The sequence below is a fragment of the Sturnira hondurensis genome, unplaced genomic scaffold (genome assembly GCF_014824575.4).
Source record: "Sturnira hondurensis isolate 20B ecotype Veracruz unplaced genomic scaffold, ASM1482457v3 Scaffold0007036, whole genome shotgun sequence".
In the NCBI taxonomy this organism is placed as follows: domain Eukaryota; kingdom Metazoa; phylum Chordata; class Mammalia; order Chiroptera; family Phyllostomidae; genus Sturnira; species Sturnira hondurensis.
Window position 1 is genome coordinate 3,704,166 of NW_028079667.1, and position 72,089 is coordinate 3,776,254.

Consider the following 72,089-nt stretch of genomic DNA (forward strand, 5'->3'; position numbering starts at 1 on the left):
CAATTAATAACTAATTTGGTTTTTGCTTGACTATAGATAGAAGTATTACCGTATTTTTCGGACTATAAGGTGCACCTTCTTTAACTGCATTTTTTGCTTCAAAATTCCACCCCCATTTTAGAGGAGGAAAATGGGGGGGGGGATTTTGAAGCAAAAAATGTGGTAAAAAAAGTGTGTATTTTTTTTAAGAAGGAACTTTTTTTGTTTAATATTTAGAGGGGAAGGAGAGAGGGAGAGAAACATCAATGTATGGTTGCCTCTGGTGCGTCCCCTCCTGGGAACTGACCTGCAGCCCAGGCATGTGCCCTGACTGAGAATAGAACTGCAATCCTTTGGTTTGCAGGCCTGCACTCAATGCACTGAGCTACACCAGCCAGGGCAAAAAGTTCATCTTATAGTCTGAAAAATATGGTAGGTAACAAGAAGAAAAAAGAGTCTATGTTAATTGAAATATAAGTCATTCTTCTATGGCTTTGTTCTATTTGTCCCTGGTTCTATTTATCTTTAAGTCAAAATCCGAAATAAAGAAAATAATTTGAAGCTTCCAAAAAGGTTTACATGACTCTTCACATATAAAACTCTTTATAACTCTCTATACAGCAATGCTGTTTTAAAGCATATTTACATGATGTGTAGGTGAAGTAGATACTGTATTTTTAATTCCTAAAATGAATAAAAGGGTAAAAGAAAATTAAGAAAAGAGAGAGATGGAGGAAAGGTCAGGTTTAAAAGTCTTGGTTTCATATTTTGGCTAGTGAAGAAGGAACAGATATAGATACTAATCCTGTCATGAGGGTTCTACCTTCACGAGCTCAGTTATGTCTCAAAGGCCCCCATCTTCAAATAGCACCACATTTGAGGTTAGAACTTCAGTGGATGAAAATGGAAGAGAGGTGACACGATTCAGCAAGTAGCATTATCCTTGCTAGTCACTGTGAGTCTCACAAATCCGTCTGCAATTCCCTCTCCCCACAACATAAAACACAATCTAACTTTAATGCATCATCAAAGGAGACTAAAGACAATCAAGCTATCATAATCACATTAGTGTAGTATTGGCTTAATAATGGACAAATATGTTAATGGAAAGAATATGGAGTCTAGCAATAGGTACACATACATGCAGCCAACTAATTTTTTACAGAAATACCAACATTATTCAGTTGGAAAAGAAATAGACTTTTCAAGCAATGGCGCTAGAAACAACTAAATATTTGTAAATATTTATGGGGAAAATGCACCCTGACTCCTACATTGTACCATATTCAAAAATTAATTTGAGATGAATTATAGATTTAAACATGAAATCTAAAATTATGAAACTCCTACAAGAAAAAATAAGAGAATGCTTTTATTGTTGTAGTAGACATAATGTTTACAGGGTTTTTTACAAAAACCATAAAAAATTGATAAATTGAACTTCAGAAAAGGAAACACTTCTCTTCATCAAAAGACATAATTAAAAATAAAATGGAAAGCCACAGACAAGGAAAAAAATATTTGCAATGTATCTACTTGACAAAGGACTTGTATCAAAAATATATAATACAATTAGCTCTTATTGATCAATAACAAATAATCAACCCAATTGAGCAGCATGTAAAAAGAAACCTTGAGCATAAAGTTTTTCCAACTATATAAAAAACATACAAATATCTGATAATCACTTAAAAATATGCTCAATATCATTAATCACTAGAAAATGAAACACATTTAAAAACACAATGAGCTAACACTCTATCCTTAGTAGAATGGATATGCTAAAAACACTGCTAAACTTTTTAATTTCTTAATGAGTTATAGAGAGCAGTAAAGAACATTGATCTCATTTTTATGAAGAAAGTTTTTTTCCCAAACTGCAAATTGATGACATTGTTGAATTTATCCAGAAGACTTTAACTTCAGGGCAGAAATTTCATGGATAAAAAGAAACTAAGCTTTTGCATGCCTGTGTCAAATGCCGTGAGATGTCATATAAGCCAGTAAGCAGAGTCAGCTAAAATTTTAATGAGTTACTAAAGGCCAAATATATATTGATAGGAGGTGTGAAGTCATTTGTGGCCACATACACTTGGGAGTCTGCACCCACTAATATATTTTCCTCCGTGAACTCCATCAAAGACAGAGAAGAGTATTTAGAATCCCGAGAAAATGTCCCTTATGACATTTGTCAGGGGGAGGGGGATAGCAGCTACCATCAAAAAACAACCCAAATTTACCTCCCTTAATTTCTCTATAGGAGCATAGTCTACAAGGAGAAGAGCCACAAAAATTTTCCCTAGGGAACCCATTACATCTGCAGAAAAGAAACGAAGGAAAGAATAGATTTCTACCTCTGAGGAAAGAGTAAGAATATGGATAAAGCAAGGCACTAAAGCTGGAGCAAGGGCAGGGGCACTTGGGAAGGCCATACCACTCCGAGACCCAGGTTCACCCTGGCTAAGAATGAGGCTTAGTCAGAACATCAGAGAACTTGCCCCTCCCCCACCTCCCACCACAATGCCGACAAACACTTGGTAATTGTAACAATGGGATGTATGATCTTTTTAATGTATTGCTGGATCTGATTTGCCAATATTTTGTTGAGGATTTTAGTGTCTATGTTCATCAGCAATATTGGCCTGTAGTTTTCTTTCTTTATTATGTCTTTGTCTGGTTTTGGGATTAGGATAATGTTGGCTTTGTAAAAAGATTTTGGGAGCCTTCTGTCTTGGATATTTTGGAGTAGTCTGAGAAGAATAGGGGTTAGCTCTTCCTTAAATGTTTTGTAAAATACTCCTGTGAAACTGTTAGGTCCAGGGCTCTTGTGTGCTGAGAGTTTTTTGATTACTGCTTCAATTGCACTAGCTGTTATTGGTCTATTCAGGCTTTCTGCTTCTTCTTGATTCACTATATTATAAGGCCACTGTAATCAAACAGTCTGGTACTGGCATAAGAATAGACACATAGATTAATGGAACAGAATAGAGAGCTCAGAAATAAACCATGTCTCTATGGTCAATTAATATTCAACAAAGGGGCAGGAACATACAGTGGATTAAAAATAGCCTCTTTCTTTAACAAATGGTGTTGGGAGACCTGGACAGCTACGTGCCAAAAAATGAAACTCGACCACCAACATATATGACACTCAAAAATAAACTCATAATGGATAAAAGACTTAAATATAAGTTGTGATACCATAAAAGTCCTAAAGGAGAACATAGGCAGGAAAATTTCAGATATTCCAAGCAACAATATTTTCACCAATGTCCCTTAGAGCAAGAGACATAAAGAAAAGATAAACAAATGGGACTATATCAAATTTAAAAGCTTCTGCATGGCTGAAGAAACCATCAGCAAAATGAAAAGAAAAGCAACCGTATGGGAAGATAACATTTGCAAATAATACCTTGGACAGGGTTTAATCTCCACAATATATAAAGAACTCACCCTGGCTAGGGTGACTCAGGGGATTGAGCACAGACCTGCCAACCAAAGTGTTGCTGGTTTGATTCTCAGTCAGGGCACACGCCTGGGTTGCAGGCCAGGTCCCCTGAAAGGAGTACAACCACACATTGATGTTTCTCTCCCTCTCTCCTTCCCTTCTTCTCTCTCTAAAAATAAATAAATAAATCTTTTAAAAAAGAAGAAATCACACGACTACATACCAGGAAAACAAACAATCCAATTTAAAAAATGGGCAAAGGACCTGAACAGACACTTCCCCAAGGAGGACATACAGAGAGTGCAGAGAATATGAAAGGATGGTCAGCATCACTAGCCATCAGAGAGATGCAAATTAAAACCACAATGAGATACCACTTCATACTGGTCAGAAGTGCCATCATAAACAAATCAACAAACAAGTGCTGGTGAAGTTGTGGAGAAAAAGGAACCCTAGTGCACTGTTGTTAGGAATGTAGACTGGTGCAGCCACTGTGGAAGAGTATGAAATTTCCTCAGAAAACTAAAAATGGAACTGTCTTTTGACCCACCAGTTCCACTTCTGGGATTATACCCTAAGAATCCTGAAACACTAATTCAAAAGAACCTTTGCACCCCAGTGTTCATAGCAACATTATTTACTACAGTCAAGTGCTGGAAACAGCCTAAGAGCTCATTAATAAATGAGTGGGTCAAAAAACTATGGCACATTTACACAATGGAATACTACACAGCAGAAAGAAAGAAGGAACTTCTATCATTTGTGACAGCATGGGTGGAACTGGAGAGCATTATGCTAAGTGAAATGATCGAGGCAGTGAAAGACAAATACCATATGATCTTACCTATAAATGGAGCTTAATCGACAAAACACATAAGTGAGCAAAATAGAGCCAGAGACATGGAAATAAAGAACAAACTGACAGTGACCAGAAAGGAGGAGGTAAGGGGATAATGGGAGAAAGAAGTGGAAAGGGTTGTCAAGAAACATGTATAAGGGACCCAGGGACAAAGACAGCGGGGTAGTAGGTGATTAAATGTGGGAGGTGGAGGTGGGTAGAGCGGAGGAGAGTAATTGGGGTAATGGGGTGGGGACAACTGTAATTGAACAACAATAAAAAAACAATGAGATGCAGATGGAGAGTTGTATTCTCTCTGGAGAGAAAATATTGAGAAAAAAAGCTTTAGAAAACTGTCCACATCTTATAAAGAAAATTGAAACCTGTGCAATAAATTGCAAATCCAGCCCAATTCCTCAATATATTAACAAAATTGCCTAACCTAAAAGCCTACCATAAAGTTAGGCATAACATATACAACTATTAAAAAGCATTTATCTCAGTATCTGCTGTTCTATGAAATATGTCCAGCTGTAAAAATCTTTAAAAATTACAAAGTATATGAAACTGAAAAAATAACTTGGAAAAGCAAAGCAATAATCAGAATCAGACTCAAATATGACATGGAAATCAGAAATATCAGACAAAGAATTTTAAACAACTATAATGAGTATGGTAAAGTCTTTGAATGCAAGGGTAAAGTGCATGTAATATCGGGTAGATATATCCATGAAAGAAATAGAAACTCTAAAAGTTAAATGGAAATGATAGAAATATATAACACAGGAACAGAGAAAAGGACTGCTTTCAGTGGACCAACTCATCAGTACACTTTCTTGGTTAAGAAAGAGATCGGTTAACTCACACATAAATTAATAAAAATTACCTGCAACACAAATAGATAAAGAGAAAAAAGAGTTAGCATCCATAAGTTGTGGAACAATATTAAACAGTCTAACATATGAATAATTAGAATCTTAGAAGGTAAAGAGAGTAAATGGGGCCAAAATAATGAAATATAATAATAATGGCTGAGAATTTTCCAAAATCACACAATTAAGTTCAAAAAAGCATGAGTTTGTGAGAGTTGGGAGGGGACACTTATACAAATCATATTCAAATTTTTTAAATCAAAAATAAAAAGAAAATCTTAGGGAAAGAATTTCTCTGTTAATTACAGAGAAATGGTAGAATTACAGCAGCCTTCTCATTAGATACTATGCAAGAATGTACACAATAGACTGATATCTTTCAAGTACTAAAAGAAAGTCTGTCAGTCTAGAATTCTATACCCAGCAAAATATCATCTACAAATGAAGGAGAAACAGCCCTGGCTAGTTGGCTCAGTTGGTTGGAGCATCATCCCATGCATCAAAAGGTTTCAGGTTTAATCTTCAGTCAGGGCACATACTTAGGTTGATGTTTTGATACCCAGTCAGGGTGCATCCAGGGGGCAACTGGTTTATGTTTCCCTCTCACATTGATGTCTGTCCCTCTCCCTCTCTCTCGAAAATTTTAAAAAAAACCATATTGGGTAAGAACTAAAATTTTTTAATTAAGGAGAGATAATTTTTTTCTTAAACAAAAATAAAAATTATTGCTAGCAGACTATCTTGAAAAGACTATCTTATTCAATCAGAATGAATATAAAAACTTAGACTTATACACAATATGAAGAACATTGGAAGGGGAATAAATTAAGGTAAATTAAAATTTTTCTTAATTTTAACTGCTCTGAAGATCACTGGAGCCAAAGATGGTAACCATGTACTGTGTTTATAGCATATGTATATATTAAAATATATGACACAAAATGATAAATGATGAGAGGGAGAAATTGGCTCCTTGCTGTACACGAGGTGGTGTAATATTATTTGAACATAAACTTAGAAATATACTATATATGTATGCAGAGACATACACATACACACATATAGTAGAATTCCTAGGACAACTGCAAATTTTTATGAATGTATAAATAATAAGTCAATAGAGGAGATAACATAGAATCATGAAAAAACTTAATTAAGCCCAGAAAAGGCAAAACATAAAAAGAATTAAAGAACAAATGAAGCTAATAAAACAACTAGCTAGAGGGTAGATTTTAACCAAACCATATCAATGAACACTTTAAATAGATATTTAGGAAGGAAAAAATATATATATATATTCACACACATACATATATATACATTTTTAGAGTTCATTAAAAATGGAATTTTCTTGATGACTACCAACATTTATTCTTGTAGCAGATACTGTTTCTTCATAGGATTGCTTTTTATTGGGGCCTTGTGTGGTAGATATTAATTGTTATTCTAGAATATCTTTTCATTTTAGATTGTTTATTTGATCACAAGAAATCTGATCACAAATGATCACAAATAAGAAATCTGATCACAAATTTGATCACAGAAATATGATCACAAATAAAGAAGATAACCTTTTTGTAGTATTTGATAGGATTCTGCCTCATTTATTAAAAATGGATGACTTCCTAAAGTGCAGCATGTTTTTCCTTCTTGGCTAGCTTCCAGTGTGGAAAAATAAGTGCTCATAATTATCTGAAGAGAAGTGTTTGCATATTACTTCTTAAGCATATAATTATCTCTTATATTTTGGGAAGCATCTTATGTGTAGGCCTACAGCATACTGTATGTTTTCTTTAAAAGGCAAAGTAGCTAAAAATGAACGTGTGGAAAATGTGACAGTCATACCATGCTAGCTGTGTTTGTTACTATGCCACTATATGATTTAAAAGTCACTAATGCAAAAAGAAAGTGTATGGTATTTGCTGTGTGATTCTAATTGGCACGATTTGCTAATACAGTCCTTGACGCCAGAATTCTGTTATTCACATATCTGATTTAATATAATTAAACGGCAGGCGTTTTTTTCCTTGCAATTTTGGAACATCAGAACAAACAGAAAGAAAGGCTATGCCCATGAATATTAATTAATAGCAGTTCTTGCTAAATATAAACTGCCTTCCTCAAAGGCAACTATGATGAAGACAGTATTAAAAATGAATGCCTGAAAATTCCATTTTTTAGCATAGAATTGTATCAAGATTTTCTCTAGTTCCCTCCTTCAGCCTTCGAGTACATAGCAACTTAAGCTTTGGAAATGATATTAAACCAAACCCTTTCTCATCCCTCACCAAACTCTACTCATAATATCCATGCTGACTTTGAATGATAGGAAACTGCTCCAGGAAGCATTTGAAATCCAAGTTGTGAGGCTGAGTCACACCCATCCCTCTCCATACCTATTGCTGTCTTTTCCTCTCTTTCCCTTTACCTCACTCAACTTTCTCACCCCTTTCATTGATGACACAATTCTCCAGCACAACCCTAATTTACTCAGTCATCTATCCATTCATCCATTCATCAAAGATTTATTGAGCATCTACTAGGTCTCAAAAAACCTCTTCGGGTACTGGGAATAAAATGTTAACTAAGCTATTTCATATTTTCAGGAAGTTTATAGTCCAGTAGGGAGAAGTCAATCAACTAGAACGGCACAGTGACAAGGACCATCCTGGGGTGCTATAAGAAAGCTTAAATGCTTAGAGAAATCTTCCATTTAGAGACTGAATTTTGTGATGAGGCTTAAAGATGAGTAGGAACTATGGAAATGCAGCAGAGAAGGAGAGCATTTCAGGCAGAGAACTACAAGTGCAAAAAGGTGCTGCTGTCCCTGACACAGGAGATCAGAGTGAGGAAACTCTGGAGGCACCCCACAGCTAAGACAAAGGACATTGATAGAGGACAGAGAGGCGCTGTCCTGTTCTAAGACCAGGTGTACAGCGCCCCCCTGTCCTGCCCCCTGTCTTCTGGAAAACCTCTGAATCATGGTAAATCATGACTACACCTGTGAAGAAGGAAAATCATGGGAGGCCACATGCACAGTAATTTAAAAGTAATATAACTACTTGTACATGCACAATAAAAGCCTGCCAAAACTAGGCAGGAAATATCCACCCTATGAGAATATGTTGACCCTCCAGCCACTGAGGGTCTATTTCTACCTGGAGTAGGCCCACTCCCTTGTGCTGTGGAGTGTACAATCACTTAATAATTACACTCTCTTTCTGCTATAGATTCTCTGCATGTATGGTTCAATTATTGTTCGTGATTGCTAAGAACCTGGTTACCCACCTGTGACACCCCTAACTGTTTATGACACAGTTATTTAATGAGCTTGTAAGTGAATGTGAAAATTAATAGTCATGGGAAGTGATAATATTCCCTCATTATCCCCCCCCAACATCTAGGAATTGTCTATCTAGATACTTGTATAAACCCTTCTATAGCCTGTGTCTTGAAAATTGGTTTCTTCCTAGTAGAATTGTTTACATATTGTTTGCATAGTGATATCTACCTTTCCTTATTCTAAGACTTGGTATGTTTTCTTATATAATAAGAAATGTACTCTTATTTGACTTGGCAATCTGGAAGCCAAGAACTATATTTAGATAAAAGTCACAGTGCCTTGTCATATGTTCATTCCTGTTACAATTTGTTTGTCAACCACATTTTTTAAGAATATTTTTGATCTCTCTAACTTTATTTATAATGATGTGCTACTTTGTTTCTCACTTAAGATCATTTTTATAAGTATATATAGAGATAGATATCTAGATATAGATATAGAAAGAGAAAGAGAAAACTTATTTCTATAGTAAATTCTTTAAGATATTTTTCATATGGGCCTTGAGACAATGTTAGTGGGAATTTAAATTTCTTAAATACTTAAAATAAAATGCATATTCTAATCACCCATTGCTCATTTTCAAAAATCACAAAGATGACTTGCAAGCAACAATGCTACATTTGTAAAACACTTAAACTCATTATTTTTATCAAAAAGAAAAACCCAGCAACACTTGAATTGATACTCTTTTTTTTCTTTTTAAAAAAATTTTAATTGTTGTTCAAGTAGTTTTCTGTCTTTTACTCCCATCCCAGCCCACCTGATTTAAAAATCTTTTAAATCTTTATTTTAAATCTTTATTTAAAAATCAGCATTATTACTGCTGCTGCTGAAACTTGAATAACGGTTATATTTATATTTATATTTATATTTATATTTATATTTATATTTATGAATGACTCAGAATTACCTTTGTTTCTACAGTTGAATTTATTTCCATCTACATATCTATGTTATTAAAGCATATAATAAAAGAGTTATCTCTCTCAGGCTACATTTCATAATATACTTTCATTTCCAAAAATAAAAGTAGAAATATTGGAAATAAAATCTTAAAATGTGTTCCAGTTCTGACAATTCGCTTTCCACTTTTTGTTATTCAAAAGATAATTTTAAATATTTTTCAACTTGGGGGATTTAAAGGCATGTCCTTAAAATGAAGAATCAGTCTGTGCTGTCTCTTTCGGAGAATAAAATGTTCTCGACGATCACAATGGAACAGAACGCTCCCTGGAAGACAGCAATTAGCAGGACAAACAGCACACTCATCAGTACTTGCTGCTACCAATAAATTGAAAGCCCAAATGGCACACATAATCCAAATTATAGTGAAGCTTTTTCAAAATCAGAGTCTAAGAGAAGAAAGGATGATACTTATCATAAAAAGAATAGATGTAACATTTTTTTGTAAATGCTGGGAAAAATACAGCTAGTTTTGTGTTGAAGAAGCAGGACAGGAATGAAGACCCTTTTTATATTTGATTCAGTTCTTGTCACACATTCATCAGTAATCATTCATCTCCCTCTTTTTTTCCTTTACTCTTCTCCTTTACCACCTACCTTCCCTCATTCTTGCTTTCTTTGCTTCTTCCTGCCTTTGTACCCTGTGTATGTATGTTGGACTTAACAAACACATAAATATACAAAAATAATAATTGGTCAGTGCCTTATGACTTCACATTTTGAATTCATATTTTGTATCGATTCTCAATATGTCTACTTTCTAATTTTTCCTACATGAAGTAGGGGTCAGACCCTTTCAGGTTTCAGAATTTTCTAACCACACTCATATCTAAAACTGAACAGGCAGACATGAATCATATCTACTTAATGCCAGAAATAAATACAGAGGCTTATTACTTTCAAAAGAAAGTTAGAGCAGTATACCTTTCCCCTTATTGTGTTTATTCATTTTTCTATTAAAAATTATTTACAATGATTTGTTATTTTATTAATTCCTCATTAGGAAAAAGTAAGAAATATTTTCTTTTATTCTATAGCATTTGCCTTATTTACATATTTTCTTATCAATTTTCAAAGTTCCAGTTTGCAGTATATTCTGTTTTGTTTTATTGATGTATTTTCTTTATCCTGATATCATAAAAAATACACTAGAAAATATGTTCAGCTGAAATGGAAGCCTCTGATCTTTCTGGTGGTTGAACAGAAAATTTATATGCAGACTTTCTTTCCCATGCAATCTCTCAAATATATTATCAGCAATTTTACTGATCAACAGCCAAAGGTTTATAAAGCCACACGCTGTTAATTTTTAAGCACCAGATGATAGAACAATAATAATGTGAAAAAGAAAGAGCTTGTTAGTTGTTAACAGAGCACTAGGCAGCTCAGACTTCGCCACCCAACAGTTTAACTAGGGCTGCTCCTCCTGCTCTTCAAAACCGCGGCACAATAAATAATAAAAGATTAAAATCTTAAACCTGGAAAACTTAGAAAAAAATATTAGAAAATTTTATTTGAGATTATAAAAATCCTCAAGTGATTTACTTTAAGAGACACCTTCATTGCTTCCATGTGCAAGGACTAACGATGGCCCGGGTTTAGGAGTGGGAGAGCGCTGCTTGGAAAACGCAGCGGAGGTAGGTGATAAAGCAGGCCCTCCGCGTGACTCCCTCGCTGCCACCGCGGATCTCTTTACCATTTGTTACTGGAAAATGATAGTCCATATACATATTTATGTATCTGGGCTGTTATAACCCCGATTTTCTATTTCCTGGGCAAGTCTTTTTGTTCTAAGCAGCTCAGTTTCTAGGCAGCATGACTGCAATGAGTTTCATGTCCTGAGCTTACACAAAATGTAAGAAGATTCTAATTACAGGACCAGCTTTTAAAATATTGACGTTTGTAGAGACAAGGTTTTATAATCACTCTGGCTCTGGTTTCTACAGAGGGCTCCTTTAATTAGGATGTCCTGTCTTTAGTAAACTGACACTCATTTCTTACCCCTCCTTCTGATAGCAATGCCTCTTTGACAGTTGCTCAAATGACTATGGAACCGAGGCTGGGTGTGACTTTTCTTCGCCATGGCTTCAACCAGGAGACAAAGATGAAGGTTGAGTTTCAATTTGGTCGCTGTTTTCCACGAAATAGAAAAACATTAAATAAACTAAAATGATTATATTATAGTCTGGAAAATCCATGAATCCAGCAGCTTCGCATATTCCTTACAAAACCAAGGTGTTTACTAAATATTTCATGTATCTTTCACTCACTTTTGCAACAAGTATAAGGAAATGAGAAGAATGAGGCAGAGAAATGGAATGCTGTCTCTCTCCCAGGACTCGACGTGGCTCCTCCCTTATCTTGAGGCTACAGAATGCGATGTTAGTTCAAAGTGCCTTGAATTGTTTGAAAACTACTAATGAACACAGGATCCTCACAAGAGCTAAAACTTTGGTTTCAGAACCTATAGAACAATGACATGCTGGGCGCAAGCAGTATTCCAGATTCAGACATCTCTGCCTTCAGGAAACTTATTTCTACCTCTTACCAGTCCTGTGATCTTAATCTCGGTGAATTTCAGATCGTTCCTTTTGAATCAAGTTAGTATATAATTTAGATCATAAATTCTGATAAAAATAAAAAATAAAGCACTATCGTATGCCTGGTACACAATAATTTTGAATACTATCACAGGTTACTGAGATTGTAAAATTTATTTTGCAATCACCAAATTGTTAATTGTGTGTTTATTATGGAAAAGATCCCAAAGACTTTAATACGTAGGGAAGAAAAAGTAAAGTTAATACATAGGATTTTCCTACAGATAGCAGAGGATAGCAGGAATAGGGCTAATGATCGAGACAAAGGCAGAGATAGAGAGCAGTATGTAGTCCTTCAGGAAGGTACTTTTGCATGTAATGTCAGTTAGGAGGCTAGCTACAGCCAGAGCGGTTCACTTTTCTACCTGTTCTCATGCCACTGTCACACTGTTCTGTTTGTGGTGTTACAACAAGTCTTATTAACTGATAAGGTAAGTTATTCCTTAATATTCTTTTTCAAAATTTCTTGGCAATTACATTCTTATATTTACATACAAATTTTTAAAATTATTTTGATCAGGTAAAACAAGATACCTTGGAATTCTGATTTCAATTTTATGAAATATTTATATATTAGGATTGTTTTATATCCTTATAAAACTTTTTCGCTCAGAAACATGGCATGTCTGCCGGAAATTTGAACATTTTTAGGTTCAAATTTCACCTCTTACGTGTTATTTAATATTGAACCTGTTACTTTTTTTCTCTAAACATCAATTTTCTCAACTAAATTTGGTCTAAAAATAGCTTCTCACAGAATTATTAAGAACTCTTAGAAATAGTTTTAGATGACAAATTGATGCCTAGGACTGTAGGTTTGTACCTTCTGTTCAATCTCAACCTCATTTCTGGTGAAAGAGACGTTGGGGAATGATTATAGAGAGAGCATGATTTAGACATTTAGGAGACACTTTTTACCCCATTAACAGTATTCTTTAGTACCCTATTAATACACTACTCACAAGTCATATTACTTGGCTCAACCTTTGAAATAAGTCACTGTATTAATACAGTTCTTCTTAGAAACAATCTCTAACCTCTGTAGAAAATGAAGTAGTACTTGGAAGTGATTGTGACTGCCGAAAAAGTTCTCTGCTCATGAGCAGGACTAATATCTACATGCTGCATAGTTTGTAGGAATGGGACTTCCAAGTTCTTAAAGAAATAACAGCAGCATCAAAATTCTTTTCTTTGAACTTTAACCAAGTAGGCTGGGTCATATCCCCTCATTCTAGAGTTTAACTTTCCTCTTAACTCTTCCTTAAGGCTATTCACTCCATTTGCCCTCCCCTTAGGGTGGGCTTGTGGTGGTTTTGTGGTCTTCACTTTCTGCTTTGGGTCTGACCTGAGCAACTGTACACATTTCAAACATTCAGCCTATGTCAACCCAGAGTGCAGTACCCTCCTTCCAGCTAGATGTGTCATTTCTCTGTAGACTACTCTGTCATCCTGTCTCTTAGCTGCCCCACTGTATAGTCCCATTATCAAGAAAGATGATGCTAAGTGAACTTTGTAACTGGGGGATTCATCACCATCATTCTTAATTATTAAATAATATAGCAAATTAGACTTATAGCCAGGATATGCCCAGCATAGTAACAAATATTACACATATCTTAAAAATATTTTAAAGAACTTATGTAATGAATTATTGCCATCGTTGAAATGAAAAATATCAAACACAGAAAGGTTCAGTCTTGCTTAAGTTCATAAAACTGGAAAATATTTGACTAAAGATTGTTAGTCAAAGTGTTGCTACATTTCAACTAAATTATTAGGCATATGCTTGTTGGTTTAGGTAAGGATATTTAATGAGAATTTAGCATAATGAAAACTGGGAAGAGGTGAAGTAGTCAAATGTCCACTTGACATTTAGTTTTGTCTCAGCTCTCTCTATGTACTTCCTTCTCAAGAACTACATCACGCCACATCACTCGCCCCTTTACTTACAAATTAATTGATAGTTGGGGTAAAGATTTGAAGTTACAAAAGTGGATTAATTCCTAATCTTGGAAAAGCACCCATTTTTGTAGAGTAGGCTTACTTTATGAAAAGTTATTGCGGATATTTTAATAATTACTGGACTTTATCTCCCTTTTCTGTTCAAGGAACTCACAAATTAGAAAGATGTTTTCACTACTGCATTACTGCTGTTTCTAGTATATTTAATCTCTAGTTTATACACATAGATCTGATATTGCCTCTTTAAATATATGGCTGCAATTCACTTAGAAATGTTTATCTGTTTATGAAGGTGTTTATCTGTCAATCAGTCAGCTAGTATTTATTGAGGGCCCACAAAATTGGGCAGTTTGTGAACACAAAGGTTATAGATTATTTAATTTTGGAAAATGGCACTTGTAAACCCTCACAGACTAAATCTATAATGAGGATAATATTGTTTTCCCACCCTATTCTGTGTAAATGCAGTTCTAACTAAGTCTTTTGGCCTCCGATATGCCAAACACATGCACTTGTTATGACTCCTATGAGAGTGCCCCAAACCATGATTGAGTTTTTGTTCTTAATACTCCTGAGTTCTTAATGCTTTTGGTTTGTAACGGGATCACTCCCCTGACTAGATTTGTGTTGTGCGTTCACAGACTGCTTGCTGCAGACATGCACACGCTCTGGATATCAGAATGAGAATAAGATGTAGTTTAGTAACAGCTGTCTGTGATTCTTTATAGCTATGGCATTGGAGTAATTATTTAGCTTCACAGATTTCGGAGTCTTATTATGGCACAATGTGAAGAGTAATCGTTATATTCATATTAACAATAACCCAAAATTTGTTAATTAGTTACTATAGTCCATTCTTTTTGTGAAGAGTTTCAATAGATTGTTTTTAAAAGATTTTTATGATAAACTTCAATTACAACACCCCTGTCATTTCCATACTTCATCCCAACTACACACCCAACTTAAAACATTTCAATGGCTGCTTACTGCTTTAGAATAAAAACTAAAAATCTTTACACAGCCTATGTGTTTCTACATCTCTGATGCTCTTTGCTCCTGCTCCCCTTCACTCTCTGTGCATCAATTACAACAGGCTTGCTTGCTTTTTTTTTTAAAATTCCATGAACACACAATGGTTTTTCTGCTCCCACAGAGGATACACTTCAAGGAATATTTGCAACATATACAACAAAAGCTCCACATTAATAGACAGAAGCATGTATAAAGCTCCTTAAATCCATTGGGAAAAATATTATCTAAATTGAAAAAAAAGGGTAAATTACTACAAAGAGACAATTTAAAAAGGAAAGACAAATGGAAATAAACATTAAAATGTGCAATTTCACTAGTTTTAAGGATACGGAAATGAAAATGGGAACAACAAGATGGATATTTGCATGTGGACAATTCCTGACATTGACAGAGACAGACAGGACAAGGAAATTGTAGTATCTTTCTCATCCACTTTTAGATACATATAAAAAGATATCAGCAATGTGTCTTCCTGCATTAACTATGCATTATGAAGAAGATCTACATCACTCACCTAAGCATAATATGTAGGAGTACAAGAAAGAAACTGTGGGTAACAGAATACTGATGTAGTGCTTCAGAGTACACTTGACATCATGGAGAAACTATATAAAATCAGAGCAACTCCAGTATTTCACATTTTTTATTGCACTGGTGAAATATATAAAGCCATATTTGCAATAAAGGTAGAAAGGAGCAAGTGTCACAACAGTGTTTCCATCAAAACACTTGAGAAATTCTGCCCTCCAAAGAAAAATATCAGATTGAATGCCATGTGTTCATCACTTAAAGAGTATACGATGCATTTGATGAGTTGATGTGCCACTTGCAACTGCTTGTCAAAGTCCAAATATGCACAGCTTGTAAATAGTGTCACTCAAACTAGAATTGTAGAAAAGATTTAAATGTAAATGGTGAGGGAAAGTGCACAACTATTGTACAAGTCAATATTAACTCCACTAAATCATTTTTTATATTTTTACTTTGAAATAGTTATAAATTTACATGAAGAGGCAAAAGTAGTAGAGAGGTCCTGTGTGTCATTCATCCAGTTTCTCCCAATGACCACATCTTATGTAACTATCATGACCAAAAAGTTGACATTGCANTGTAAATAGTGTCACTCAAACTAGAATTGTAGAAAAGATTTAAATGTAAATGGTGAGGGAAAGTGCACAACTATTGTACAAGTCAATATTAACTCCACTAAATCATTTTTTATATTTTTACTTTGAAATAGTTATAAATTTACATGAAGAGGCAAAAATAGTAGAGAGGTCCTGTCTGTCATTCATCCAGTTTCTCCCAATGACCACATCTTATGTAACTATCATGACCAAAAAGTTTTCTCCCAATGACCACATCTTATGTAACTATCATGACCAAAAAGTTGACATTGCAACATGTCTGTGCCATTTTATTACATTTGCCACTTGGAACATGTGTATTACATGTGTAGATTTCTACAACTTTCATCACATTCAAGATACAATGCAATTACATCGCCACAAAGATGTCATGCTACCCTTTATAGTCACACACCTCTCCATCTTCTCTCCCACCCCAATGCCTAGCAACGCACCATAACCACTTCTCTATAATTTTGTCACTTGAATCTACTAAGTCACATTTGTCTTTAATTTTGTGTGCATTTGTAAATGTAAATATATATTTTAGAATTGTTTGGTTATTTATTTATGTTTCTTTTTGAAAAATTGTTTTATTGTTGTTCAATTACACCCCACCATTCCCCCCACCCTAGCCAAACCCCCCTCACTCCCTTGCTTTTATCCTCTCCCTTGGTTTTGTCCATGTGTCCTTTACAGTAGTTCCTGAAAACCCCTCCCCCCTTTATGCCCTCTCACCTCCCCTTTGGTTACTGTTGGATTGTTCTTACTTTCAGTGTCTCTAGTTATATTTTGCTTGGCTGTTTGTTTTGTTGATTAGGTTCCACTTAAAGGTGAGATCATATGGTATTTGTCCCTCACTGCCTGGCTTATTTCACTCAGCATAATGCTCTCCAGTTCCATCCATGCTGTTGCAAAGGGTAGGAGCTCCTTCTTTCTTTCTGCGCATAGAGTTCCATTGTATAAATGTACCATGGTTTTTTGATCCATTCATTTACAGGTGGGCACTTAGGTTGTTTCCATCACTTGGCTATTGTAAATTGTGCTGCTATGAACATTGGGGTGCATAGGTTCTTTTGGATTGATGTTTCAGGGTTCTTAAGATATAATCCTAGCAGTGGAATTGCTGGGTCAAAAGGCAGTTCCATTTTTAGTTTTCTGAGAAAATTCCATACTGTTTTTCACAGTGGCTACACCAGTCTGCATTCCCACCAACAGTGCACTAGGGTTCCCTTTTCTCTGCAACGTCTCCAGCACTTGTTTGTTGATTTATTTATGATGGTCATTCTTACTGGTGTGAAGTGGTATCTCATTATGGTTTTAATCTGCATCTCTCTGATGGCTAGTGTTTCTGAGCATCTTTCCATATATCTCTGGGCCCTCTGTATGTCCTCTTTGGAGAGCTGTCTGTTCAAGTCCTTTGCCCATTTTTAATTGTCTTTTTTTTGTCTTTCTGGAGTGGAGTTGCGTGAGTTCTTTATATATTTTGGAGATCAAACCCTTGTCCAAGGTATCATTGGCAAATATGTTTCCCATATAGTTGGTTCTCTTTTCAGTAAATGTAAATATTTTAAATAATAATACTTTAAAAAATATTTCAGAAATAAACTTCACAGCTTTCACACCTGGTCAAGGTGACGATGTTAAGTGAATTTGCCTATGGCCTAAGTAATTTTGGTAATTTTAATCCAAATGAACTCATTCAAAATAATAGATGAAAATGTTGACAAGTAACATTTGCAGCACTAATCAGTATACATCCTCTTAATTTGTAAACATACCTCATATCAACTAATATAATTTTTATAATTAATGGAATCTATTATATATCTCATCTACTAATCCACTTCCTCCAAAGACCAACCATTCATACATATAAATAAAATAAATATTTAGCAACCACTATGTAATTAATAATGCATTGATATGTGTGAAGAAATATATAGCCTTGAAGAACACAAAATACGAATGCGGACTGAAGTTATTTTAAATAATTCTAATGTTACCTTTTATTTTCCTAGTCTCATTCATTGATCACAAAGTGGCTACTGCCTAATTATTACATAACCATTCATTTTAAATACTACAACGCCATAGTTCTTAGATCTTAGTCAACAGATGCCATTAGTGTAAGCAGAGATCTCCATTCACATCTATTCATTGACTAAAGCTTAGAATATTTCTGTTTTGGACTAGAGTTCTATTCCAATTACCACTGGATGTATAGTTCAATTAAAGCTTGATAGGCTGATCCAAGGATACATTCAATCACCCAGCACAGAAAGCTCAACTCATTTTTGCACATTCAGTACCAGATAATCCAGATTTTCTCCATGTTAATAGATATTTGGGCATGAGAGAAAACTGTATCAGTCTGTATTGGCCATATTAGTGAAGAGTAACCAGCGCCAGGGTTTCATTTCCTGTATAAAGAAGTAAATAACTATGAAACAAACAGGCCACTCAGAGTAGAGTCAATATGTTGCTTTTATAAGTGAAAAATTATATAGTGACATGATATATATGTTTTTATATTCTATATTTTATGAGCATGTTTATAAAATGAGTTAACATATATTGTAGTGATATTGTTTGAAATAGAATAATGAGTTAAGATAATAGTATTATAAAATATTGATGTACGTTCAGCTTGGTTGTTATTGTTTCTTCTGTATTTCTTTCTTTTGTGGCTTGTGTTTTCTCTTCCAAAAACCATATGTACAAGACTATGCTTTCAGGGATCATTTCTATAGTTTGTTACTAGGGAAGTTTCTATAAACATGAGGATAATCTCTACAACACTGGTATTGAGAGTATGTGATTTAGGTAGGACCTTGTTTAATATTGAGTTCTAACATTTATCACTTCAGTGGTCTTGAACAAGTATTCCCATTTGTAAAATATAATACTGTTATGTCTGTTTTAGGGTGGTTATAAGAGTAAATTAGGTTTTCTTTATGGATACTTAGCAAAATACCTGACATAGAATAAGAGTTCAATCAATGTTGGCAGTACTTATTTTAATTATTATTATGTTTAATGCAAATACTGAAAGGGAAGTTTTTAAATTTATTAGTATGCAATCTCCATTAATATCCACAGTTATCTCCTTAGAACTTTCATAATATTAAAAAAAAACAATGAATAACTTAGTCATCTATAATTAAAGATAATGACCATATAAAGGCATCTCAGCCCACTCTTCTTAAAGCCAACTAAAAACAAGAAAGAAAATTAAATTTTTTTTTTTGTTTCAGAGGAAAAAACTCCATGTACAATAAAAATAGGGAGGCACAGCAAAACCACAATCTATGGCTGAGAACTGCCAAATCGAATGAAATTTGTACCAAATCAAGACAACTTTCTGAGAAGATATCAATACTTTTTAATTTTTCACATTATGCAGTCTCCCTATAATTAGCAGGGTGAGAAGGACTCCAAAAATGACTCTGCTTGCAATAAAAATGTCTGAAGAGAGTGAAGAGTGTGAGAGTGTTATCATTGCCCTTTCATACTATGGAGAAGTGGAGAGAGAAAGCAGAATGAGGAGTCAGGAAAACAAGAAAGCCTTAGTAGAAACAGATTGCCAGTATAGAAGGAGAGACTATGTGTGGCAGCCAACTTTGATTGCTAATCAAAGACCCTTGAAAACAAATAAGTGCTGTTAGGCATTGAATTCATGTGCTGAAGTCCTAACTTCCAATTAGACTGTATTTGGAGATAGGACCTTTATGCAGGTAATTCAGGTTAAGTGAGGTCATAAAGTTGGGGCCCTAGGACTAGTGTCCTGATGAGGAGAGAGACACAGGGATGTGCAAGTGTGGAAAAAAGGCCACGTGAGGACACAATGAGAAGACAGCCCTCTGTAAGACAAGGGGAGAGTTCTTGGGAGAAATCAAAGCTGCCTACACTTTGGCATTCAACTTCCAACCTCCAGAATTGTGAGAAATTGATTTCTGTTGTTTAAATCACCCAATCCCTGATATTTTTTTATGCTCCCAATAGCCAAATTTGGAGTAATTTGAGGAACAAAATAAATAATGACAGTATTTTATTATAACCTATAGAATAAAATAATTATCCATGAGTATATATTTATATAAATAACTAACTGAGTAAATAAATAAATGAAGTAGCAGCTCTTTTTTATAGAAGAATTGTAATTAATAAATGTAGAAAAACTGAAGGAAATACAAAATGATCATTAGGTAAATATCATAATCATAATTGTTGCAAGCAAGATACATGGTGCAGGAAAAATGGAATGAATAAAAGTTTGAGAAGAAACAGAACATTTGCATAGACTCAAAACATCTCCCTCAAGATACTTATCAGTTACAAAGAGAAAATAGTAAGCTTACACCAGAGAAACCTAGTGACCACCACCTTAGCCATGTGATTGAAGTTGACACCTCATATTTTAACGTCTATGAAAATAATTTCCCCTTGTTATAATGCAGGGAAAAGGACACATCATTTATGCAGTTTTGTGGCAAAATATGTACATAATCTCACTCTCATAATGAGAAAATATCAGACAAGGCCAAATTAAAAGACATTCTAACAAAAGAGCTGACCAGGAGTCATGAAAAGTGACAAATTGTGAATGACAAGGGAAGACCAAGGAACAGTCCCAGCTGTTCCTTGAAGAAGGAACAGTCTTCTTCCTTGAAGAAGACTCAAGGGGACACAACTAGTGTTATGTGGGATCCTAAGTAGATTGTGGAACTGAAAGTGATGTAAGGGGAAAACTGAAAAACTTTAAAGTTTTTAAAGTTATTGAAAATTGAAAAGTTTTTTATTGTAGAATTATAAAAATGGATGCACTTTTAGAAGTTTATCTTGAAATCCAATGTTATGTGGGATCCTAAATGATAAAAATATTATTATCTTCACTCAAAACATTTAAATGTTTAAATATTCTAAACTGACATGTGCAGATGCAATAAGACTTTTGTCTCCCACAGGAGAGTGACAATTAGAACAATTAGAGAGTGAAGGGAGTCAAATTTATTTTACCCAATGATGTCAGTATTCTTTTCCTCACACACGAGTAAGACTTAGGCTTTGGAAATTAAAAAACAAACATACAAACAAAAACCCCACCTTTTATTTACCTGAAAGACAGAACACAGATGAATTAAGTGTGGTCAGCATGATTTAAAGTGTTTAGCTTAGACCCCCACTTAAAACAAAAGATGTTGGAATTAAACTTCAGTAAAGAAAGCCTAGGAAAAACCTGAAGTCTGGTTGGCAAATGTAATTCATTCATTTATCTAATTCATCAAGTATTTACTGAGCACCTACTGTAGTACAAGTACTTCTTTACATAAAGGGAGATAATGAAAACAGAAGCCCCTTCTATCAGGCTGAGTACATTTTAGTAGAGGGAGAATGTTTTTACTTTCTAAAAAATAGAGAAATATAAATTTAAAGTTATGATGTACTCATAACTCAGTACTCAGATATAAATTTAAAGTTATGTACTCATAACTCAGTACTCAGATATAAATTTAAATTAGAAAACTAGTCAAAATCTACCTTGGCATGTTCAAGAAACAAGATGGCCACTGTGACTAGAATTTGCATGGAGGAAAGCAAGGTAAGGGAGAGGAAAAATTAAAATCCTTGTGTCTGGTTTACATCTAACTTGATTTCAATTATATTTAAATAAAATATTATAGAAACCAGTCAATACCAACCAATATTGCTATAGAAACCAGTCCTCTAAATCTCTATGCTCTTTGAGTAGTATAAAGATGGGGTTACTATGCGTATTCTATTACGCCTTGGGGATTTTTTTTTCTGTGTAGTTACTGAGAAAATGGTTTTGAATAATTACAATTCATTTCTACTCAAATGTGAAGAAAGTTATACATATGATTTGGAAGTGAGGAAAGTAGTTAGAACAACATGTTAGAATCTTTGAAACTGGGAGGTCTGTTAGCGAGATAAACTGCTGGAGTCCGGGAGGTTCTGCTTTCATGATTCTTCTCTTTTCGAAGGGGTGTTTTTTTGAAACTGAAATTTATAAGAAATTTATGTCATCAAGACTCGGGATATATCCATTTAACAGCTGAATATTTGAACGATAGCCGAGGAGCAGTATCAGTGTGTGTGCGGCCTTTGCCAGCTTCAATCTCACTATTGAATAAACAGATGGAGAGAAAAATTATTGAATGGTATAAATGTCACCTTTACTTTTTCAATACAAAGAAATGTGTGTCTGCTTGCTTGGAAGATTTTTGCTGGACAGATGTATGCTCAGATTCAGCCTATTTATTGGAGAAGAGTCTCAGCTCTCATTTTAAATTTTAATCACTGTGTCAATTTTAAAAGGGCAGTTCTCGTACAATAAACATTTGGAAGTTATAAAGCTGAAAGGTCAGGGTGTAGACAAGACAGAAGATAACATGGCACCAGCTGGTATAGACTTCCATGAGCAAAAGCTCACTCCCAGGAAGCTCAGATATTGGTCCTAGGACATAGGAAACATTTCCAATCATTTTTGTTGTTGTTTCTCCAGCAAAATAATTTTATTTGTATGGGGAGAGGTACATATATATTCTATTTCTAAGCAAGGATTATGAAAGGTAAAATTTTGCAATACTACTTTATGGCAATTAATATCCTGATTTGAGTCTATCAAACATCTATATCTAGAAAAGTAATCCTAATTGTTGTTTATTCAGCGATAACTATACACCAATTGTTATGTCTGCATTATCTCATTTAAACTTACCATATCACTGTGAGGTAAGTATTTTCATCAACAACATACAGAAAGAGAAATTAGGACAGAGGGAAATTAAGCAATTTCTCAATTATCATACAGTAGGTATGCGGTAGAGCTAACATTTTAACCCAGGCCTGGGTAACTTCAAAACCATCACACTAAACTCAATACAGCACTGTCTCTTTTAATGGGTAATGTTTGAGCTGAAGGAATTATTCATCGTTCAGTAAAATTGGTACTGTAGGATTCACAAAATCCTAAATCACCTGCAGTGAAGAGGAAGTATCACAAATCTCTGTCTGAAAAGTTCAATATAAGCTGAAAGCCTCAGAAAGTACTGGCTAGGCTACTAGTTAAATATAGCAGAATAAAGTGGGTGAGGTTTTTTTGGTATTCCCTTTCTTTGAAAGTTATGGAAAAGAATAAATCTTAAAAATGTATTTATTTATTTATTTTCCAGAAACCCAAAGCATTCAGTGTACTTGCAAAATACTATAAAATGTGGACCAAACTGCAGGGAAAAGATGATATTTGGCCTCTGTTTCTTGACTTTTCTTAAAATTAAAGAGCATTGTCACAAGTGGACTATACAAATATCCCCTGATTAGAGAGACAAGAACTAAGGCGATGTGTGTATCACACGAGGGTCAACCCTGTTAGAGAACTTGTTTGAGACGGCAGAATGCACAGGGAGTGGAGCGGAAGGAGACACAGAGTTGGTCAGTTCTTTTGTGTTCATTGCGCCAGTTCAGGGAGCCCTTAGAGGGTAAACCAGGATCAAAGGAAAGAGTATCAAGAAATTGTCAGAGTGCTGTCAGCCAAGGACTTTGTCAGTAAGCCTCTTGAACACCGGCAACAATTCCAGCTACAATAAAGTTGCCAGAACAAAGGAAATAACATATCCATGGAGGGACTTGCAACAGAAATTCCAAGAAGAAACTGACGCGTTTTAATACCTCTATTTCAAATGACATGAATCTTTACCAAGTAATTGGTTTTATTCAAAGTAATGACAATAGAACAACATTAAACTCTTTAGTGGGGAAGAGGATAAATAAGAAAGGACTGAAACATAAGTAAAATGCAGGTGAAAGACCCATATCACCAGAGTAAATGCCTAAGGCAGCAGGAAAAGAAATCATTGTATATTGTAAAGACCCAAAAACCCCACAAATGCTACAAAACTTTCAAAGATGAAATATGCAAAATAAAGAGTTGAGGTTGAACCAGCAAACTTTTAAAACAAATTGTAAAAGAAAAACAAATGCATTTAGAGACAAAGCCACATTAAAAGCAGTAGCAACGATAAATACAATGCACATGATTAAAAACAAAAACCAGTAAGATAGAGAAAACCACACAAAATGACATTCAAAGAGATCAAGTAGCAAAATGGTAGACATAATGAAATAATTGAACGATATATAAAATGATTGAAGTGTTTATTTAAAAATCAGAGATTGTTGGACTACATAAAAAAGATTTAACTATGAGTATTTTTAAATGATTCATTTAAGAGATAAAAAGAAATAAATATAAAACCACATAGTATGAAAACAGTAAGCACAACAAAATTGCCATACCCCTGGCTGGTGTAGCTCAGTAGATTGAGTGTCAGCCTGGGAACCAAAGGGTCACTGGTTTAATTGCAAGTCTGAGGGGAGAGGGGAGAGAATCATAAGGGAAAAGGGGAGGGATTCACATGAATAAGTATAAAGGACACATGGACAATAATTAAGGTGGGGGGCGGAAATGGGAGGGAGGTGGGGAGCACGGGGGGGCAGGGCTGGGAATATAAAACAGAAAACTGTACTTGAATAAGAATTAAATTAAAAAAAATTAAAAATAAATGAAAATAAATTTAAAAAATTCCAAGTCAGGACACATGCCTGCATTGTGGACCAGGTCTCCAGTGGGGGCCACATGAGAAGCAACCACACATTGATGTTTCTCTCCCTCTCTTTCTCCCTCCCTTCCTCTCTCTCTAAATAAATAAATAAAATCTTAAAGAAAAAAGAAAATTGCCAGGACTATATTAATTCCAAAAGTAGGCTTGAAGAGTATTATCAGAGATAAAAAGAAGATTTTATGGCAGAGAGAGGACATAAAAAAATCACAAATGCATATGCACCAGAACTTCAAAATACATAAAAGAAACAGAACTTCAAAAATACATAAAAGAAAAACACATAAAACCAAAGGAAAAAAAAGAGACAAGCACAGTTTCATAGTTGGAAGCTCTAATACCATTCTGTCAGTAATTGGTAGAACAAGTAGTTAAAAAATCAAACAGGATGAAGGATATTTGAATAATACTATCAACCATATTACTTAGTTGATATTAATAAACATTTAATCCAACAAGTGGAACATATAGATCTATTTCAGTGTACAGTAGATGTTTATCAAAGTATATAATGAGCCAAGAAAAAATTCTCAGTAAATGTCAAGAAAACTGAAATACTTCAGACTAAGTTTTCTTACCACAACAGAATTAAATTAGAAATGACTAACAACAGTATTCCTAGAAAAGATGCAAACATTCATAAATACACACTCCTAAATAACTCATTGTTATTATGACTCCTAACTCATGGTTTAAAAATAAAATAAAGAAGAAATTAGATAATTAGACAAAAATTTGAATTAGAAAATATCAGGATTAGTGGAATGCAGCTAAAGTCATAACCATTCATAATTTTAAATTAAGGTCTAAGTCAATGACTTAATATTTTACCTTAAGAAGCTAGTAAATGAAGAGCCAATCAAACTCAAATAAAGTAGAAGAAAAAAAAATAAATTTAGAAATGCAGATATAAGGAAATAGAGGAAATGACTACAGTAGAGAAAAATCAACAGTCATGAGTTCATTCTTAGAAAAGATTAATTAAATAACTTCCTAGAAAGAATACCCCTTCAAAAAAGGGGGAAAACATAAATTACCAACAACAGTGATAAAAAAAATACACAAGGCAAATCCTATATATAATAAAAAATTAAGGATGAACTATAATTTTAAAACTTTCCAACAACAAATTTGACAGCAGTATTTGAAATGAACAAATTCCTTGGAAAAGCAAATTACCAATGTTGACACAAAGAGAAGCAGATAATTTCATAATTATAAATCTATTTTAAAAATGAATCCATTGTTATAAATTTCCTTGCAAAGAGAGCATGAGATCCAGATAATTTCAATAGTAAATTTTCTACAATTTTAAGGAAAATAGTGTACCCAAATTATCTCAGAAATTAGGAAAACGAAACATTTATGAATGTACAATAATCTGCATATCAAAACTGGCAAGGCTACTAAAAAAACAACAGACTCTTCTTTGTAATCATAAATACAAAAATTTTAAACAAAATATTAGTATCAAATACGATAGAAAGAATCTTACTCCTGATAAAAAATTGGCTTAACATTAGAAAATAAATTAATAGCAAGAGAAATACCATATAATCTCACCTATAAATGGAACCTAATCAACAAAACAAATAAGCAAGCAAAATACAATCAGACACATTGAAATAAAGAACAGTCTGACAGTAACCAGAGAGGAGGGGGCAGAGGCATAATAGGGAATAATAGGGGAAGGGCCAGTAAGGAACATGTATAAAGGGCACATGGACAAAGCCAATGGGGGTAGATTCCAGGGTGGGAGGCAGGGATGGATATGGTGGGGAGAGGAGTATGGTGGGGTGAAAAGGGAAACAACTGTATTTGAACAACAATTAAATACATTAAACAAATTAATAAACAAAAGAAAAAGTATGCTATAATCTCAGTAGATGCAAAAATCTATAAAATTCAACAATTATATATGATAAAAATAGTTCCCTTAATTTTTGAAACATTTCCTACAAAAAGCATCTATCTACCAAACATCACACTTAATAATAAATTATTGAAATGTTTTCTCCTAAGGTTGAGAATGAGATATGGATGCCTGTTACTATCACATTAGTACTGCTACACATTGTATTTGTAGTCCTAAGTATAAAACAAAAACAAACAAGCAAAATATTGTTATAATTGTAGAAATGGAAGAACTGAAACTGAAATTATTCACAAACAACTTGATCAACTATACAGAAAGTCCAAAAGACTCTACAGGAATAAAATATTTAAATAAATAAATATCTAGAAATAAATACAGTAAAATATGTACAAGAACTCAACACCAAGACTTCCAGCCAACATGGAGATGTAAGTAGATACACATTCCCTCCTTGCACAACCAAAAGAAGGATAACAACAAATTTTAAAACAAAAAACAACCAGAACTGACAGAAAATTGAACTGTATGGAAGTCCAACAACCAAGGAGTTAAAGAAGGAACATTCATCCAGCCTGGTAGGGGGAGCAGGGACAGGCAGCCAGGCAGACAGGATATGCAGCAAGGCAGCTGGAGGACCAGGTGGGCAAGGCCCAGGTGGGCTGGCAGAGCAGGTGGTCCTATATTTGGGTGCAGATAAACCTGTAGGAAAAACTGGGGAGCAAGACAGACATCACAACCCAGGGTTCCAGTGCAGGTAAATAAAGCCTCAAAACTTCTGACTGAAAAACTTGTGGGGGTTGTGGCAGTGGGAGAAACTCCCAGCTTCACAGGAGGGTTCCTTGGAGAGACCCACAGGGTCCTAGAACGTACACAAATTCACCCACCTAGGAATCAGCACCAGAGGGGCCCAATTTGCTTGTGGGTAGCAAAGGAAGGGAGTGAAATCTGACAGAGAGCTGAGTTAGAGGCATTTTTCCCTCTCAGAACCCTCCCCCACAACACACCAATTAGGGCTGCCCTGCCCTGGCAAATGCCTAAGGCTCTGCCCCTTACTACATAATAGGTGGGCTGAGACCAAAAAAAAAAAAATGGCCCAAATAAAAAAACAGATCAAAGCTCCAGAAAAAATACAAAGAAGTGATGAAGAGCTAGCCAACCTATCAAATGCACAGTTCAAAACACTGGTAATCAGGATGCTCACAGAAATGATTGAATATGGTCACAAAGTAAAGGAAAAAGTGAAGACTATGAAAAGTGAAATAAAGGAAAATATACAGGGAACCAACAGTGCTGGGAAGGAAACTGGGTCTCACATCAACACTTTGGACCAGAAGGAAGAAATAAACATTCAACTAGAACAGAATGAAGAAACAAGAATTCAAAGAAATGAGAAGAGGCTTAGGAATATCCAGGACAACTTTAAATATTCCAACATCCAAATTATAGGGGTACCAGGAGGAGAAGAGGAAGGGCAAGACTTTGAAAAGTTATTTGAAAACATAATGAAGGAGAACTGGCCAATCTGGCCAAGGAAATAGACTTTCAGGAAGTCCAGGAAGCTCAGAGAGTTTCAAAGAATTTGGACACAAGGAAACACACCAAGGTACATAACAATTACATTATCCATGATTAAAGATAAGGGGAGAAACTTAAAAGCAGCAAGAGAAAAGGAGTCACCTACAAAGGAGTTCCTATAAGACTATCAGCTGATTTCTCAAAAGAAACCTTGCAGGCTAGAAGGGTCTAGAAACAAATATTGGAAGTCATGAAAGGCAAGAAATCCAAGCTTACTCTATCCAGCAAAGCTATAATTTAGACTGGAAGGTCAAATAAAGTGCTTCCCAGATAAGGTCAAGTTAAAGGAGTTCATCATCACCAAGCCTTTATTATATGAATTGTTAAGGGACTGACTTATTTAAGAAAAAGAAGAAGATAAAAAACGACGAACAGTAAAATGACAACAAACTCACAACTATCAACAACTGAACCTAAAAAAACAAAAGCAAAAACAATCTAAGCAAACAACTAGAAGGTGAACAGAATCACAGAAATGGAGATCACATGGAGGATTATCAGAGGGGGAGGGGAAATGGGGGGAAAGATATAGGGAATAAGTAGCATTAATGGTAGGTACAGAATACACAGGGTAAGATTAAGAATAGTATAAGAAATGTAGAAGCCAAAGAACTTATATGTACAACCCATGGACATGAACTAAGAGGGGAGAATGCTAGTGGGAGGGGGTGTGCAGGGCGAAGGGGAATAAAGGAGGAGAAAATAGGACAAATGTAATAGCATAATCAAAAATATTTTTAAACCATTAAAAAATAAAAAATTGTACTGAAAAGCTAACATTACATATTGCAAAAGTTGGCTTTAGAGCTCAGCAATAAAGGCATTTAATTATTCTATACAATTATTTTGAATGCTTTATAAGTAGTGTTCTTCATAACATAAAAGATATGTCAAAAATCACAGACATTGACAATCCTGACTTCAAAAATGGTTTAGAAGAACTTATAATGTGCAAAAGTTTTAGGAGTATTTTAACCAATGTAGTTTACTGTTGGTAAATGGATAAACAAATTGAGGTTTATCTATACAATGGCATACTTCTCAGCAATAAAAAGGAAAAACAGATAACACATACAATAACATGGATGAATTTCAAAATTATTCTTCTCAGTGAAATAAGTCATACAAAAGAATGTAGACTGCTTTAAGCCTATTCGTACATACTTCTCTCTATAAAACTAACCTCTTAGTGACAGATCAGTACTTGCCTGGGGATGGAAGCAGAGGGAAGGATGCATTGCAAGGGCCAGAAGGAACCTTTGGTGATGTAGATGTTCATTATCTTGACTACAGTGATGCTTTCTCATATGTATACATATGTCAAAATTCTTGAGATAGACACTTTCAATATGTGTGGCTTATTTATGTGAAATTATACATCTTTAAAATTGTAAAAAATGCTTAAAAAAAGACCTCCAAACAAAAAAAAAAAAAAACCATTCAAAATAGCACTAAGAAGAATCAAAGAGGATTTAATACATGGAAGGCTATACCATACTTGTGGTTTGGAAAACTCAGTATTGTAAAAATGTCCATTGTCTAATTGATTCACAGATTTAATATAATTAAACTGAGTGAAAATTAATAAGATGATTATAAAATGTACATAAAAATAAAAAGGCCCAAGAATAGCCAAAGAATTCTTGGAGAAGAACAACCTGGAAGTTACAATGCTAGATATGAAGATATATTAGAAAGCTCTAGAAATTAGGAAAATACGGTAATAACACAGGAAAAAAGAAATAGACCAATGGAACTAAATTGAGGGCAAAGAAATGATCATCTCTTCTATGATACAGACAACAATTCAGTGCACTGCAAAAAAGATGGCTTTTTAAATAAATGGTACTGGGTAAACTGAATATTCACATAAAAAATAAATCATGATTCTGTACACAAAGATGAAGTCAAAAGCTAAATGTTAAGCTGTAACAATAAAGTTTGTGGAAGAAAACATAGAGGGATATCTTTATGACTTTGGAGTAGGGAATATAAATTCTTACAATAACTCTGCAAATTTGTTTGGCAAAATCAACTGAGTCTGAGCATAGGCATGCTCAAGCCTTTTGTGTGACCCAGCACTTAGACTCCGAGGGACAAACCCACGCAAAAGGTGTGACTCAACTGCTCACCCAAAGACATGTGCAATGGTGTTTATGGCAGCTCTATTTATAACAGCCTCACATTGGAAACACCTGTTGTCCATGCACAGGAGGACGAATAAATAAATCATGGTATATTCCTACAATAAAAAACTAAAGCACAATAATGAATAGTCTGCAACTATGAGAAGAAAGGTGAATCTCATACACAATATATTGAGCAAAATAAGCCAGTGACGAAAGGCTATGTACTGTATGATTCCACTGATGTCAGGGTCAATCCAGGGAGCGACAGAGGGTAGTAAAAGTTAGGGGTGTGGTTATGCTTGATAAGGTGGAGGAGGAGCTGGAAGAAGACAGTTGTCACTTTGAGTCCTCCAGGAAGCAGTTGCTGAGGTGGATTAAGACTGCAACAGGTTTATAGAGAGGTAACACCTGAGAAATGAAAGTGGGATAGAAGTGTGACTAGAAGCAAAATTTATATACCCGCCCGATGTTGCTCTGACACCTGGAAAAGGAAGTAGAATTGAACAAAAAAACGCTTCAGAGTGGAGTGCAGGTGTGAGGAAGCCTCAGCCAATCCATTGGAAAGCTCTGCAGAAAGATTTGGTAAGAGAGGAGGTGGGCTGAAGTAGTCGGGCCCCAGGGAGCCCACTGTACTCGGTTCCTGGCTGGGGCTTCCATAGAAGGGTGGAGCCTCGAAAGCCACGGATGCTGAAGGAGGCGCAGGTCTGGGCGTTCTGCTCCTTGCAAACCCAACTGCTTCCTAGAGAAAGAAGAACTCAACACCTCCATGGCTGCCGCAGGCAGAAGGGGGGCATCCGGATTGCTGAAAATGTGACCGGTCTCCATTCCAGTTCAGTTAATTACTCAAGCGAGGTCATTTTGTGAAAATTTCTGAGCTGCACGCTCATGATTGGTGTATTTTCTGTAGTACAGGGGTCCCCAACCTTTCTGGCACCAGGGACCGGTTTTTCCAAGGACATGGTTGGCGGGATGGGGGCGTCAGAGAGCCGAGTTCAGGCGAGCTTCCATGGCTCAGTGCTACTAGGGGCCCCCTGCTCACCTCCTGCTGTGGACAGGAAGAAACAGGAGGCGAAGCTCTGGTGAGTTTCCCTCCTGCTGGCTCTTAACAGGCCGAGGACAGGTACTGGTCTGTGGTCCTGGGGTTGAGGACCCCTGCTGTAGTATATAATACTTTACTAAAGGGATTTACTAAAAATTACTCTAATCTCTTAGTTTTTTGACATAATATTATGTTCTTATCTCAGGCTAATTCTAGCTCTTGGCCTGTTTTTGCTCAGCCCTGGCACTAAGCATGCTTTTAACATTTGTAAAGGATTGTAAAGCACACCCTGTCTTAACCCTATATAGAAAGCTGTGCTACAAAGACCATGTGTGGCTCAAGCCTTTTGATACTAAATACTTGGCCCTTTACAGAAAGTTTCCCCACTTCAGAAGGGTTCCAGAACAAATATGTCATGCGGTAAGAAAATTATCTGGAGTTCAGCATAGCTTTAAAATCTTTTCTCTCAAGTAAAATTCTATTGTATTTATTGAAAAATGTTGTTATAGTATATTCTTTTTTCGCCTTATCTATCCTTTTGGCCAGCATATATACATAAAACTATGCCTAGAATAAAGCTAATAAAAACAATAAAATTATTACTAGGTATTGGGACAATGAATAAATTTTAAAAACTTAAAAGTGCAGGTGTGATTAGGTGTGATTAGAACTATTCTTAGTTGCATGACTTAAAGAAAATACAATTACATAACAAAAATAACACAATAACGTCAATTTATTTTAAAAGACAAAATAAAATTCTAAGTAAAACATATGGTTTACAAGTCAGAGTGGTATCTCACACACAACTATCAATTAATGTAATAAGATATGAAACATATTTGGTGTTTTTGCTATAGGCTGCCTTTATTAGTCCTAGAGATTCATAGGGAATATACCAATATGTGATGAAATAGCATAATGTGATTAATGTTAAAAATAGTTCATAAAATGTTGGCCTGGGTATGTTGCTTTCTCAGCAAGGAAGAAATAAATAAAGGGGAATCCCATGAACCTTGGGAGTTACCACAAATGCATGTCACTTCAAAAGGAGAGTTAATCTTACCCAGTGCCATGTGATTCTTTGTTGCCAAATGTTTTTTGATCTTTCCCAAATTGAGTTCACAGAGGATTTTGTGCTCTTCGTTGAAACACCCGGAAATGTAAAAAGTTTAAATAACAGAAGTAAAGGAGCTTTCCTATGCGTGATCTCTTGTCTACATGACATGAGAATTTATCATTGACTTGACAGAACTCTAACTCTTGAATTCTCACTTCCTCTTTCAAATCTCTCTACAAACAGTAGAACACGTTAGAAAAAAATATTAACCAGAGTCAAAAGACCTGTGTTAAAATCCCTCCTGCCCATCCCTGACTCATAGGTACAGAGAGCAGGCTGACAGCTGACAGAGAGGAGGCGGAATGGGGAGCTGAGTGAAATAGGTGAAGATATAAGGCAACCCCCCACCCCCAAAACCCATGAACAAACAAACAAGAGATACAGACAATAGCATGGTGATTGCCAGAGGGAAAGGGTGGGGGAGGAGGTAGAGAAGAGTGAAGGGGGAATAGATAGTGATGGAAGGAGACTTGACTTGGGGTGATGAACACACAAAATGCAGTATAAAGATGATGTATTCTATAATTGTACACCTGAAACCTATATAATTCTATTAACCAATGTCACCCCAATAAATTTTATAAAAAAAGATAATTCATTATCAATGCCAAGTCTCTGTTTCTCTTTTATAGAAGGAAGTGAAAGAGCATAGAGCACTTGTACTATTTTTCTGTTGCTGTGTAACGAGTTGCCTGCTGCAAACACAGAAACCAAAACACAAATTTAATCTCTCGCAGTATCTATAGCTCACACACGACTGGATTCTCTGTTCACAGTCTCTCCAGCTGAAACTCGGGTGTCAGCTGGTTCTTCATTTCTCATCTGTGGTTCAAGGTTATTTTCAGAGTACAACGGCTGCTGGCAGGCTGCATGTCTTTGCTGTTGTTAACCTGAGGACCCCATTTTTCTACCACATGTACATGGGATCACATTTGACACCTAGAAGCTGCCCCCATTCCTTCCCACATGGTCCTGCCATCTGTAACTGAGATTCTCTCTCACATTTAATCCCTCTCCTGCTTCTGATCTCTGACTTCTGTATCTAACCTCAGACCCAGGTTTAAAAAGTTCATGTGGTTAGGTCCAACCAGATAACCTTCCTTTAAAAAGGTGCCATTTAACGTAATCTAATTCTCAAAGTAAAAACCTATGAAATTCCCAGTTTCAGGGATAATGTATGAAAATGTACACCAGCGGTGGGCATCTTCGAAGGCCATTTAAAAATTCTGTCTACTATGAGATTGTTTTAAAGATTAGATAACATGGAGAAATACATCTGAATAACTGTCTCTTAACAGGAATCTAATAAATTATGATTTATTTTGAGCATGATAAATGGAGGAGAAAAGACAAGTAAACTACTAACTAATTATCAATTAAGCTGGACTATAAGAAGTTACTATTTTGTAGATAAAAAATAATAATAATATATAGACAATTTCACATGGTTCTTTTTACCATATCTGCTCAATATCTTATTTCACAAAATATTAAAGGAACATCCCTACATTGATGTTTAGTCAGTGATTCATTCAAGCTCTTCTTTCATTGGTTCACAAGTCTGGGTGGATGTCACATCTAGCACGTACTGACCACTGAGTGGGACAATTTAGAGCACACAGAGAGGAGCAAGGCAGCAATACTAACCCTTAATATATTAGGAACTAATGCATCTGAGTCCTCGTAGATTTTAACAGTGCAGCTGACATTAAATAAACCTGCTTCTGACAGAGTTACAAGAAGCAACATATATAGCAATTTCATGTGTCTCACCTCACATTGTTTATAATTCTATGACAAAAACAAATGGAGAAGATAAATTTAGAAGAAATCCTGCAGTGTGCAGGCTCCGTGACAAATGGGGTTTACGGTCTTGGCAAGCAGCCCCCAAGGTTTTTCAGTGTTCACCGCCATCCTGCTTTGGAAATGCCTTTCTTAGTTTCTCAGCAACAGTTCAGATATGACAAACAATTCTGGTGTCTGCTTTCTTAGCTTCAAATAAAATAGCACAGGCAAATTTAAACATCCATCTTCAGGTCTCTAAGATTCTTTTTCACATGAACAGTTAATACACGGCTCTTGGCACCCACCTCACTGGAGCTCCCGAGGAGAGTTTTCCAAACTTTCCCTGAAACTTAGAAACTCCCTTTGCAACATGACTCAGAACTCTTTTTCCAATTTTTTTTCTCATTATGTCAGTGTTCAGCATATGGACAATCGTTGCTACAGATTCAGTCTCCTTTTCTGCTCTGCTGACCATGACTCGGTTGGCCTATACTGTGATATAAAAACAGTTCCCAAATTTGCATTGCTTCACTGTGCTGATATAATTAAAATATAAAACACATGATAGTGGGTATCTTAGGCACAATCTAGTCTAATGCCCATCATACTTTGAATTCTTATTGCAGTATCCTTAAGCAGTCAATACTCAGTCTCTTCTTGGACACTGGAGTTGAAAGAGATTCACTAGCAAAGCAGTACTGCTCATATTTTTATTCTGAATTTCTGAGTTAAAAAATAGTGCATTACGACTTCATCATTCATGCATTCCTGATATTTTGTGTGGTTGTACACTGGCAAGAAGAGACTTCCCAACCTTCCCCAGATACAAACATATTAGATTAAATTTTTGATTTATTTAGCCAAAGACACAAATAATTAACTGAAGTAAGATAGACCACCCAAATTAGAAATAGATATAATTTATCTTGATAGTACTTTTCCTAGACCTCCAGTTTCCTAAAAAGGCAGAAACTGATTGACACCCCGAACAGTATGAGATCATGCCTCATTTGAAAAAAAGTCTAATTTTTGTTATCATGAGTCTTTTATATTCAGGGTTTACCATCTGCTATTGGTGAAATAATGACATTCCTCTACCCTTAGAACCTGAAACCAAGCTAAATTTCCTGGAAAAAATGGAAATTAAGGTTGTAAGTGCAATTAAAGTTGCTAATCAGCTGACTTCAACATGAAATTATCCTGGATCATCTGATGTAATTACAGCATCCTTTAAAGTGGAAGAAGGAGGAAGAAGAAAAGGTAGGAGTGCTATGAGAAGTTGTCTTGTCTTTGCTGACTTTGAAGACGGAGACAGGAGGTCATCAGATAAAGAATGGAGATGGCTTTTAGCATTTGAAAAAGGCAAGAACACTGATTCTTTTCTACAACCTGGAAAAAGGGATGCAATCTTGCAACACCTTGGTTTTAGTACAGTGATTGGTTTTAACAATGACTTGGTTTTAACTCCTATTGAAACTCTGACCTACAGAATATAAGATAGTAAGTTCATGTTACATTAAGCCTAATTTTTTTAGTAACTTATTATAGTAGCAAGTAGAAAACTATCACACCTTAGTTAGATTGGATTTAGGCTCTAAAATGAGAATTCATATGGAAGTGTTTTACTAGGAAGTGTTCCTAGGAAAATTGTTTACAAGAGTAGAAATGTAAAATCAGGAAGGAAAGGAGGCCACACAAGTGAGCCATAAGCAAGCTAAGTCCCAAGGAGGACTTTTGCTCTGTTCCACAGAGTGGCTCCTGAGACAGTGCAGGTATTTCCTAAGAATAGTGTAGCTCAGAGAGGTAACTAAAAAGAACAATGATCATGAAATGAAATAAAAATTAATTTAAAAACAAGTTGTCAAGTATTTTACTTAAGTTGGTTGAATATGATGATGAGATTCCACAACCATTCTTCTTTAAGTCTTCTTTGCCCACATATAACTACTGAATCTGCCTGGCTTCGACAACCCTGGGAAGTGAGGTGGAAGGACCCTTTGCTGATTGTTGGCTCATGCCTCTTGTCCTCTCCCCGTTCTTCCTCCCTTATCAGAAATGCATACGAAAGCAAGTACTATCTGGGATCCCAGAAGAGGGTAAGAATCAAAGCATGTCAACTCAGTATCACATTTAGCAAAGAAGGTTATGGGAAAGGCCAAGAATGGTCATCATTTATTATTTCTGGATATATGAACTTGTTTCTGTGGATTTGAGTTACCACAAGTCATTTCCTTAGCCCAGTTGAGCTGGGTTCCCACCCACTTCCTTTGTACTGTTAATGCAAATATATTACATTTCTATATGTCATAGGCTCAATAATTCATTATATAGACATATTGTTTTGTTTGTATAAAATTAACAAGTCTATAAATATATATTCATATATTATATGTAACAGATATATAAATTTCTACAATTTAAATCAGTTAAGAGAATAAATATGCATTTATACTTTTTTTTCCTAATTGCATAGTTGTCTTTATATACATCCTTTTTTTATTTTTTTGTGTGTGGATTTGAAAAGAAATGAAATCATTTGCTATTAGCCTAAAAAATTTCCTTTAGTACTTCTTGAAAGTAGGTCTATGAATGATATATTTTTCACTTTCAGTTTATCTTTTAATGTGTTTTTTTCTACTTCATTTTTAAAAGACAGCTTTGCCACATATAGGATTCTTGGTTGATAGTCTTTGTTTGTTTATTTATTTGAGCACATTGGGTATGTTATCCCACTGCCTTCAGGTCTCCATTGCTTTTCCTGAGTATTTGCTTGTTAATCTTTTTGGGGTTCCTGAAAGCAATGAGTCATTTTTCTCTTGTTACTTTCATGATGTTCTCCTGATCTTTCAATATTTTTGCTACAATTTGTCTGTGAATCTCTCTGCATTTATGCTATGAAGTTTGTTGACATTTGTGGATATATAATGTCATCCAATAAATATGGCAAGTTTTCAACTATTCTTTCTTCAAACACTTTTTTCCTCTTTTTTCTCCTCTCCTTCTGTTATTCATGTTCATATTATGTGTGTGTTGGTATAATTAGTAGTACCTCACAATCTCTGACTGTCTGTTTTTTCTTCATTCTTTTTTCTCTCTGTTCTTCAGATTGCATAATCTGTATCAACCTACTTTTAATTTTGCCAATTATTTATCATTTGCTCAAATCTATTGTTGAGCCCTTGCAGTGAATTTTTCATTTTAGTTACTGAACTTTTCAACCTCAGAATTTCCTTTTGGTTGTTTTGTAATTTCTATCTCTTTATTAATAATCTTTATTTATTATAACATTTTCATTATACTGCCTTTCATTTCTTTTTAATTTATTTTTATTGAATTTATTGGGGTGACATTGGTTAATAAAATCATATAGGTTTCAGGTACACAATTTTACAATGCATTATCTGTATTTTGCGTTTACCACCCCAAGTCAAGTCTCCTTCCATCACCATTTATGCCCCATCCCCTGTTTTACTTCCCCCCACTCCCACTTCCCTCTAGCAATCACCATGTTATCTGTGTTCATGAGTCTTTCTTTGCTTAATGCCTTCGCCCTTCTCACCCAGCTCCCCAACCCCTTCCCTCTCAGAACTGTCTGTTCTCTGTATCCATAAGTCCATAACCATCTTAATAGTTTATTTTCTTTATTAGATTCCACATATAAGTGAAATAATATGGTACTGATTATTCTCCGACTGGCTTATTTCACCTAGCACAACACTCTCCAGATCCATCCATGTTTACACAAAAGGTAGATTTCCTTCTTTATTATAGCTCAAAAATACCAGTAGTATTTCACTGTGTAAAAGGACCATAGCTTTTTTATACACTCATTTACTGATGGCCACTTGAGCTGCTTCCAAATCTTGGCTATTGTAAATAATGCTGCAATGAACATAGAGGTGTATATATTCTTTTGAATCAGCTTTTTGGATTTCTTTGGGTATATTCTGAGAATTGGAATTGGTGGGTCATTAGGCAGTTCCATTTTTCATTTTTTGAGGTAACGTCCTACTGCTTTTGACAGTGGTTGCACCAGTCTGTATTCCCACCAATAGTACATGAGTATTCCCCTTTCTCCACATCCTTGTTAACACTTGTTGCTTGTTTATTTATTGATGATACCCATTCTGGTTTTAAAATGCATTTTCCATTGTATATATATAGTGGCTACTTTGAAGTCTTTATTAAATCAGATATCTAGCCATTCACACATTGTGCTTTATTCCAATGTATGTGTCCCAAGTTCCTATTTCTTTGCACATCTAACACCTTTTTGTTGGAAATGACATTATTGATAATACATTACAGCAACTCTGATGCTGGTCCCTCTCCTCCAGAACTTATTATTAGTATTGCTTTTTATTTGTTTAATGACTAACTGGACTATTTTAGTGAAGTATATCACCCACTCTGCGAAGCTTCCAATCTTGCTCTTTAAGGCAAGCAGCCTTGGATAGCCCATAGTCACCACGGGATGACAATTGTTTAGCAGGAAACTTGTGGGTTGTCTTTCTCTGCCCGTACCTAGTTGTCGGACTACATAATTGCCAGCTAATTGCTTTATTGTTTTTAACAATGGTCTGTAGGCACAAATTATCCAGCAGACTCATCTAATCAAATTTGTTATTTTTGAAAGGGTTGCTCCCAAGGTNCTTCCAATCTTGCTCTTTAAGGCAAGCAGCCTTGGATAGACCACAGTCACCACGGGATGACAATTGTTTAGCAGGAAACTTGTGGGTTGTCTTTCTCTGCCCGTACCTAGTTGTCGGACTACATAATTGCCAGCTAATTGCTTTATTGTTTTTAACAATGGTCTGTAGGCACAAATTATCCAGCAGACTCATCTAATCAAATTTGTTATTTTTGAAAGGGTTGCTCCCAAGGTCAATGCTTGAAATTTGTGCTGGCCCAAGGAGCGCTCTTCTCAGTTGTCTCTTCTCCTGGCTTTCTCTCTGGCAAGCTCACTAATCAATGCTTTTTCCTATACCACCAATGGGTCTACCAATCTCCTACCAATTGTTTGTCAGCATAACACCCATTGGTTTTGAGAACACACTTAGGTTTAATTTTCCACACTCTGTTGCAAATAAAGTCAGTTCCTTTCGGGGGAGATTCAGAGCTCTCCAATATATATTCAACAGCCTGATTCTCCCATTGGCCAAAATTTATTAGCCATGGCTCTGGATCCAGGTGTAAAGACAATAAGCCTTTATGTAAAAATATACTCCTTTAGTGGCTGAGTACAAAGGGCAGAGCATAACCTGAGGACTTCTCAGCTTGCCTTTCTCAGCTTGGAACTTCCACCTGCAAAGCAAGGAAAAGAACAGGCCTCAATATTTTCAGGGGTAGAGTCTCTGGCCCATGAGCAGGGGCTGAGTGGAAGAAAGAAGCTCCCACCTGTCAGTCATACTTGCCCAGAACTTATGAGACAGTATATGGACTTGGGCCCAGGAATGGAAAATACCAGGAGGATGGGAAGTCAAGTCAAGACCAGGTTGCCAGAAAGAATCCGGGACGTGTGGAGTACAAAAATGTCACGATCCCTCCACTCCCTACTCAAAACTGCAGAGGGAGCTGATTTAATCACCCTTCTAATTGCCTGTTTCTTTGCAGATACTGAAACTACTGACCCCTCATGAACCTTTCTGGGGTGGTGGTAGTGAGCTTTACCACCATCTTGCCCACACAGGAGAGGCTGAAAATTGTTACCAGGCAACACAGGTAGAAAAGAAAGTCATCTGACCAAGACATGAAATATTCTGTGTTGGGAACCACTCTGCCTGGTTTCAGAAGCTGTAACTGCCCCTGTGGCTAAGGCTGAGTGAGTGACCCTTGGATCATAAGCCACTGAGGAGATAAAGCTTATCTCCTTGGTGGGAGCGCTGCCTCTGCCCCTTTTACTTTACCCTGCCTGGCCCCCAATGCTTAATTGTACCTAAGATAGGCATGATCCTGGGGAGACCCCAGGGAAGGATTTAGGGGGCTATAGCAAAAGATGGTGGTGGACCCTCACCCCTCAGCTCGGACATAGCCTGAGTCCTTATTGTCTGTAAGAAGTCTACTAATCTCTTGGCTACCTTACTTCCCCTCCTGATTTATGCCTGAAACAATGACAGAGGGTGGGGCAGCCCTGTGCTGGAAAGGGTGGGTTCCCTGAGTGATCAGGCCTAAGAAAGAATATATAAACTCCTATGAAACCTGCTTTGTTAAATGAAAACGCTCTCAATTAAATGATAAGGGTCCAAGCAGGAAACAAGTTCGTTTCCCAAAGTTTTATAGCCCTTTAACTAACAGACCCTGACTCAGAGTAAGCCCTAGTAATTCTTGGTATATTATCTATTGTTTGATCCTACTGCCTGAGAATGATTAATGAGCTTTACCTATATTTCTGTGAAAAATGAACCCAATAAAAGCCTATTGAGGAAAAGGCTCTTGGCCCTTCTCCTTTGAGATTGGCCATCTTTCCTCCCCAAGCAGATCATGTCTTGGTAGACTTATTCTCATCCATGGCGGCCATGATCACCATGGTGGACAGGAGGGCCCTGTGGGTGGAGCCCCCCCCCCCACCAATTCTGAAAGCCTGCCTTTTTCAATAAGCTCACCTTTCTACTTAAGTCTGCTTTCCCTCATCTTATAAAAGCAGCCAAGCAGAACCAGCCCTTAAGTCAGTTAAGAGGACTTTCTTGTACTCAAGCATAACCTTAATAAAATCTGTCTGGTAATTTCTCTGGGGTTGTCTGCTGATTTCTGTCTTGGAGAACCAAAGAACCCTAACTTAGCCTCAGCAACAGACGACTAGTGAGAAATTCTGTTGTCCTGACCCTCCTGGGAAAATAGCCCTCTGTCTTGAAGCTAAGATGTGTGAGCCTTGTGTCCTTGGCTATACAAGTCTGGAGTGGAGTTTCTATCTCCCTGAGATGGGAGAGTGATGGAGGGATTTGTCTTCGTTCAAATACTACCAACTCTCATTGTTCCTTTCAAGTTTTAGTAGATTTTCTTAAGCAAATATTTCTTTATTTGCTGTATGTCCTTAGATCAGTTTCCAGAGACTTCAAGTGGTTGTTTTAAAAATACTTTGATTAAAAAAATACTTTGATTAGTTTTGCTGGTAAGTCAGTCTGTGGAGCTCTTCACACTGTCATACTGGGGGTAGAACCTCCATATGATCTTACTTTATCTTTGAAAATTTTGAAATATTTTGAAAAAAATCTGTGTGAATTAAACATTATCATTCTTATTTTATAGATAAAAAGATTGTTCTTATTGCACATCACAATTCATTGGTAAGAGAGGATTTGCAGACTTCAGAGCTCCTTGCCTTAATATATCACACAGACTACTTTAGTACTAAAAATGGGATGTGAAATAGATATGATTACTTCAGAAAAACATTGAAATAACTTATTTAATATTTCCAAAAGGCCTATTATAACAGTTATCTTAGAGGGCAGTTGGCCTGTGTTATTAAATTCTGGCACTAGAGATTACTTAATAGGTTTTTTTGCTGAATTAATACAAGAACAAAATATGGTGGGGAAAATTTTAATTGGCTTGTCTTTTCCATTTTTAATTTTGTTGATGATCATTTTCATAGAAGATGTGACAATTTTGTAGCTCATGAGACAAAAGTCTATGTAGAAATCCTGAAAGTAAATAGCCTGAAAGACAAGAGCATATAGTAAATATAAATCAAGTCTAAGAGCAATTAAGTCATTAGGAACATTAATAGGCTTTAAATCAACCTTTGTTACTTCAAGACAATAGTGAGCACAGAGATTAAGAAGAAACCAGCTTGTGAGCACTATGTAATGCTTATTGTACCTTGGCTACTTTTTATTATTTGAAAATTTTCATGAAAATTTTGATGAAGTTTTACAGCAAAATAAAATTGATGATTATTTTACTTACTGTATAATAACTATTGTCTTTAAGATAACTATGAGTATATTCATATATAATATGTTTTATGCATTAAAATATATAATCATAAGTAATTATGATCATTATTATAAACATTCTGTGCTAAGGTTGTTATATACTTTTTTATTTTGATGAAACTATTTTAAGTAATAATTTCAAATAGTTATAATAAATATTTTTATTTTAATTAAATAGTTTAATTTATTTCGAGCAATATTTTTAAATCACAGTTTTTATTTTTATTTTTAAGAAATCATATCCCTTTATATGGATGAAGGCTACACATTTGGCCATTTAGGTCAATGGCATCCTACAATCTGATGGGAATTACTAAAATTACAATATTCAGGACAGTGTTTGTTCAAATATAATACTCAGACCATCTGCAACAGAGGTTCTTAGAGCCCGTCTCATGAATGTAGACGGCTTGGTCCCAGCCCGCTGCCCTCCAGTCAGAGTCTGTGGCAGTGCGGCCCAGAAATCGTTTTTATGACCCTTCCCCACACGATTCTCTCAAACACTAACATTTGAGAACTATGGGTCAAGCAAATAAATTCCTGATAAATGTACCCTAAACAACCAAAATATTTCCCAAATATCAAAAGTTACAGAGGAATCAAGCTAAGAACCTCCGAAGAAGGTAGAGACCAATCAGAGAAGTGAAGGAGTAACAAGTGATGAAAAGTTTCTTTGCCAGTAATTAGAATTAATATGTAAAAAAAAACCCTGTGTAAATTAACAGAATAAAAATAAAAATGTTTTTATTTGGTATACATAAATTAGAAACTGCATAAACATTCAGAGCAAATTTTAAAATATGTTTAGTTTTGTAAGTGAGCAAGCATAATTATAGTCCCTCAATCAGTATGGGCATGTGATACAATAAATAGTTTAAGTTTGAAATTTCTGGTTTAACAGTAGACCTATAAAGGGGGTGAAAAGCAAAACAAAGTGATTTCTCCTTTTTTATGTTCAGTTACATGAGTAATGGCATGCAGAGGAACTAGAATTTCATCAAAGGTCCTTTAAAGCAAAGCACGGTAATTATTCAGTTTTTACTTATACTAATTATATTTTCACTGTGATTTTTAGTATTTCAAAATGAATTTGCTCTTCATTTTTATGCCAAAACATCTTTACAAAAGTTGTTACAGATTATTTCCAATACCTTTTCCTCAGCCATTTGGCATCATCACTACTCAGGCAACAATGTTCATATGGTAATAGTTACATTTGTTTTTCACTAGGGCCCTCTCATCCAAATTTTTTATTTTCAGCCTGCACATGCTGAACTCTGGAAGTGTTTTAATTATTTTATTTGAATATGGATATTTCTAATTCAATCAAATATGTTGCCATTTTATCTCCTACTTGAAGAGTGGGCCTTACTCTACACATTTAAGATTCTTTTCATCTGATTTTTCAGGTTACAGTTAGTCAGGTAGATGTGGGCTTGAACTTCATCTCTGCTTCTTCCTAGCTGCCTGATATTAGGAGAGTGTCCACTTTTCCGAAACTCATTTTCCTCATCTCTAAAATGCTTTGCAGGGTTTTACTTACTTTTCATCAGTTACTCTGCAGGATTGTCAAGATGGAAGGAGTTGGATGAGATAAAGCATGGAATAGAGCACTTGGCACATGCTAATCAGTTATTACCACCACCTAGCAATTACCCCAAACCTATGAGAGCAGACATTTTACTTGGTTTTTACTTATGTTTTATAAGTTAGGCATTTGATAAAAGGTTATCAGGGTCACTCACTCTGAAGGTCTCTGATATGGCTGCCCTCAGATGTTGCTTGTGCCTGAGATCATCTGACTGATCAGTCTGATCATCAGGCTGAAGGGGCTGGATGTCAAAGATAGTTCACTCAAATGCTGACTCGTGGTCGGTACTGTAGGCTGCTAGCTTGGCTGGGCTGGTAGCTGGGGTGTCTACTTGTGTCTTTTCCAGCTCAGTGGCCTCAGGAGAATCAAACTACATGTTTCTGTTTTTATTTTTACTTCTCCTAGAATGAGCTTCCTAAGGGAAGCAGGTAGAAGAATGCCTCATGGTCTTTTCTTATCTGGCCTTGAAGTTACACAGCTCACACCTACGACATTCTGTTAATTACAAAGGAGTCACTGAACTTGTCCAGATTCAGAGGGAGGGAACATTGGACTCCAAATCTTGATGGGAAGAAGTTCAAAGGATTTCTTGTAAAACCACCACACAATCCTACAGATTTGAGATATGCATAGCTCATGTAATTCAATTGTCTCTCAAATTTTTATATATTATACCAGGAGTATGTAGTATATTGGACTTACTATATATACATATTGTTTTCTACATATACTTTACTTGTTTTTTGTTACATATATAATTTATGTATAAATTATTTTAATATCTGCATCAATTAATTGATAGATGTAAACATTAAAATATATTTACAACTGCCGAGTATTAAAATAAATTAAAAAATAGTTGGTATTTCTTCCAGAGAATTAAATTTCTTCTAAGATTTTATTTATTTATTTATTTTTAATGAGGGAGAGAAACATCCATGTGTGGTTGCCTCTCATGCAGCTCCTATTTGGGACCTGGCCTGCAGCCCAGGCGTGTGCTCTAGACTGGGAGTTGAATCCGCAACCCTTTTGTTTGCAGGCTGGCACTCAATCCACTGAGCCACATCAGCCAGGGCACAGAGAATTAAGTTTTTAAACATAGGTATTTAATTACAGCTAAATGCACTCACTAGAAGATTTAAGATCTGTACCAACCTAAGGGTTCTATGAACCTGCATTCTGAAAAGAAAACGTAATAAACAAAGAAACTTTAATTTTGACTCTGCTCAGATTTTGGTTTCCAAAAGAGAATCCTGAAAGTCTTGTAAGCATCACTATCATATATCATGCACGTTCTTTTTGCTCAGTCATTTCATTGTTACCTCCATGAGGTATTTGTTTAATAAAGTGAGTTACGTTAATATTTAACTTTGGTTTGTGCCCTAGTGTTCTGATACCCTAATTCTTCATGAACTTGCTACAGTTACCAATAAATCACACAAACTGAAAGCAGACATAGATAAGTTTCTTGAAGACAAGGTTTTCCTTCACTAATGTGATAAATTTCTAGATAGAAATTTAGTTCCCTGGCAAATGATCAATTTAAAAAATTGAGTATTTACTGTTGGTGGGAATGCGGACTGGTGAAACAGTATGGAATTTCCTCAGAAAACTAAAAATGGAACTGTGTTTTGATCCAGCAATTCCACTGCTGGGATTATATCCTAAGAACCCTGAAACATCAATCCAAAAGATTCTATGCACCCCAATGTTCATAGCAGCACAATTTGCAATAGCCAAGTGCTGTAAACAACCTAAGTGCCCACCTGTAAATGAATGGATCAAAAGAACATGGTACATTTACACAATGGAACTCTATGCAGCAGAAAGAAAGAAGGAGCTCCTACCCTTTGCAAAATCATGGATGGAACTGGAGAGAATCATGTGAAGTGAAATAAGCCAGGCAGTGAAGGACAAATACCATTATGACCTCACCTTTAAGTAGAACCTAATCAACAAAACAAACAGGCAAACAAAGTATAACCAAAGACACTGATATTAAGAACAATCTGACAGTAACCAGAGGAGAGAGGGGAGAGGTTAATTTGGGGGAGGGGGAAGGGTTTTCAGGAACAACTATAAAGGACACATGGACAAAACTAAGGATGGAAGCAGGAGAGGGAGGTGGGGATGGCTGGGGTGGAGAGGAGTGGTGGGGATAAATGCAGACAACTGTAACTGAACAATAAAATAATTTTTAAAAATTGTGTGTTTAGATTTAGAGCCTTGCCTGGAATGCCAGAAGAGTATGGGGGCCACTGCTGCCTGTGATAACCAATCAAGCCATACGGTACAGTGTGCAGAGCAACAATCTTGTGTATGAAGGCAGGCAGGCAAAGTTTCATTCAGGTTCAGACTTGCTCCAATTTAGAAAGAGCAAACAAATTACATGACAGACTGCCATGGAAACCATCTCTGTTGTACCAAGGCCTTTCCTTCAAATCATACCTTCTACAGGTTGACTCCTCTGGCATATGCTGAGATCCACTACCCAGATTTCCCTTTAGGAATTACCTACCTGCTGTAATAGCCAGCCCTCAGCTGTCAGTCCTTTTGGTGACTGCTCAACTGAAAAGAGTTTTCTTGATTAAGAACACTTTTCCCCAGAGCAACCTACATCTATTAGCCATTCGTAAAGGCATATAAAGGTCACATTCTTTTGTCCCATCTCAGGACATCTCTCAGAGTCTTCAAGTCTTAGACTTTTCTGCCCAGCTGACTCAGGAATCCCTCAGAAATTGTTCTCAAGAGTGCACTCTATTAAACCTCTCTCATGTTAAATCTCTGCTTCCTGGGGAGCCCAGTCTGAAACAATTATGATCATCAACTGACAGAGGAGGAAAAAGTCAGGTCTGGTCCACAGATGGGATAATACATTGGGATTAGCCAGAAATAACTGCTACCACATTACAGCTTCATTCAGAGGCGGCCCCGAAAGGACTGGGGAAGGAAGTTCTCCCAGGGTTCAAAATTGTGAGCACTGCAACTTACTGTTTACTCTGCCTGGAGGGCAGAGTGGCTTGATATATGAATATACATTGGCCCCTATTCCTGAAGGAACAACCATCAAAGACCTGAGGGAAGGAAGTCTGAAAAAGAGGCAAATAGATAGAACAATAGAAGTGAGTATAGTATGCAGACATTTATGTCTCACATGGGAGTATGTTAGTATGCAAATATTCTGTCTCACTGAGAAGGAACATTCACCACAAAAAAGGCACTCAATCACCAACTGGACGAGATGGCCCATTTTGAGTCAATCATCTTATTCACTCAGCTCAGTGATGCTGACCCAATGAGTTACAAATGACATAGCCATTGTGTCAGAGATTGAAGCTGTGTGTGGACTACATAGCATGGGCATTCTGCCATCAAGAGTAATCTAGCTACTGCCAGCTAGAATGAACTACCCCCAGCAGCAAGGCGGCACCATTTCTGAGAATAGCCAACCACCTGACTTCATTTGACCACAATGGACCTCTTACATCCTGTGTCTTTCCCAGAATGGACACCCGGGTTTTCTTTTATACCTACAGAGCCTCCTCTAGCACTAACATTAGAGTGTTTATCCAATGTCTGCAACCTTGACATGGTAGCACATATAACATTGCCTTCCACTAACAGATTGGGTTGTTTTTTTTTTACATTTTAAGATGTGGCATACATATTTATTATAATTCACAGATAGGATTAAACATTGAGCACATGCTCCTTAGCACTGAGGTCTGGCTCTGCATAGCAAGTGCCCGCAGTCTCAAGGGTGACTCTTCCTTTTCGCTGGGGCCCGTGTCAAGGCAGCCCTGTCTTCTGAGGAGTTTGTAGGAGAAACGTCTTTTAGATCTGGGAACTGGGTAACCTGTTTTCTAGATCTAATGCCACATTTACCTCATTTTCCCTTTCATCCATGTCGTTGATACATTCAAGCTCAATTGTCTTATTCTGCTAGGAAATGAAGTTATACTCCATAAGGAACTCAGTGTAAAAGGTGTCATCTGTGGAGTCCAAGGGGACTCTTTTCGTGGTGAGGAATGGCTTAAAATCCAAGACATCCTTCCAATAAACTGCCCGAGGATGAGAACAGAAAGGGGGTTCTAACCTATTTGCTTCCAGCCTCCTGAAATTAATGTTTTTGAACACAGGGTGTTGCTTTACTCCAGCCGCACCAGGCCCTTTCAGCCCAGTCACAGAAGCTTTGCATTCGTGCTGAGTTAACTACAGCCCTCTCTATCCCAGCTTCAGTGGCAGCCCAAACTTCTTTTGCTCCCTTAGACTTGCAGTCTTGTGCCTGCCCCACTGTCTGCACATACCACTTTGCCCTATTTTTTCCTGTAGTTCAAGTATTCTTTCTTCAAAATTGAAAAAAAAAAGTACCACACTGCATTATTGCAAAAATTCACTATTAGAAAACACTTTGCAGTGGGTGTGAAAGTAAAAAAGTTGGTTTTTAAACCCCTTGCTATACATTATTCTGACAGTACTTTGCAAACTCATACTTTTAAACTGCATTTTCTTTTCCTAAATTGCCCATAGTACTCAAAGTTCTTGAAGCTAATGTGGCTGTTTCAGAAAGGAGGGTGGGGCAAATGGGGAGGAGGAGGTAACAGACATCAAGGGGTCTCCATGCCCACATGGAGCTCTCTTTCAGTGCCCACACACTTGGGCACCAGCCTGACTGCAGCTGAGATCAAAACCAGCTCTCCACCAGCCGGGGGGGCTCTGTTAGAGAAAATCCCCATCCTGTGATAACCATTACCTATCATAACTTCTGCATGGCAGTTTAGATTTATTGAATGCTTTGCAAAACAAGTTTTGTTACTTTTGTGGCTGTGCCCACCACAAAGTTATTATTTGAGTAGAAAGCTGCACGTGTCTTTATCATGTACCTTCCCTCTTCTGTCTGCTTTACCTTGAGAACAGACCAAATCTACAGGAAAAAGAGATGCAAGAATGGGCACATGGCCCCAGAATCCATTAGTCTTATTACACACCTCACCAGGCAGAAGCAGCAGGCCTGAGTAGAACAGCTAACTATAAAATCAAATAGTAGGAAGGCTTCACAAAGCTACCAGCTCAAGTATAGTACTCTGAGACAGGCATGCAGTCCTCCAAAATGTGGCTATATTCTGTCCCAATGGCCTTGTTCTGGTTCCATGTCCCAAATAAATACAATATGCAGACCTGAGAACCAAGGGCAGAAGTAGGTTTGGTGCTTCTCACCATCACTCCCAAGGACCCACTTTCAGAATGTATGCTTCTTACCACCACCACTTTAGGTCATAGTAGTCCTGTCTCCCTGGATGGAACATTTCCATGAGGGCACACTGTAATCATTCTAGCATATCTGAAGCTACAACTACCATCTGGTCCAGTTGGGCTCATCATGCCAGAGAATCAGCACGTAGAGTTCACTACATTGAGGATTAATAATTGACCTGAATTCCTGTGGGTAATTTTAGGATGGCTGCTACACCCTGGCATCAGGGAGAAGCATACCTGAGACAGGAGTCTCACTGAGATGTCTTTTGGTGCTTCTACATTGAGAGGTAACTGAGAGTCGGCAGTTGCAGAAGCCACAGCCCAGCGAGGGTGAGGCAAGCCAGGACTCAGACCCCCAGTGATGAAGGCCTGGGATCACTCTACCAGACAATGACTAGACTGTCTTATTAGCCAAATATAAGGGAAATTCAAAATAAATAGTAGAGGAGAGAAAGTATTATGGCTTCAGGACTAGCTCCAGCAGTGAGGACTGTAGCTCATTCACTGACTCCCTTTTATTAAGTCCTTGAAAGTTTGGCCATTACCTTGGAAGGGATGCTGTAATGGGAATGAGAGAATCTGTGAAGTGAACAGGATAAACTACAGCAGATGCCTCAAGCTCTGCTCCAAATCCTCTCTACATTCTACTCCAGGGCTGTTGTGGTGACCAGTTCTTGGAAGGCTGTACTCAGTGTCCCACAGGTACAGCCTGACAGCTCTGGACTTCGACCTGTGTGAAGTATCTCTCAGTTCCCACCTGGGTGTTTGCTTTTCATTCAGTTTTAGTTTTTAAAGCCGCTTCATGGGAAGTCAGCATGAACATGTGCATCACTGAGAACTGCAGGGGGTAAATATCAGGGAGGCTTCCCTTGCCCAATGGGAGACAGAAGCTAGAGGATTGGCGTTCACCCTTTTGCTACCCGGTTGGTCAATTCCAAAACACACACCCTGAGGCTCTTCAGAAGGAACAGCAGAAGTGAGCACCACTGGTGTGGCCAACTCAGTAATGCATCTTTGCATTCGCTTTCCCACTTCTTGTCCAATCCTCCATCACTTCTCCTTACTTTCCAGGATCACCTGTTCCTTGCTCTCCAGTTATTCATGAATCAACTACCTGTACAGAAGCCTTTGTCTTAGAACCTGCCTTCAGAGTGTCTAAGACAAATCCCTGTTAGGGAATCTAGAGTCAAGGTAAGCCAGAAAGTAAGAACTGAAATATCAAAGTGTTAACTACGCCAAGCAATTATATTTCTACATAGGGGGCCTGGGAAACATTACTTGTTTATTAGATTAGGACTTATCCCAATTAAATTATATTTGTAGCTTTTTGAGGGAACTTAATTCTCTTTACATTTGATTTTTAAGCCCAGAAACTATTTTTATATCTACAGAATACCCATCCTGTGATGTATCCAAGGCTGGAAGGACTTCACTGAACTGCCCCACCTCAGTCCCTGGACTGTGTTCGTGAATGTCAAAAGACAGTGTCCATTTGCCTTTCAACAAAGAGAGGTCTCTGTACTATTGGAGACAGGCATAACACACATCTTCTCTTCTGATTTTGAAACACTTTTCACTCATCTCTGAACATCTCTTGATAAAGCTGGAGAATCTAGTGCCCTAAAATATAGCAAGGAAAAAAGTTTGAGGTTCACAGACATTGTTCCCAGCTACCTCCGCTCGACACATTTTTTAAGCATTCCTCATTGTTATACAAGTGTTTCCAGGTTTTCTTTGAACAAACAAATTGAAACACATCAAAAGGCTTTATGTTAATATATCAGATTTAAAGATTAGACAAAATATATAATGTAAATATGATTATCAACAAACTTTAATTACTGAGATTTTCATTTTTTTGTTGTTCAAGTACAATTGTCTCCATTTTCCTGCCACCACTTTTCCCCTCCCCCCCCACTCCCGCCTCCCACCCTCAATCCAACCTGCCTTTGGCTTTGTCCATGGGTCCTTCATACATGTTTCCTGATGACCCTTCCCCTTCTTTTCTCCATCATCCCCCTTCCCCATCCCTCTGGTTACTGTCAGACTGTTCTTTAGTTCAGTGTCTCTGGGCATATTTTGCTTGCTTGTTTGCTTTGTTGATTAGGTTCTACTTATCAAATTTAAATCTACCTATTTTTAGAATTTGAAATTAAAAATAATAATTTAAAAGACCCTCTCCTTATACTTGCTAAACAAATTTGGACGGTGCTGAATTGTTTGTACATTTTCAAAACAGACAGTAGTGATGATTATGAAAAATTAATAGAAGTTATATGCAACCTTCAAACAAAATTTATCATTTAAAAATTAGTATATTCTTGACTGACCTGAATTTAAGTGAATAATGATGGTGATGATAAAGATTATTATAGCTAGCACTTACAGACTGAGTATTTTCTATGTCCCAGCATTTTTCTAAGCACTGTACATATATTACTCCATTTAATTTTCAAACAACTGTAGCAGGTAGATTCTCATATTATCTCCATTTTGTAGCTGCAATTGCACAGGTACAGTAAGATTTAAAAGTGTCACAATAATACCCAGCTTATAAATCATGACACAGCAATGAAATCCATTCAAAGAACTAAAATAGAGGAAAAAATTTCTTCATATTGCTCCAAGATATGCATTAGCAATAGAGTCTTTCAATTCAAAGGAATGAGGTAAAATTAAGTAACAACTGATTCTCTCTTAAGAATAACTGCCATTCATATTGTGGATCTATTGACAACTCCAAAGAGTCATTTTAGTAACTGAGGTTTTTACAAAAATAAGTCATAATGTGAGCAGTGACACCAAACCATGGAAAAGATCTTTAAAATACATTTTTAATGGGAGCATGGGGTGGGGGGCGGGCAGGGTTGGGAATATAAGACAGAAACCTGTACTTGAACAAGAATTAAATAAAAATTATATTTAAAAAATAATAAAATACATTTTTAATTATGAAAATACAGTAGAACTTTATGATTTGCGGTGGGATTTCATGCCCTGTTGTATCAAGAGCATCTGTTCTTAGGCTTTAGTCAACATGTCTGTCATCACAGTACCAAATGCTAAGAAATATACAAAACTTTTAGCCTCATTATAAATGCCTTCGCCCTGCAGTGTGGTCACGCCACTCCACTTGTGTTATGCTTCCCTCTGCTCACGCTGCCCTTATGCCTGTGGAAAGTGTCCTTGTGTTAGTGGAAAGTGCCCTCAGGCTGCTTAAGTTCACTTAGTAAAGGGGATTTCTGGACCCTCTGTAGAATCCTTGGGGCTTTTCCCAATCATCCCCTCGCAGCTGCTCCCTCTCCACCTGGCCTGGCTCCGAGGAGATGATGCAAGGCTGTGAAATGGGACTGCCCTGCAATCCAGCTGAGGGGAAAGCCTGTCGGAAAGGTCACAGAAACTTCCACATAAACAGAGCTGTGACTTGACTGGCTCTGGGTGAGCCGGGTTAGATGTTATCCTTTAGAAAGGAACACACAAACAATGCTTCCCCATCAGTTATGCAACACTGGGAGGTGCCTTTGACCTCTCTTGCGAACATGGTTCAATGTCTCCTAATAAATTATTTCACCATGGGATGGATCTTAATGTATTACATTCAGAGCAGGCCGTAAGCACAATTGTGAAGCAAGTCAGATTCATTCAATGAAGCCTCCTCCCTTGTGACATCATCGGTCACCATTGTCTGTTTTTGTTGTGGTTGGATTTTGAATGTCCTTAAACTGCATGCACTCTTCTGATGTTAAAGTGCCACCGCTCAGTCTGATCTCCCTGACTCTGCGTCCTAAAATCTTCTCACAACCAAAATTTACTCCTGATTGTCCCTTCCTTTTTTCTCTTCACCTCAGTACCTGTAGTCTTTAATGAGCACATAGTTTTAAGTAAGTGTTCACATGTTAATAAGGTTTAACTTTCCGACAGGCCTGACAGAAGTAATCTGTTATGTCAAAACCAAAGGTAAGAGAGTTTGAAACCACCTCTGATGCTGGAGAGGACTGTGTTTGCGAACATGTACGGAGTTTCCCATCCCTCACTTCATTGCCTTCTTCAACTTCACGATTATGTAACAATATATTTTTGCCACACCTAGAAAAGACCAGGAACATTTTCAAAACATTCTTAACGTGTAATTCTCTTAATTATGCACAGTCATTTTGTGTATTGCTTAGAATTTATGTTTTGGAGAAATTCCCAGTGCCTTGTAATCCACATCTTAGCCTTCTGATCGTTTCCAGTCTGTCCAGATTGCTCAGTTCCGCCCCACCTATAAGCCTTCCTTCAGTGTTCTCTTTACCAGAATGGAAACCCAAATAAGGCTAGGTAAGAGTGAAGGATCACCAAAAAATAAAAATCAGTCCTAGTCTCCCCCCCAATTTTTGGCCTGAATACAATTACTAAATAAAGAGTATGGTTTTAATTAATAATCTGACTTACCCTAAGGGAGTGTTCTACATTAGCCAGAAGCAATCAGTTATTCTTCAAATAAAATTTTATTTGGCTCAGTATAAATAAGCCCAGAGGAAAAAAACCATAAAACCTAGAGTCAGAAAAGGGAAGTTTAATTCCCAGCTCTGCCACTTTTAGCTGTGTGGGCTTGCTCAAGTTGTTAACCTTTCAGTATCTCAGTTTCTTCTGTGTAAATAGCTAAAATCAAATCTACCTAGCAGGGATACTACGAAATTAAATTAAATTCTAGAATACAATATATAAAAAATGTTATTTAGTATAATACAATTTAATTCAGAAAAGAAGGAAGCAAGAAAAATCAGGGAGAGAGCAAATGAAGCAGCCAGAAGCAAACGAACGTGTCTTGAAGTGTTCTGTAATAGATGGTGGAGGGTGTGCCCCCTTAGGGAAGTACAGTCTCTGAAGGAAGAGAGACAGGGCTACTCATACAATGCACCAAACCCACTGTGATCCAGTCTCTAGCCTCTTTTCCAGCCTCTTCTCTAAGGCTTGAGTGTTCCACTAAGCATGTGTCATACCAAACTGCCTTGACTTCCTGAATTCCCTTGCTGTATTATGTCTTATTATTTTTGCACGAGCCATTCCTCCCACCTAGAAAATGGTTTTTCCATCTTGATCTCCAGAAGAAACTAAGACAGTTGCACGTATGCACACGCATATGTATGCGTACACTGGCTCATTCTTTCCAGTGTGCTCATAAAGCTTCTAAAAATAAGATTAACCCCCATATGGACTTTCAAAAATGACCTTGAGGGAAATTAAAAAAACGAAACTGTTGAAATTATATGCAAAATTTTCTTGTGTATGCCTTCACACATTTTTTTTCTTAAATAGAATTTGCAGCTTTGATCACAATTCTGTAAGAGTCTGTGACCTGAAACAGTCAATGTAAGAACTGCTGTTGCAGTTGAGGGTGCAAGTCACCACTCTACCACAGAGTTGTTTGCAGAGATCGGATTTTATTAATCTCTCTTTCCAGCCTCTAAAATGAACTAAGTGCTCAATGGCATTGAATGGAAGATGAACTGCATTTGCAAGAGACTTTCCTCAGAGTACTGGGAATTATTGTAACAATGCTATACAGGGAAAGTGATATTTGGGAAACAAAAAAGTCAACCTTTGCAGAGCTGCTATTAGATAAAGCTTGGTTAGAGCAGTTTCAAATTTGCAAATAATTAGTGCTTTTCTACATACAAAATTAATTATAGCATAATAAAACCTAATAGCATTTGTTCATAATTCTCCTCTGATCTCCATTCTGTTGTTTATTCTCATTTGTTCTGATAAGGTCCATTGTCTCTAATGTTGCTTCATAAAGGGTAAGAAATAAATCAATGGTATTTAGCTTTTCTAACCATCTGGTCTGGCAAACATCCCAAAATTAATGTTTAAATCTGGGTGCAGATCATGTATTTTGTCTTGTCTTAGGGAACATCTCTGGAGAAAGGAAATGAGGAGTAGGAATTGCCCTCTAATCTCACTGAAATTTGAACTTTTTGTAGATATGACTCTATAAGTATTATGGATTTTTATTATATGCAAAGAGATTCAGCTCTACAACAAAGGCTATGACTGATCAGTTTGAAAGTTCCCACTCTGGACTTTTTCTTTTATGTTTTAGAGCAGATCTTAGCAGAATTTTTCCTGCAAAGAGCCAGATAGCAACTATTTTAGGCTCTCCAGATCATCTAGTTTCTGTTGCAATCATTCAAATCTGCTGTCGAGATTTGGAAGCAGCCATAGACAATATGTGGTTACAGAACTGGGTTACTCTTCACTTAGATTTCTGAGGTTAACACAGAAAGGACCATGCAGCTTCCTCCTACTTCTCCTGGGACAACCCTCTGGAGAAGCTTGTCACCAAGTAAGAAGTCCATGGCTTTGTAATTAAGAACAGTATTCTTTATCACCGATTTCTAGAGCCTCCATACGCTGAGGATATACTGCTTTCCCAGCCTTACCCTACTCTAGCCTCTCCGTGCATCATCAGCCCCTGCCCTTACCTTCTGTGACAGTGGTATTGGTGAGGACCCGGTGAGGGGAGAGCTGCTACTTGGTAAGTGGGCGTATTAGGGCAGTGAGAGGAAACGTGATATAAAAACTTTCTGAGATTCCAAAGTTGGATGAATAAAAGGTGGTACTTTTAGTAGAAGAGGTAAAGTCTGTTGAGGGAATTAATTTAAAAGATAACATAGATCTAGTATTATATAAATCATGCTCCCACAAAAATCTTCCCTGTGTACATTCTCAGTTCCCTTGTACTTCTCTCATTTAGGATATAGACTGGCAAAATCCCCATCCNCTGCTACTTGGTAAGTGGGCATATTAGGGCAGTGAGAGGAAACATGATATAAAAACTTTCTGAGATTCCAAAGTTGGATGAATAAAAGGTGGTACTTTTAGTAGAAGAGGTAAAGTCTGTTGAGGGAATTAATTTAAAAGATAACATAGATCTAGTATTATATAAATCATGTTCCCACAAAAATCTTCCCTGTGCACATTCTCAGTTCCCTTGTACTTCTCTCATTTAGGATATAGACTGGCAAAATCCCCATCCTGGTTAAATTGAACTCTTTAATTGCTCTGCCCCGCCACCCAGCTGGAAACACGGCTGGGAAAAACACACAACTTGAAATGTTAGGTGCCCCACTGTCAAACAGGCCCATCGTGGTGCTCAGGGACCATATGTGTTTCCCTAATCCATTCATTCTCCCACCCTTCTAAGAACCATTTCAAACCTCCTCTATCCTCATACTCCCAACACATCTTTTCCCAACCTCACTTCAGCTGTTGACTCTGTTTCCTTTAACAGGAACATAGAAACAATAAAAAAAAACAACTCCCATAAGCTTGCATCACCGCATCCATCCACCTCCCTGCATCTGTGCCAATGTGTTCTCCCTAGCTTCCTGTCATCCTGTCATTTTGTACAAACTCTGTTGCTATCGAATGTCCTCTGTACACTGAATCACATGACCTCTTGTCTACTCAAGGCCATAACTCCAGCAATTCTTTCTCTTTTCTCACGTCAACAACTTCCCCTCTTGAATGAATAGTTCCTAACAGCTTACATGTTTGCTACTAACTCTTCCATATTAACAAAAGAGTCCTTCTCTGGTTTTCACAGACCCCCTCCAGCCATAACACCACACTGGTCTTCCCTTTACAAGTTATAATCACTGTTTTTTTACCTCTCAATTTTATTTTATACTGATTTCAGGTGTACAGCTTAGTGGTTAGGCAATTATCTACTTTACACAGTATTCTTTCCAGTATTTTCAGTACTCCATGGGGCATCATCATAGTTAGTACAATGTTATTGACTACATTTGCTTTGCTTTACTTATGTTCCTGTGACCATTCTGTAACTGCCAATTTGTACTCCTTAAACATGTCACCTCTTTCACCTGGTCCTCCAAACACTCTCCTCTGGCAACCACCCAATTTGCTTTCTTTGTGTATGAGTCTGTTTCAGTTTTGTTTGTTTGTTTATTTTGATCTTTAGATTCCACATAGAAGTGGTATAATGACTTTGTCTTTATCGTATTTTTACGTACCTTTTAGTCCCTTTATGCCCCTCTCCCTTCAGCAGTCACTACATTGTTGTTCATGTCCATAAATTCTTTTTCTTTTTTGCTCAGTTTCTGCACCCTCTCCCACCTTCCTTCCCCTGCCCTAGCTGTCAGCCTGCTCTCCAGCTATGAGTCTGTCCCATTTTCTTTGTTAGTTCAGTTTGTTCATTAGATTCCACATATGAGTGAAATCCTATGGCATTTGTTTTTATCAGACTGGCTTTTTTCATTCAGCATAATGCTCTCCAGGTCATTCATACTGTCACTAAGGGTAAAACTTTCTTCCTTTTTTACAGCTGAGTAGTATTCCATCGTGTAAATGTCCCATAGTTGTTTTATTTACTCATCTGCTGATGAATACTTGGGCTGCTTCTCTATCTAGTCAATTGTAAACAATGCTGCAATGAACATAGGGACGATTATGTTCTTTCAAATTAGTGTTTTGGATTCCTTCAGATATATTCTCTGAAGAGGGATTGCTGCATCAATAGGTAGATTTATTTTTAATTTTTTGAGGTAATTCCAATACAGCTTTCAACAGTGGCTACAACAATCTGCATTCTCACCAACAGTGCAAAAGGGTTCTCCCCATCCTCATAGGCACTTCTTTGTGGATTTTTTGATGATAGCCATTGTTACAGGTGTGAGATGGTGTCTCATTGTGGTTTTAATTTGCATTTTTTGATGATTCATTACATTGATCATCTTTTCATATTTCTATTGGCCATCTGGATGTCCTCTTCGGAGAAATGTCTATTCAGGTCCTTTGCCCAGTTTTTAATTGGGTTGTTTATTCTCTTGGTGTTGAGTTTTATAAGTATTTTGTAAATTGTGAATAGTAACCCCTTATCAGATGCATTGACAAATATATTCTCCCATTCTTTGGTTGTCTTTTCATTATGTTGATGGTTTCCTTTGCTGCACAAAAACTTTTTAGTTTGATATAGTCTCATTTGTTTACTTTCTCTTTTGTTTCCCTTGCCTGGGGAGATATACGTGATAAAAAAATTGATACACAGCAATGCCCAAGACTGTGCTGCCTCTACCATCTTCAAGGACTTTTATGGTTTCAGTCTAACATTTAAGTCTTTGAGCCATTTTGAATTTATTCTTGTGTGTGGTGTCAGAAGGTGGTCTAGTTTTGTTCTCCTGTATGTACCTTCCCAATTTTCCCAACTCCATTTGTTGAATAAACTATATTTAAACCATTGTATGTACTTGCTTCATCTGTCAAATATTAACTGACTATAGAGTTGTACATTTATGTCTGGGCTCTCTATTCTGTTCCATTGATCTATGTGTTTGCTTTTAGGCCAGTATGATGCTGTTTTGATTTCTATGGCTTTATAGTATAGTTTGATATTACAGCATGATTCCTCCAACTTTGTTCATCTTTCTCAGGATCACTGTTGCTATGTGGGGCCTTTTGTGATTCCAGATAAATTTTTGAAATATGTGTTCCAGTTCTGTGAACTATGTCATTGGAACCTTCATAGGAATTGCATTGAATCTGTAGATTGTTTTGGGTAGAATAGACATTTTAATGATGTTAGTTCTTGCTATCCATAAACACAGTATATGCTTCCACTTACTTGTATCTTTTTCAATTTCTTTCTTCAGCATCTTATAATTTTCTGAGTATAGGTATTTTGCATCCTTGGTTAGATTCATTCCTAGGTGTTTTACTCTTTTCAAAGCAATTGCAAATGTGATTGTTTTCTTAATTTCCCTTTCTGTTGGTTTGTTATTGGTATATAAGAATGCAACTGATTTCTGGACATAAATTTTGTATGCTGCTACTTTGCTGGATTCATTTACCAATTCTAGTAGTTTGTTGGTAGAATCTTTGGGGTTCTCTATGTATAGTGCAATGTCATCACAACTACACACGAGCTGCTGCTGTAGCAAAGGCTTGAGTAAAGCGTGGCCCAAGATGAAGTGAGGCCAGGTATGGAAAGCACCCAGTTTAGACGCCGGTTCAAATAATCATACCAAAACTTCAGCCTGATTTGAAACACTACCTCCAATGCCCCCCTTTTAAAAGTGATTCTATGGAAACAGATTTGAAATATTTCCATTTCTCTATCTGCTTAACTATTTTATTCAGCTCATTAATCTTATATTCACCATTTCCTTTAAAATTTTTTTTAAATTCATGCTCACTTTATTGTATGTTCACTACGCAACTGAAAAATGTGTTTGACATTATTGATATTTCTCTATAACCCAATGCACCAGTTTTTTTTATGCCTCTGCAAAGGTGTCCTTTCCTTGAAGAATCAAGGACATAAATCATTTTCATAGTAAGTTTAGTTAGGCTTTTGTTGGGATGTCTTAACAAATACATTTGTAGCTCTCATTTTACCAACTTGGTATAATGAAGCAAACATAAAAATATATCTTAATGTGTAAGTTTGTATATTTACCTATTTTCAAAATGAAGAGAAAATATATAATATTTGGAAGTAGGATATGAAAATTATTTTCATGAATTACAGATGTCCTGATATCTCCCAAGTTGTGAAATTATATAAGGTGTTTTCTAATTAGTAAAAATATTTTAAATTTTGCACTCTCCACATCTTGTATTCTGTTTATAAGAATTACTTATAGGGTGTTTTTAGATTTAAAAAAAATTTAAATGGTAGTTTATTTAACTCTTAAAACTAAATAAATACCTCTTTAAACAGTTTGGTATTATGAAGTTTTAATTAGACAGAAAAGGATTTGGAAATTATTTTAAGTAGATAGGTGCAAGACATTTTTTATAACTCACAGTCATCATATATTTTTCATGTAACAGATTATTTGTAAGTTTAATGATATAATTGATCTCAGAACAAAAAAAAATCTCAGAAATAATTTCCTCACTTTTTTGGGTCATTTCAAGGACAGAGTTCAACAGAAGCATACTCATTTCAGAAACATTTTTTCTCTGACTTGAAAAGTTTAAATCCTAAACTCACACATTCACATTAATTATGAGCACATTTAGCCACACCACCTTCCCTTGTGTATCAATATGGAAAAGAGGTAGAGAGACCAGATAAGAACCCGGTTACTAGAATCTGAGTACAAAGTGAGGCCTGTGAATCTGGCCTGACCAATCATGATATCACATCCAATGGTGACCATGGCCCCATGGTCACCCCATCACCACAGGGAAATATATGTGATTCCCACATCCCTAGACCTTTTCATGCAGAGGCTTACAGAAACTTGTTAATTCTTGTAAATTCACTGAATTGGAATGAAATGAACTTGAAGATGTTGATAACCATATCACCTACCACATGGAGAAAGCCTATCTGGATTAGGAAAGGATGAGATGAACAAAGGCAAGTGAAATAATAAGAAATGTATAGTTATTCCCTAATGGTGTTGCTTCCCCCTCTAAATCACAGCATGGACCATAACTGGGAAAGGGGGGACACAACAGATCAAGTGATAATCTGGAACAAGAAGAAGCCTGAATTCCCTCTAGCTCACGCAAGCCGGATTACAGTTCCAGCTGGACATGGTGGGATCCAGGGACCAGCCTGTGCATAAATATGTGGCCACCAAAGAGGTCCCAGATGATGACATAGGCGGATCCTGAACTAACCTCTTGCCAGGGACACGCCGAATCTACAGACACATACAGAACGATTTCTTCTGAAAGAAATCCCAAATCTACCTGAGAGACTGCTACATAGCAGGCCAAAAAAAAAAAAAAATACCCACATCTAAATGGGTAGGAGAGACTGAGACACAATCTCCCCATAAACTGCACCCTAGAATGGCAACCCACAATCAGGAAGGAACTCTTAATTTCAAGCGAAGGGGTTGAACCCCACTTCTGATATTCCAATTTATAAGAACAGTGATCAGCTCCCAAAACACCTTTGAAAGCCAATGGGGTTTGCATCCTCAAGCCTGCAGTGCTCTGAGAAACCGTCCTTAAATGGGGCATGGGTACTCATAGTGGCTGTGCCTTAGGGCCAAGTACAGAGGCAGCAGACTTAAACATCAAGTCTTCTCGCTTGTGAAACGATAAGGGTAATAATAGTAATAATAATAATAATAATAACGAGAACAACAACAACTTTGGTTTTTACGGCAGTCAGACTTATGTGTCACTTTCAACAACAAAAAACTTGATTGAGGTGTAACAAGTTAGTGATCTAATTCACTAATGAGTGGTAAAGAACTCCCCACCACTGGGAGTGTGAACTGGATGTGAGTCCCTTTTTGTAATGGGATGTCTTATCTTTTAAATAATCCATGATTTATGTTTGACAACAAAGAAAATAAAGATGAGCAAAGACAGCATGATACTTCTGACTTCTGAAAGGAGATACTCAGTCATTAGTGATGGACTGAATTGCTCTCCTCTATGGGCACAATTCATTTTGAACACATATGTGGGCATTGGCTGGTTGTAACATTGTGATAATGCTGTTGGGCTGTATACAGGGAGTGAGGTCTCTAGTGAAAGGCAAATTCATTTATACAGTCAGCCATCATGGCTGATAAACTCCTGAGGACAGAAGCATGCCTTTCACACAGGTGCTTAAGGGGTGGTCATGAGGAATAACAAAATTAAAATTATTCTGCTGAGTTCTCAAAAGCAGAGCTATCAATGAAAGTTATAGGCACTAGGAATCAGATTAAAAAACTGGCTCTCTAGCATTCCTCATCATTACAAGTATTCAAAGAAGACTTTTCAGGAAAATTTAGAGAGTGGAGTATTACTGAACTGGGCAGAACACTAAGATGGTTCCTGTATTGGCTTGAATGACTTGTACAGTGCTTCCAACCATAACTTAAAGTATTCTGTCTTCCCAGATACACATATAACTGTCCAGTATGCAAGTTCTTTAATAGCAACATAGAAATGTGAATAACCAGTGTTTTCCCACTGATTTATATTTGTATAAAGCACTCTTAGCAGTCTGAAAAGCTAGTAGACTTCAAATTAATATGTTTTATTGCTTCAGCTTTAAAGACACCATGTCAGATGTTTCAAACAAGTGACTGCTATCAAGAAATTGTCAAAGATCTTAAGACATAAGAAATAAATCACAAAGATTTCTTTATTTGGAGAAAGTTTCACTTGGAACAGAAAGAAAAAGTGGAATATGGAAAAGTATCTTCTAGAAAATTATATTTTTCCAAAGGTAATTTTAAAATTATAATAATGTAATCAACCATCTGACTTCAAATCAAGAGTCATAAAGGTTTATTATAAAAAGAGAAACTTGTATTTATTCAAATACTGATGACAGAGGATAACATCATGAACTGTGCTGAGCAGAAAACAGAAGTCAAATAAAGGAGAAAAATGTCTGATGATGCTTATCTGTGAAGAGTGCTTTCCCCCCCCAGGACCATCCTAAAGCCACACCTGTGAAAACATTTCCTACTAGTGCACATAATGATTGCTATTCCATCTTGTGCACGATGTATGTGTCTCTGAAACTTGGTTTCTGTCTAAGCATCTGAAGAAAGACCTTATTAGAACACAACACATTTTTGTGGACATTGATGTGATCTCCAGATTGGGGCTACCAGTGTCCTAGATGAAGAAAATATAGGTAATTTGTGAACAAGGAGAGGCAAGATACAGCTGCCCTGCTGTCATTGCTCTGTTCACAGTGAGGATTGAGTCATTCTAATCCCCTTGGATTTTTTTTATGTACCAAAACAGCTTGGGCCCATCAACAAATTGCAGTGGCATATGGTCCAGGTTTACGAGTAATCTGGCACATGATTAAGGCAAGGGGGACGTCATCCTTCAGCAAATACTGAGAACATTGTAGGAGAATTTGGTGGGCTTTTCAAAAGTCAAACTGACAAAATTATCATTATTAAATAGTTTTGAAAGTCAATAATTTAAATTTGGTCAAAATAAAATTTTCTCTCAATATAGGAAGATGCCATGGGGAGAAAAATCAATGCCCAGAGTTTTAAGAAATAGAAGGTCTGTTTCTCCACTATAGAATCGGTAGGTTGTATGCTGATCTTTAGGATCGCAGGGGAATCCACTAGTCCTGAGAACCAAGTTTCCAGTCCCCTGCAGTCAGTTTACCATTGTACTTACAGCTCTTCTAAGGTGCCACTGATGAAGGAAGCAATTTCAAAGAGAAGGGTGATGTGAAGACAGGTGTAATGGCTAGTGTTTAATGTAACATCCCCGTTTCTCAAAGTGGAATAAGTCACCAGTTACAGCAGGGGTTCTCATAACTGGGGGAGATTATAAAATATATCAATGCTAAGAATACATTTCAGAGATTCAGATTTAATTGGACTTTGACACCAACATTGGTATTTTAAAAATGTACTCTCGTATTTCTACTGTCTCGCCAGAGCTGGGACCCATTAAATTAGGACAACACTTCGGAGTGCTCAGTGGTACACAAAAGTATAGAATAAAAACAGAACACATCTTTCTCAAAAATCCATCTTACTAAAAAATTTGAGGAAGAAAACCTTTCATTATTTTTGCTCTCTTTCAGAAATTATTATAAAGATATTACATATTATAAAGAAATTATTGTGTAAGACATTCCCTTTATGATAAATCTAAGCCAGATATAAATGCATAGTAAATTGCAAAATTAACATGAGGTTTTTAGGTAAAACTGTGTCCCAATAGCGTTAAGAGGACTGTTTGTTCATTTATTAAACATTTTTGAAGAACTAATATACATAAGTATTACATTTTCATTGAGGCTACTTCAGTGCTTTGAATTTCTCTCATTTGCTTACTCATAAACAACATTATAATAACTACCTAAATACCTAAATATTTATCTAATTATCAATTTAGAAATGTGTGTATGAGTTTATCTTTTAATCAGTAGAAAAAATTTAAGAATCTTTAATACTAGATGGCATCTATGTCTTAACAGGAAGAGTTATAAGCCTGATTTAGATTCTAATTTCCTCATAGGCTATTGGCATTTAGGACTGTGAGGATACTGAATAACATGTCAAGCAGCAGTAAGAAAATAGGTAAAAATGTTTAATCTCATTCTGCTTAATATCACAGTGATCTTTAGAGCCACAATATAGCATGAGCCATTTTTCAATTTCTCTATTGGTCTAACCATTATGTTCTTATTCTATCACATTATTTCTCATTAGAATAAAGCTAATTAGTACTATAGAAATTCATAGCCACATAATTCAATCTGTGTATTAAAGGGTTCAAATTTCCCTGAACCTCTATTCTAAGCACATAACATATGAAAAACAAGCCAAGTTTAACTTAACTATCTTCTAGTCTTTGACCTTGAAAACATAAACACTTGCTTCATCAAGATCCAGAAACTTCCCTTACAGAGGACTGTCCTTACTTTTCTTCCATTTTCTTTTCACAGTTAATTAATCAAAATATATTCATTGATCCATATTTCCTACATCTTCCAAGGGAAAAAAAGTTTAGTTTTTCTCTCATCAAAGTAATTTTTGCAAAAACTCCTGCTGGGCAAACCAAAAAGTGACCACTCGGCCAGCTGTACAAATCACCATAGCAACACAGTGACCTCATCATGTCCAAGACTCCTGAATTATCTGGGCTTTTAGGAAGGCTTCGTGTCCAGTAATACAAGCTGACACAAAAGAACGGACATGAGAGAATCATGACCATGGCTCTGTTGAGGAAAAGAAAATGTCTCCAGCTTCAATTTAAAATATTCATGTTGAGTGCTTTTGTTAATTTGGAAAACCCCACAACCATAAATCAAGGAAGTATTAGAAGTGTGGACTAGATTCCTTGCATTGGAACAAAATCTTCAGAAGTCTTCAAAGTTTACTGATGGGTGAGGGAGAAATGAGAAACCAGGTGACATCATGGTGGTTTCCAACATTGGAAGGAATTGAGAGTTACTTCCTCCATTTGGTAAGATCAGAGTAGATTCTGATGATTTCCTTAGACTTTTTTAGGTGGATAAGAGCTATTTTTCAGTCTGGGGATTTTTAAAGTAAAAACCAAAAAGGATCACAGCATGAGGAAACTGCAGACTGGGCCAGAATCAGTGGTTAAGGGTTGAAAGTGATTTTCCTGGCTTCCCCATGATATACCATGAGTCATATACACTCTAACAATATTAGCGTGGGTTTCAGAGAGTGAGCTACTTACCCCGACAAAGATGCTTCCGTGGCTGATAAAGAAGGAATTGGAGTCAAAGCAGAGAATCAAGAAACCCAAGATGCAGCTCAGATGCAAGATATCAAAGCAAACCCAGATAAGGAGTGAAATATCGGATTTAGAAAAGATAAATGGGTTTGTTGATAGAGATCACCCAAATTCACCGTATTCTCATCTGATACAGTATAATATCTCCCACTAATTAAATAACAAAATAATGTTGCTAAGATTTCTTTTTTATGACTCAAGTTTCCCCAGGATTTCTGGAAAATTTAATACTATAGCCAGTGATTGCCATTGGAACTCAAGGGTTTACAGATTCAAAGTAAATCTAGGAGAGGCACAAACGAACTAGAAACCTCAGCCACACTGTCCCTTGATATTAGCCATGCAATAAGAACGGCATAACAGAAATGGAAAATGTTTAGACAATGAGAAAGTGCTTTTGGAACTTATCCTTAAAGGATAAGTACAAGCAGGTTTTCCTAGGAGACGTGGACAAGCACACACAGCAGTTTGCTGGCAACCTGGCCTCTGGCTGTGCTGCTGGAGTAACTTCCCTCTCCTTCATCTACCCCCCAAATTTACCCAGAACCAGTGAGGGGGGTGGTGAGGGGAGAGGAGAGTGGGGAAATCAGCATCCAGAGGGAGCTCCAAGTCCTGGGAGACTGTCTAGTGAAGGCTGCCATGTCTGAGGGCTACTGGGGCCTATAGCAGCGCTTCATCGTTTTCGGGAAGAGCATCCTCGCCACCCAGCTGCCTACTTCAGCGGGTCTGGAATGCCTGGAGGCGTGCTCCCTGACGCCAAGAATGCCCACATCGCCAGGAGCTGGGTGATTGTGAGACAGTAACAACCACGGTCAAGTGGTCTCCTACTCCTTCCAATACTGTGAGGTGGTGGCTGGTGATACAGTTGGCATAAAGGAGCTGCCACCATGTACAAGAGTACCAGGGGCTGCTGGCAGAAGATTGTCAAGGACAGAGGGGCAAGACCTTCTTCAAGGGTGCCTGGTCCAAAGTCCTCAGGGTCCTGGGCAGCATCATAAGCTGAAGAAAGTCATCTAGGCACAGCTGCTTGCCTAGACACAGGGACCAGGAGAGTGACAGACAATACTTCACTGTTATGGGCCATTGACCTTCCAAAATTTCCATTGTCCTTACCCAGCCAGATCATGTGTGGATGGCCGGGGAAGGCTCTAGAACTGGTTCATTGTGACCACCCTCACTGGCACCCTGATTCCATGCACTGATTACAGGGGGAAGAGAATCCTGACATCTCTGTGGGTCCACAGGCAGGGAAGCTTCCCCATTCAGACCCAGAACTCAGGTGCTTACAGGACTGAGCTGTGTTTAAGTATTTACTTAAAGGAAATCATGTCTCTCATTTGTACTTAAGCACGATCTTCTTTTGCTTGAGGGTTTGCAATTCTGTTCAATGTTAGGCCTTCTGCTGCAAACAATTACAACCTGACACCAGACTAAAAAAAAAAAAAAACACTTTTGAGAGAAAAAAAAGAGTTGTATGCCAAGGATCAGCAATCAGGACGATATCAGATGTTTCAACAGCAGCACTGGGACCTAAAATAGAAGATAGTAAAATAGCAGCTTACAACCTAGAATCCTATGGCCTGCCAAAATACCAGTGACTGAGCAAATGGACTATCGACACTCTCAAACATACGGTACTTCAGAACACCAATCTCCCATGCAACCTTCCTCAGAAAGCTACCTGAGGATGTACTCTGACAGAGTTAGAGAGTGAATCAATAACACAGAAAACATGAAAGCTAGCAATGTGGGATCCAAATCAGAGAAGGCCAAGTCAGCTGTGAAGAAATCCTAGAATATCTCATGATTGAGAGTCAAAATTGGGATAGGAAAATGGAAAACTCCTGGAGCAATATAGAGGACTTAAAAACCATGATTTAACTGATAGTTTATTTGATGTGTTTGGTCAGTTATTTCATAAAATTTACAAACTAATTAATAATTTATAAGTAAATAAATGAAGAAAACATACTTACAGAACAACAAAAATTGTGCAAGAATGAAAATCTGCTTTATTATAGCAAGCAACTCAGCAGTAATTAATATCTATGTAGTAACAGTAATATACATACTGAATAATGACTTAATCAAAAGTGGTAAAACAACTAGATTAGAATGATAGAAGAAGGAAGTATGTATGCCGGCAATTAGAGGTGCCTGAGTGGGGGAGTGGATATACTTATGTTCTGCAGTAAGAAATCAAACGATAATCTATAAAAGTTTTAAATGAAGAAATCACAATATTATTGTGCTATTTCGGCAAATGGAGAAGATTACTAGAGGAAACAGCTGAAAGGGTTCGTGTAGGAAAGTGGATCTTAGGGATGGAAAAAGGGTGTGAGAAGTGAACACTTTGGTTTTGATTATAATCTCTATATAGTTTAATTCTAATAAAATTAAGATGCATAGTTTAGTGTATATAAGACAAAATATAAAAACTAAAAATCCATCAGCCCTCAATGACCTCTGGCTTCATGCAATAGTGAATTTTTCACCCATGGCATAACTTCTGCGAACTCTGAAAGAAAAATCAAAAGTTTCCTTTGCTCTTTTATCTGGAACCCTATGTGCACTCCCCTTGTAGTACTTAATCACAGGTGTGACTCTTAGAAAAACAAGGAATTAATTTAAACTGTGACATACTCCATGGCTCTGGTCACTAATTGGACTAGCACAGGCAATCCTATTGATGCAGGTTTTGTGTTTGTAGTTCCAAACATTCACTGTGTGTCTTACCCACAATCAGTTAGACTTCATCAGCTACATCACCAATTAGCAGGTCATTAACAACAATAGGGGCCTAGGTCTTCGAGAGTTTCCTTACCCCAACCAGAGAAAGCACGTCTCAGGATTGTATCAATACTTCCAGCCGAGGAACCATTGGAGTTCACCCCTACCTAATAAGGAGGGCTTCCAGCCACCAAGTTGTAAAACTCATCAATGTGCCTTTCAGCCACTTCCAATATAGATACATTATCCTGAGAGCATTCTACTGTGGCCAAGAAGAACAAAACCCACAAACCAAAAAAATGACTGCCACACAAAAATCCTCAAGACCAGTTTTATAATCCTTTGAATAAGCATGGTATGTTACTCACAAGAATGTGCGGCAAAAATACATGTCACAGTGGTGCAATTAAATGTTTTTAACTTTATCTAAACTCAGTGAACTCTTGAGAGATTTTAGCACCTGTGGTAATTTGCCTCTTGTTAAATATGCCTGCATGGTGGCATGTCTTGGCTTCTACTTAGACAATTTTCTCTTAGAGTATGGGACCCAACCGGAATTAAAAGTGCTTACAAAAAACCTCGTGGTGAGGTTGGTTTTCAGAAAGTTTCGAGTGACCTCCAATTGTATAAGCAGCTTTAAAAAACCTTAGTGCAAGCAAGGCAGAAATTTTCCTCAAGGGTGGCCCCAAATGTAATTCCAACAATGGATCTTGCACTCCTAAACCTACCAAGTTACTTCGTTGGTCTTGCAGAGTCAGTACCAAAGCTGTAGCACATTCAGTTACAAATGTGAGAGGCCCATTCGTGGGACTGTGGTTTATGTCAGTCAACAGAGAAGCCACAAAGTCAAAGTCACCACTTATTTTCTTTTCTTAATTTCATTTATTTTTTTTTATCTTTTGATTTGAGAGAGAGAGATTGGGAGAGAGAGAATGAATGATTTAGTGTTCCAGTTATTTGTGCATTCGTCGGCTGATTCTTGTGTGCGCCCTGACCAGGAACCAAGCCCACGCCCTTGGTCAATGCTCTAACCAAGGGAGCCATGCAGCCAGGACCCACTTATTTTCTGGAATTTGGTATCATCTAATGAATTCTTATGAATTCAGGAACATTCTGTTTCTACTCCAGGAGTCTAAACCACACATTCATAGGGACACGGGAAAGAAAGGAAACCTACATCCAAGCAGGGAAAATGCCAGAACTCAAACAGCCTACCTGTCCCAGGACAACCTATTCTTATGCCTGAGGAGAGATTCCAAGCTGATTCTCTGTTTAAAAGATTCAAACAATCTAGCTTGATATGAAAATAAGTTGTTACCCAATTAACTGTCACAGGAAGTTGCTTTGCTTGTCAAACAAGCTCTCAGTCCTCCTGACATGAATGACGTTATAACCGAATCACAGCTAAGAACACACGGCACGCTGAGAGAAGGCCCACCTCACCCCCTCAGGCAGTGGGCAAAAAGAGAGATCAAGAAGAAAGGCAACGAGTGAGAGTCAAATCAAACTGATGTTTCACAAACGGATTTTCATATGAATCAGTGACCAGAAGAAAATTCTCAAACTGAATATTAAATTTCCATGACTCATGGCAAAACAAATTGGGAGCACAGTTAGGCAAGAAGCTGAAATTTTCCTCCCGAAGATATCAAGGAAAACATGACTGGGCACTTGACCTTTAATGACATTTTTGTATTGACTTATACTTTTTTGAGTTTAAAAGATTACAAGATAATTTGTCCAAAAGAAATAAAGTATTCTCGGAAAAAATTCCAAAGATGAGGTCATGGCAAATCCATTTTGATGTTTGAAGCTCTCATGTAACAATAACATCAAGAAAGGAATATCGGGTCTCTCATATATCATGTTATAATGAAGCTGAGCTCACAAGTTGCTCTAGTTATTTCTGAATCTCTGCCCTACTATCTACCACGTGGTTTTTGAATGGGTGAGTACATAAACAAGTCTATTATGATGTCTCTATTTACCAATGAGTAACAACATTAAGACTTTCCTGTCTTACTTTGCACACTTCAGCCCTCAGGGGTTAGATTAAAGTAAAGATGGGAGATAACAATATTAGTAATGCTTTTGGGGGGACCAGACAGAATTCTAAGCACATTCCCACCTTGCTCACCTTTGAAGAGTGAACCTAAGGTCAAAGGAAACTCAGCAATATGGTCAATTTTCTGAAATCTATGAGAGATTTCTCATCCTGATTTATAAATTCACTGGCACTTGTGACTAACAGTTTGCTATAAAGCAAAATTCAGCATAAGGCAGGTCCATCTTGAACTCTATCCAAAGGGGTTTAATTACTGAATCTCACACACACAAAAAAATCTTGTTATAAAATGGATTTACCCAAAAGGCAGCCAGATGGCCTAGTTCCAATGCATTAGTGAGGATAAAAAGAACGACAAACATGTTGTTTCCCCCCTCCAAGATGTTTGTTGTGTTGCTTAGAGGAGTCAAAGCCCAGGTAGTCAGAAGCTGACGCCTGGAAGAGGAGACTAAACCGGCTTCCTGACATCCCCCCCACTCCCCCCACAGCAGCTGAGCAGAATCCCTTGTCCTGGGTCTCAGCAGGTATTGGGGAAAGACGGCTCCTCCAGACTGAGATCATTGTTTCCAAAAAATGTGCATGCTACTTGCCTCCATAAGCGACTGTATCTTAGGAACAGACAATTTAATTGACTGAAACCCACTGTGTGAAACTTAGAATGGAAATTGGGTTCTCCACCTCCGCAGCACCTTTATTTTGGGTTATGAAGCTCTGGAAGGACAGCAGGGAGTATAAACTGGCTATTGGTTGTCTACTGTATTATTCAGTGACGTACCAAAAAAAAAAAGAAGAAGTTAAAAAAATAAAACTCTTCCTGGTTCCGAGGAAGTCATACAAAGGGAGAAGTACTGCTAGAATGACCTGTGCCTGTTGGCTTGTGAAATAAAGAGAACTTTTGTACATTTTGGAGTGAAAGGAAGGGTGATTGTGATGAGTCACCTATGGGAAGTTTGTCACCCATCACAATTTTATCAGCCGTCAGTACAACTTTACTTAGTTTTCTGCACACATTTCTTGGAGAACAGGGACTGTTTCTTATTTATCGCTGTCACACCCAAGTCAACACAGGCCTTGGCCCTGAGCACGTTCTCAATAAATATCATGGCATAAAAACACATGAATAAATTAAATAATGAATCCATTTTGTTTATATTTCTATGTATTTTAAAAACTCAAAAACATATAGGCACCGCATATTATACTGCAGACAAGAAGCTGTTGCGATCCTAAAAATAAAAAAAAAATAACAATCACTCTTCTTGATTTTAAAGATAAAGAAATAGGGCTTTGAGAAATTGAACATATTATGTTAACTACAAGAAGAGTAAAAAGGTCTCAAGATTTTGAAAAACACATATAAAGTATGTGTGATTACCGTGGTTTCAATTGAAGGGGAAGCATGTCAGAAAAACAGGTAAATGTGAAAGGTCCTTTGAAGGGAGTGGTAATGGTTATTAAGGAATTCAAATATTTATCCAGGTATGTGCAGTTAATCATTTTTTATAACTGATTTTAGAGAAATGGGCAGATGGGGGGCATTGATTTGTTGTTCCATTTGATTTATACATTCATTAGTTGGTTCTTGTATGTGCCTTGACTGGGGATTGAACTCACAACTTTGGCATATGGGGAGGATGCTCTAACCAACTGAGCTACCCAGCCAGGCCTGTTCAGTTCATCGTTATTCTTATAGCTCATTCTTTAAAAAGATGTACATGTTTTAATCTGCTGTCTTGGACTTACTAATTTTAATTTGTCTCATTTTGTTCTTGAACTTAAAGCTAGTATTCAAACATTGTCCTTCTGAATGCACTTAAAATTAACAAGTAAACATAAAATGAAATAACATCTCCACCCTTCCCAAAGAAACTAAAGCTGAACCACCCTTCCCTTCCCTTAGTATTAAGACTGAACAGATGAGGCTTGGCCTGTGCCCTGGAGATTAGCCCTCTCAGGGTG

The 72,089-nt window shown here is 36.8% G+C and overlaps 1 pseudogene; it reads left to right on the forward strand.

Annotated features, from left to right (window-relative positions):
• Window positions 1–18,886: 18,886 nt before the first annotated feature.
• Window positions 18,887–18,979, forward strand: LOC118990464 (uncharacterized; annotated as a pseudogene).
• The last annotated feature ends 53,110 nt before the right edge of the window (window positions 18,980–72,089 follow it).